The sequence below is a fragment of the Lactuca virosa genome, chromosome 3, assembly GCF_052849685.1.
Source record: "Lactuca virosa cultivar CGN04683 chromosome 3, Lactuca_virosa_CGN04683_v6, whole genome shotgun sequence".
Classification (NCBI taxonomy): Eukaryota; Viridiplantae; Streptophyta; class Magnoliopsida; order Asterales; family Asteraceae; genus Lactuca; species Lactuca virosa.
The window spans coordinates 201,766,496-201,838,584 of NC_136428.1; positions in this window are offsets into that span (position 1 = coordinate 201,766,496).

Sequence of the window (72,089 nt, forward strand, 5' to 3'; positions counted from 1 at the left end):
CCGGATGAACTAATACTACCTTGCTCCGCAACTGATCTGACAATACTTGGATTACCGGACTCCCACCTGCTACTAATTCGAAGCACAATCTCTCAGTCACTTCCAGCGACCTCCGAAGAACGTCAACTATCAAAACCCCTCGATCCACACCCTTACTCACGGCTCCAACATTCCTGCTGACCCTACGGATTGTACTGTCTGACTTGTAACATCTGGATTCCCAGGTATATTATTTTAATCCTTGATTTTGAGTTAAAGGGAGGGCCTCGACGAGTTGACGCCTAGACTCATCGAGTAGGGTCGTGATTCGCTGACTGGATTAATGAATGGACTCGACGAGATTGTGCTGGTGACAAAAACCCTAAATCTTTGGGCCTGTGCCCTATTTAAAGGTCCTTATGGCCTTCATTTGTGGCCACTTACTCCCCTGAGAAACCCTAGAGAGCAAAGAGAGCTTAGAGAGCAAGGGAAAGGCTAATTCTTCATCCTTTTGGTGTAATCTTGCAAGGAGTGGGAAAGTCCAAGCTAGGTCGATTGTGGAGCTTGGATCTGTGTTGTTCAGACTAAGACTCGCTTCTGGAGGTACAAATCCTTTCCCATTTCGTGTATTTGATATATTTCTTGAATCTAGGGTTCCTTGCATCTTTTTGAGTTGGATCTTGAAGCATATGATGTCCCAAAGTGGTGTAGATGTTTGATCCGGACCATGAGAGGTTCAAAAAGTGCCAACCTTCCAGCTTTATGCTGTTTCATGAGAGTTTTGAGAGTAGGTTATCATTTTAAGGGATATTTCTCCATTCATGGCTTTGTATGTGTTGCATGAACGTCAAGTTTGAACCTTTATGTGACTTTTAAGTGCTAGAAGGTTAGATCTACTAGTTGGAGAAGCATATCTGACCTCAGAAGGTCGTTCGAGTGTTGCCATGGAAGGGACTCGCCGAGTCCTTAAGCGGACTCGACGAGTCGAGTCGGGTTACCCCGCGATTCATGACCAGTGGTAACTCGTCGAGTAGAATGTTCGCTTGACGAGTCAAGTGAGGTTTAGAAAGACCCAGAGGACACGCTTGGACTCGCCGAGTCACCTATGTGCACTCGACGAGTCTGGTCAAAGTTGACCGTTGACTTTCGTTGACTTTTAGGGTCTAGTCAATGTTTGGACTATTGAGCCATTGGAGGGGTAAAATGGTCTTTTACCCTCTTGAGAGAACTTAGTGAGGGAATAGTCTAGCCTTTGAGAGCCGTATTAATTATAGTAATTATTTTATGTGATTAGGCGGAGGCTAGATCAGTATTTCCGAGTTCGAGATTTATCGAGTTACCCGAGGTGAGTCTTCTCACTATACTTTACCTTGAGTGGTAAGTAGAGTTATGTGACAGAGTATCTTGTATGCTATGTATGTGATGTGTTGCACTGCATTATTTCTATGTGATTTATGTTGTGTTTATTCCAGAGTTTAGAGAGGTAGGACCGGAGGGTCCACAGAGTTAGGACCTGAAGGTCCACAGAGTTAGGGCCAGTGGGCCCACGGAGTTATAGCCTCGAGTGGCTAATATGTGTTATATGTGGTATTTTGGGGAACTCACTAAGCATTTACGCTTACAGTGTTTTGTGTTATGTGTTTCAGGTACCAGTGAGGATCGCGGGAAGGCGCCGGTATGATCAGTACACACTTGTGGAGTTTTTATGTATTGTGATCTTGGGATGAATTTTATGGATTTGATATGTGATACGTTGAGATTGATAATATTTATGAATGAAATTATATTTTTAAAAGTGAAAAATTGTTTTGGAATTGACATTGTTACAAGTTGGTATCAGAGCCTTGGTTTGAGGGATTCGGATGCACCTTCGGGCGCATTTGAACTCAAACTGAGGATTTGAGAAACTTTTCGAAATAAAACAAAAATTTTCTAAAGGAATAAAAGGTTTTGAAAAAGAGCAGAGAAGAGTAGTGTGTACGATCAGCCAGCGCCCGAACGGTGATTTCCCAAAATACCCTTATATTATGTGTTATGAGATATGATATGATATGTTATGCATGCTAGAGTAGGCTAGGTATTCTTATTAGGACTAGAGTGGCCTGATTTGTGATGCCTTAGCCTATGGGTTTTGCTGCTAGGAGATGCTTGAGAGTGAGTAGATAGCAGCGAGGAGCTTATGAGAGGTCTGCTAGAGAGTAGCCTATGCATAGTGAGAGTAGAGTACTTGGGATTTGGGATCCTAGGAGGAGGACTTGGGGTGAATACTGATGCGGTGTGGACGGTAGTATTGGGCCCGTACTATGGAAGACATCGGATCAGTGCGCAGTCCAAGTAAGAATCCTTAGGGTACTAAGGAACAAGTAGGGCTGAGTTATCGAGTGTGAGTATGCTCGGGCGAGTCTATGATATTTCTTATGTTGTATTTCAGAGACATCATGGTTGGAACATGCCACAGACCAGAGACCAGCGGTGTGAGTGAGGAGGAGCTTCGTCAGATGATCCACGAGGAGGTGGCTGCGGCTATCCGTGCAGAGATTCCGGAGATGTTTGGGTCTATTTAGACCACATTGATTGAGACCTTTGATGAGAGATACGCAGCGGTTACTGAGGCTGCAGCCGCTGCAACTACCACAGTTGTTGCTGCTGCTAGACCTCAGGGTGGTGATTCGTTGCTGTTTCGGGAGTTCAGCAACACGAAGCCACCAGAGTTTGATGGGAGGCAATATCCGATTGCTGCGATGAGATGGGTTTCTAACATTGAGGGATGCTTCTATACGTGTTCATGTCCGGAGCATCTGAGAGTTCGGTTCACGCAGACTATTCTTCTGCAGAGCTTGCCGCAGTGACCTGGGAGAGGTTCACCGCTATGTTTCAAGACGTGTACGTTCCCCTGGTGGAAAGAGAACGGTTGTCCCAGGAGTTCTTGACCCTCAAGCAGGGTACTGAGTCTGTTACTGTGATCACCAGGATGTTCCATGAGAGGGTGATGTTCTGCCCTCAGCACGTGTCTTCCGAGCAGGCACGCATGAGTCGGTATTTGAGAATTTTGAGGAGAGACATCCGCGAGTTCGTGGCGAACTCGTCGTACCGGACATTTTCCGAACTTCAGGCGAATGATCGGAAGAGGGAGATAGAGCTTGAGACTTAGGCTAGGGAGGAGGCGGAGTCTTAAGGGAGGGATCGGCGACCGGCACAGTCCCAGCCGGCAGCCAACCGGGCCAAGCCCGCCGATTCGAGATCAAGGAACCAGAAGGGCCGCACTTGTGGCAAGTGCGGCAAGGCTCATGAGGGGATTTGTAGAGCAGGGTCTTGCTACAAGTGTGGCAAGGAGGGGCACATGGCCAAGGATTGCCCCAAGGGGTTTGCAGTCTGTTTCCACTGCAACCAGACCGGACACCGGAAGGCTGAGTGTCCGCAGCTGCGGGGGTCAGCACAGGGAGCATCGCAGGGATCTGCCCCTGCTACTGTACGAGCTACCGAGAGTCAGCGGGTGAAGGCCGAGGCACCGAAGGCACGGGGGAGAGCCTTCCAGTTGACAGCGGAGGAGGTCCGCGCAGCGCCCGATATCGTGGCTGGTATGTATTCTATCATGTATTTATTTTGAGTTTGAGATGTTGTGCTTATATTATGATATGCGTAGGTACTTTGCTTGTGAGTTTTGTACCTGCCTTGGTGTTATTTGACTCGGGTAAAAGTTGATCTTTTGTATCATTAGCCTTTAGTCAGCACATCAGTATTCGTCGAGTGGCGTTAAAGTCAACCTCTGCGAGTTTCCATAGCTGACGAGAGAGCGGAGTATGCCACCGATGTGATTCGAGGATGTGTACTCAAGATCTTCGGCGTTGAGTTTCCGATTGACTTAGTCCCGATTGCGATGGGAGATGTCTGTGTCATCATGGGCATGGACTGGTTGAGCAGATTTGGAGCGGTTCTCCACTGCGAGCGACAACTGGTGACCATTCGAGACCCTAGTGGGGGAGTTCTTACGGTGTACGATGAGGGTACCCGTTCTGGGTCATCGTTTTGTTCGGCCGCTAGAGCGAGGCGGAGCCTACAGCAGTGATGTAGTGGGTTTGTGGCTTATGTGATGGATACAAGGTTTGATGCGGAAAGGCCGAGATCGGCCGATGAGGTTCCGATAGTGCGTGAGTTCCCGGATGTTTTCCCCGAGGAGTTGCTAGGTGTGCCTCCCGAGAGGCAAGTAGAGTTCCGTATAGATTTGGTTCCGGGGGCAGCGCCTATTGCTAAGGCGCCCTATCGCCTTGCGCCTCCAGAGATGCAGGAGTTATCCTCGCAGCTTCAGGATCTGCTGGGGAAGCGGTTTATTCGGCCGACTAGCTCGCCATGGGGAGCGCCGATCCTTTTTGTAAAGAAAAAGGATGGTTCACATCAGATGTGCATTGATTACCGGGAGTTGAACAAGTTAACGTTAAAGAACCGTTACCCCTTATCGAGGATCGATGATTTGTTCGATCAGTTACAGGGAGCGTCTTGGGTCTCCAAGATTGATCTGAGGTCTGGATATCATCAGATGACAGTGCGTGATGAGGATATCCAGAATACGAAGTTCAGGACTCGTTATGGGCATTAGGAGTTCGTGGTGATGCCTCACCAATGCACCGGCGGCGTTCATGGATCTCATGAACAGGGTGTGCAGACCGATGTTGGATCGTTCGGTGATAGTGTTCATTGATGATATATTGGTGTATTCGAGATCCAGAGAGAAGCATGAGGATCATTTGAGGGAGATCCTTGGAGTTCTGAGATCGGAGAGGCTTTACGCCAAATTCTCCAAGTGTGATTTCTGGTTACGACAGGTCCAGTTCCTGGGACATCTCGTTAACCAGAATGGGATATTGGTTGACCCAGCCAAGATTGAGGCGGTGATGAGTTGGGAGGTGCCAAGATCCCCCACCGAGATTAGGAGTTTTCTGGGGTTGGCCGGCTATTATAGGAGATTTATTAAAGATTTCTCCAAGATTGATGTTCCTCTCACCAGGTTGACCCGGACGGGTGTGGCTTTTAGTTGGGGCCCAGAACAGCAGGCCTCCTTCGAGACACTTCGCCAGAGATTATGCGAAGCCCCGGTGTTAGCCCTTCCGGAGGGGATGGAGGATTTTGTAGTGTGTTGTGACGCGTCAATATCAGGATTGGGTGCGGTGCTGATGCAGAGAGGGCATGTGATAACATACGCATCGAGGCAGCTGAAGCCTCATGAGGCGATGTATCCTACTCACGATTTGGAGTTGGGGGTTGTGGTGTTCGCCCTCAAGATCTGGCGTCACTATTTGTATGGGGTCCGGTGTACCATATACACGGATCACAAGAGCTTGAAGTATTTGATGGATCAGCCTAACCCGAATATGCGCCAGAGGAGATGGTTCGATATGGTAAAGGATTATGAGTGTGAGATCTTATACCACCCGGGCAAGGCTAACGTCGTAGCCGATGCCCTGAGTCGTAGGGCGGAGAGTGCCCGATACGTGATGTTTGTTTGAGGTTGACGGTGATAACTCCGGTGTTGGACACCATTCGGGAGGCTTAGGTTTAGGCCATGAGGCCGGAGAACCGCAAGAGAGAGCGGGTGGTCGGGCAGGTGTCTGAGTTCCTTGCCGATAGCCGAGGGCTTATGACCTTTCAGGGTCGGATATGGGTGCCATTTGAGGGCGGGGCACATACCATTCTGATGGAGGAGGCGCACAGATCGAGGTTCTCGATCCATCCCGTGGCCACTAAGATGTATTTGGACCTAAAGAGAGAGTATTGGTGGCCATGTATGAAGAGGGATGTCGCGTGGTTTGTGGAGAGGTGCTTGACCTGTCGCAAGGTTAAGGCCGAGCACCAGCGTCCGCATGGCAAGATACAGCCACTTGAGATTCCCCAGTGGAAGCGGGAACAGATTTCTATGGATTTTATCACCAAATTTCCAAGGACCGCGAGGGGCATCGCTACAATTTGGGTGATCGTTGACCGGCTGACGAAGAGCGCTCACTTCCTTGCTATCAGTGAGAGCTCTTCTGCAGAGACGATGGCCGAGTTGTATGTGAGAGAGGTGGTATCGCATCATGGAGTACCGATCTCGATTGTGTCAGATCGAGATGTACGTTTCACTTCCAGGTTCTGGAAGACGTTCCATGAGGAGTTGGGTACGAGGCTTCATTTCAGTACCGCATACCACCCACAGACAGACGGGCAGAGTGAGCGGACGATTCAGACACTCGAGGATATGCTTCGAGCATGTGTGTTAGACTTCGGAGGAAGTTGGGACACGTACTTGCCGTTGGCTGAGTTTTCCTATAACGACAGCCACCATTCGAGTATCGGTATGCCTCCCTTGGAGTTGTTGTATAGGAGGAGATGTCGGACTCCCATTTGTTGGGGAGAGGTAGGGCAACGAGTGATGGGTAGCACTGAGATAGTGCTTCAGACGACAGAGCAGATACAGCAGGTCAGACAGAGATTGTTGACAGCTCAGAGTCGCCATAAGAGTTATGCGGATAGGCGACGATCCGAGCTCGAGTTCCAGGTGGGAGACTTCGTTCTCCTGAAGGTATCTCCTTCGAAAGGAGTGATCCGATTCAGGAAGAGGGGCAAGCTGGGACCCCGGTACATTGGTCCGTTTCGGGTGACCGCGAGGGTGGGCAGTGTAGCGTATCGTTTGGAGCTACCTGCGGAGTTGAGCCAGATACATGATACCTTCCACGTGTCTCAGTTAAGGAAGTGTATAGCCGACGAGTCGGCGGTGGTGCCGCTGGAGGATATTCAGGTGGATGCGAGCCTGAATTATGTTGAGAGACCGATCGCGATCTGGGATCGAAAGGTCAAGGTTCTGAGGAACAAGGAAGTGCCCCTGGTTCAGGTCCAGTGGCAACATCGGAGAGGGTCCGAGCTGACTTGGGAGCCGGAGTTGGAGATGCGGGAGCAGCATCCAGAGTTGTTTGCAGAGTAAGACTTCGAGGGCGAAGCCTGATTCTAGTGGGGGAGAATTGTAACATCCGGATTCCCAAGTATTTTATTTTATTCATTGATTTTAAGTTAAAGGGAGGGACTCGACGAGTTGACGCGTAGACTCGTCGAGTAGGGTCACGATTCGCTGACTGGATTAATGAATGGGCTCGACGAGTCGGCTAGGTGACTCGACGAGTCTGTGCTGGTGACAAAAATCCTAAATCTTTGGGCATGTGCCCTACTTAAAGGTCCTTATGGCCTTCATTTGCGGCCACTTACTCCCCTGAGAAACCCTAGAGAGCGAAGGAAGCTTAGAGAGTAAGGGAAAGGCTAATTCTTCTTCCTTTTGGTGTAATCTTGCAAGAAGAAGTGGGAACGTCCAAGCTAGATCGATTGTGGAGCTTGGATCTATGTTGACTAAGACTCGCTTCTGGAGGTACAAATCCTTTCCCATTTCGTGTATTTGATATATTTCTTAAATCTTGGGTTCCTTGCATCTTTTTGAGTTGGATCTTGAAGCATATGATGTCCCAAAGTGGTGTAGATGTTAGATCCGGACCATGAGAGGTCCAAAAAGTCCCAACCTTCCAGCTTTATGTTGTTTCATGAGAGTTTTGAGAATAGGTTATCATTTTAAGGGATATTTCTCCATTCATGGCTTTGTATGTGTTGCATGAACATAAAGCTTGAACCTTTATGTGAATTTTGAGGGCTAGAAGGTTAGATCTACTAGTTGGAGAAGCAGATCTGACCTCAGAAGGTCGTTTGAGTGTTGCCATGGAAGGGACTCGCCGAGTCCATAAGGGGACTCGACGAGTCGAGTCGGGTTACCCTGCGATTCATGACCAGTGGTAACTCGTCGAGTGGAAGGTTCGCTCGACGAGTCGAGTGACGTTTAGAAAAACCCAGAGGACACGCTTGGACTCGCCGAGTCACCTATGTGCACTCGACGAGTCTGGTCAAAGTTGACCGTTGACTTTCGTTGACTTTTAGAGTCTAGTCAATGTTTGGACTATTGAGCCATTGGAGGGGTAAAATGGTCTTTTACCCTCTTGAGAGAACTTAGAGAGGGAATAGTCTAGCCTTTGAGAGGCGTATTAATTAGAGTAATTATTTTATGTGATTAGGCGGAGGCTAGATCAGTATTTCCGAGTTCGAGATTTACCGAGTTACCCGAGGTGAGTCTTCTCACTATACTTTACCTCGAGTGGTAAGTAGAGTTATGTGACAGAGTATCTTGTATGATATGTATGTGATGTGTTGCACTGCATTATTTCTATGTGATTTATGATGTGTTTATTCCAGAGTTTACAGAGTTAGGAACGGAAGGTCCACATAGTTAGGACCAGAGGGTCCACAGAGTTAGGGCAAGTGGGCCCACAGAGTTATAGCCTCGAGTGGCTAATATGTGTTATATGTGGTATTTTGGGGAACTCACTAAGTATTTATGCTTATAGTGTTTTGTGTAAAGTATTTCAGGTACCAGTGAGGATCGCGGGAAGGCGCCGGCATGATCAGTACACACTTGTGGAGTTTTTATGTATTCTGATCTTGGGATGAATTTTATGGATTTGATATGTGATACATTGAGATCGATAATATTTATGAACGAAATTATATTTTTAAAAGTGAAAAATTGTTTTGGAATTTACGTTGTTACTTGACTACTCATTGCCAGCGAACCTACTACTAAAGGTGAATGCTACCAAAACCGTCGCAGTCTTACATCACTCCTGGTCTTCAAGGACACACCGCTCCCCGAATACAATCATACTATGACCTACCCACGCCAGTGCGGGCCGTCCTGCCCTGGTCTACACTACCTGAAGAAACCCACATACGAGTCACGTAGCTGATACCTTCTCACTGCTGACTAAAAGTCGGGGGATGCAACAGGCCACCCCGCACTCTGACGTTGCCATACCATCTCACCACTAATGCATGCTACGACCACCCCGTAGTCTTACTATACCATTATATCAACAGCTAACTGACAAGTGCTATGGCCACCCCATAGTCTTACAATACAAAATCTACGGGTCACACCTCAATCTTACTATACTAATGCTACGGGCCACACCGCAACCTAACTATACTAATGCTACGGACCACACCACAGTCTAACCATTCTAATGCTACGGACCACACCACAGTCTAACCTGTTGGATTAGTGTCTAAGCCCGTAACTATATTTGATAAGTATTTGACCCGGTTGTGCATGGTCCTTTTGAGTTGCCTTCACCAAAGCAACTTGATAGGATGATTTATGGAGAAAGAGGATTAATTATGATTTATTAATATATTATATGAATAATATATTAAAGGCGAAATCATATTGTTTAATTGATATTAGTCAAGAATTAATTAAGAATTAGTTTTGTGACTAAAAGACAATAATTAAACTAAGGGGACTGGAATTGTAATTGTAAGATAATTGGAATTTGGCTATGGATCACCTTGGAACATAGGTTGGACGAATTCTATGGGAAGCCCATAACGAATTCGTCCAAGGGGTGTTCTAAAGGAGTCCATGGGCTGCTTGGAGCCTAAGCTGTCAAATTAGGGTTTCCTTATTTGATAACCCTAATAGCCTCACTATATAAAGACCCCTATGGCCCCAAAAACGTGGCTAACTCTTTTGGAAGAACTCTAGGACGTTTTTGGTGCTCCTCATCCTTCTCCTAAGTCATCCTCTTGCTCTTGGTGTTTGTAAACCATTAGAGGAATGACATTTGTGACTCTAAGCTCCAAGGAAACGAGATTCAAGCTATTCTATAAGAGGTATTCATCTAGATCTGTTCTTACATGTTAATTTCGATATACATATGCTAGATCTAGAGTTTATGAGCTTTGGATGATTTATGCATGGTCATTAGAAAAACTAGATCCAAAGCATTAGGGTGTGCATGTACACCATAGGATTGATGTTTTGTTCAAAACTCATCACAACCATACTATTACACGAATGCCACGGGCCACACCGCAATCTTACAACATCCTTACTCTATCTGCCAACTAGTTAATGCTACAGGCCACCCCATAGTCTTACAACAGTCCTACACTATTTGCTAACCATTGCTACGGGCCACCCTGCAATCCTACCACACTTCTCATACTATCTGACCACTGGTGAGTGCTACGGATATCCGGTAGTCTGACAACACGTTCCACACCGACTGGCTGCTAATGGACGCTACGGCTAACCCGTAGTCTTACAACACCTTCCACACTGACTCGACCGCTGGCCATACAAGCACAATCTAGTACCCCAAGCTGTACTCATGTCCTAACTGAAACTCTCAGCCGATTCTTCTAAACCTGCTATCGGACATTCCGAGAATGCAATCTCACCATTAGCAAGTTTTCTGAACGTCCAATTCACACTATCCTTTATTCATACAGCCGCCTGGGCCATCTTTCTCCCTAACAGGAGAGCAAAACTTATCCCAGTTTCAAAAACCGCTCCTGCTCCCGTAACATGATTGCTTCTCCCCTACTTAGCTTCAAATAACACTTTACGGCATGCGAAAATCCGAAGATTTACACTCCTTCCTCCCTTACATGATAGGCATGATAACTACTATCGCCTTAATCTCGCTAGCGATCCGTCGCTAGCCCACTCCAAATACCGTGCGATTACCGAATACTAGATGAACACATCATGCATCCCCGATACGGATAATCCCCTGATCTCAAACTGACGTCCTTAAGGTCCGAAGAACTAAATGCTCAGAGCAACCTCTTCAGTGATAAACCACTTCCCTTGATGCTTCCAAAAGCTATCCCAAACCCCAAGATTAGAACCACAAAACCCTGATGATGGTGGACGACTACTCCATGGACCCTGCCCACCGACCTCCACGTAACGCTCCTGAACCGTTTTCGGCCGTAACCGAGATAATACTGGACACTTCGAACCCTAAGTAAGAGATGACCTTACACTAGCTACTAATAGTTCCTGGTATGCAATTGGCATATGACAATTCTGAAAATACAATCCGAATAAAAGCAGAGAGATAACTAATACATACTATCACCTGAGACCGAGGTAAGAACAATCATAGTACATATAGAGTCGAAAATAGCCATCGATACATACCTACAACATTCCCTGCTGTAATTCGGATCTCTCTCGTCTGTCAATTCAAGGCCCTACTCTCTCGCCCATCAGTAATCCTCCAGGTAGTCGGGGCAGACGCACTCCCTACTACTCCCCTCATTGTCGGGCAGGCGGTCTACTTGTGGCCCACCTGATTGCAGTGAAAACATAATGGGCTTACCCCCTGTGGGCAGTCCCTGCTGACGTGACCATCACTGCCACACTTGTAGCAGCCTGAACCCCTGGAACGACAAACTCCCTCGTGCAGTTTCCCACACGTGCTACACTGAATTCAGCCCTGCCGACCTACCAATCGTTGATATTAAGTCTTGGGTCTCTTCCCGGGACCCTCCAAAGTATACATCTGATCTGGACTTCTCTTCGCAATGTGCTCCAAATCAATTTCCCTTTCCCGCGCCCTGGCAATCATAGAGTCCAAGGTCGGGTCCTCTACATTTCCTCATCCCCTGCATACTGCGGCACGAATAAGGCCCTCTCCCGGAACTTGGCGGTAATCTCCGCCACCGACTCCGTCGTCTGTCTCATGTCTAGGAACTCCCTGGCCAGATGCTGAAGCTCCACAGCCGGTGCAAACTCCGCCATAAACCTGGTCACAAAGTCGGACCAGGTCATAGCCTCAATGGCTGAGGCTCCTAAGGAATCACCAACTGACTCCCACCAGGCTCTAGCTCTGTCGCTCAAGCACCCTACAGCAAATCGAACCTTCGACCCCTCAGGACAAAAGCTCGTCAACTGTGCAGACTCAATGTCTGTAATCCATCTCCTGACAACAATGGGGTCCTTCACCCCGTGGAAGTCTGGCGCGCCACGCCCCTGAAGTCCTTGAAGGACAGTGTGTGCGATTCTGACTGGCTGGATGCCATATCACTCCGGAACGCTCTGAGGCGATCCTCCATCAGCTCGATAATCCCTTCCTTGATCGACCCGAAAATCATCGGGTTCGACTCAAGGATACCTCTCGTGATCTCAGACGCAATGAACTCGCGTAGTCCCTCATCCACTAGCTCGGAACCTGCAGCCGAACCTGATCCTGAATCGGATCCTGATCCTCCTGCTACGTGTCGCGTAATCCTCGCCATTCTGAAACGAAATACGTAATTGTCAGGGTCGTATGTCACCTCAGAAGGTCTCACATACTACAAGTTTCGTGGTTCTATCTCGGCCCTCCTTGACTCAAGTATGAATCCTCTGCTTTCAATAGTACGGGCCCATACTACCTTCCACATCTATCCGTACTTTCCTCAAGGATTTCTTCGACTTCACCAAGTCCCGTCCACTACTGCTGCTCTCTGCTATTCTCCTCCTATGCTTTACTAGGTTCCCGAACCCACCCAGTCCTCAGCTGCTGAAAGACTCTTAATGATGCCAATTAACCACTACATGAATACCATCACATGTGACGAGGCTCGGATAATCCTTCGAGTAAAGGACTCACCCCTATAACGATTAGACTCAGACAAGAGTTGCGCAATAGGGTCAAGTCCAACACTGTCAGATTATTCAACCCAGATCACATGTTACTCAACGCATTCATCCAGTAGCTAATTCCCAATACTTAAATTCCCACAAAGCACAAAGCAAGCAGCATTCAGACAAGCGGAAAATCTAACCAAACAAGCCGTTCTATCCTCTACATGCAATTCAAGGGCTCATACAATCAGGCATAACCTAAACAGGCCATCCTACTACTGGATGATCAGTTCTAGCATTCAATTCTACAAGTTCACATAAGAATACAAAGGTATCTCTCCTAGATCCTTAGTCATAATCTAGCATGCGAATCACATAATCATATCATATCGCGTATCAAACATGTATTGGTAACCACTTACTTGAGCTCGGTCGATTGCACGCATCACACACCTTGTTCTTTTCAAAGTTCTTTCCTCTTTTCAAATACTTTTCAAGTTCCTTTTGAAAATTTTCATATCAAGTCCTCAGTTTGAGTCCAGACTCACCCGAGAGTGCGCCCGAATCCCTCAAACCAAGGCTCTGATACCAACTTGTAACATCCCAAAATTCAAGACCAAAAATTTCGTTTTGATTAATTAAAAACCGCTTAATAAATTTTGCTCAATAATTTAATAACATTCTTAATAAAACAATTATCAAAGTTTTAAATCCCAAAAATCATCTAGTGCAGAAAACATGGTGTGATGCACTGCGATCGCCCTGAGCTCCTTCCTTGGAAAAAATTAGTACGTGAAACAAATAGTTGAAAACTGTAAGCACGAAGCTTAGTGAGTTCCCCAGATACCACATACCATACATATCAACTGATCCATACATGCCATACGTAACCATGAGCCATACATAACAAGCATATCCTTAATCAAGTAAGGTGATGTGTGCCAAACATAGTCTTTCTGCTATGCCACGGGCCACACGTGGTCTTTCTTGTCAAGCCTGGGGCCACTCCCTGGGTCTTACAGACAAGTGCCAAGGGCAACCCCCTGGTCTTCCATGCAAGCATGACAAAGACAACTATACATACTACTCTACTAGGCTACTCAGCATACAGTGTGCCAGGAGCCACCTTCTGGTCTTTCATACATGTGCCCTAGGGCTAACTCCCGGGTCTTCCTACCATACATAATAACATACGATGTGCCAGGAGCCTCCTCCTGGTCTTTCATGCATAATGCCTAGGGCTAACCCCCGGGTCTTCCTACCAGACATAACTAAATGGCCCGACATTGTGGCCGTAGACCCATACAAACAGTGAGGAGACTCACCTCGATGTCGTGTAGTGTCAGCACGATCCTCGGCATGGAAATCAGCTCGTCTCAACGCTTCAATTCCTACACAACAACCCTTCTCGATTACTAATTCATAATCATAACCCTTTAACAAGAGTCAACCCAAGTCCAAGCCAATGGTCAAGGTCAAACCCTGGTCAAAGTCAACATCCAGTTGATTCGACTCGCCGAGTTGGCCCGCCAACTCGTCGAGTCTCCCTTTTCATAAAATGTTAAAATCCCGATTCAACATGCCGAGTGTAGCAACAACTCGACAGGTCCTTCTTCACCCATAACATCAGGACCATCTTCAACCGACTCCCCGAGTTCATCCTTGAACTCGTCGAGTTCATCTCCCTCATATGAGCGTGTTTATTCTATAACTCGACGAGTTGTATAAACTGATGGGTTTTAGGTAAAACAAATAAACTAGAAAAACAATTCCTAAGTTCACATGCAACCTACTTTGGATCTATGTTTTAACTATTGAACATTCAACTTTGAATTGCAATACAAGAACCCTAGAGGAGAGAGGCTAATTTCGAAATTAACAAACTAGGGTTTAGGGTTTACATACCTTTCAATTGTTATAGCAAACAATTGATATTCCCTTGATCTTGATCTTGATCTTCTTGGAAGCTTTAGCACCACAAGTGTAATGCCTCTAATGGAATCACACCCAAACTAGCAAGAAGGAAAGTAGAAGAGAGAGAGAGGAGAGGGAGTATGCAAAATCTCGGCCTTAGGGTTTCTTCAAAAGAAAGAGTGACCAAAAACATGAACCAGGAGGCTCCTTATATAGCTGAGGGATCTAGGGTTTAAGGGAAACCCTAATTATCCTTTGCTTAGGGCCTAAGCAAACCCAAGGGCCTTATCCAAGCCCCTATGGACGAAATTATTAGGGTTTCCCCTAAAGATTTCGTCCACCCTCTTCCAAGGGGGTTCTAGAGCCTTCCACTCAACTATTAGATAATTGCAAACTAGTCCCTGCACCTTATAATTAATTCTTTTAACCCCAAAATCAATTCTGATTAATTTCTGGCTAACAATTAATTAAACATAATGATTTCTAATTAATATATTAATCCATTAACATATTAATAAATCATTTATATATATATATATATATATATATATATATATATATATTAATTTATTAATCTTATAAATTAATATCTCTTCTTTCATAATTTCCTTGTCCAGTTGCTAGGTTGAGGGCAACCCAAAAGGACTGTGCTGCTATCAATTCAAGTACATACCAATTATAGTTATGGGCTTAGACACCTAATCCAACAGTCTCCCACTTGGATAAGTCTGTAACTATAATTGCTAGTATGCCTTCTAAATTTGACCAGCAAATTGCAGCTTCCAAAAGCTGCTGCCGAACTCTGACCCAGTCAGTTACGTGTCCTAAGATAAGTGATCATATAACCCTTCGTTCTGCTTGATATCCCCAGACAAAAGACATGGAATGTAATAAATCTCTTTGTCCAGAATCTATGTTTCCCGATTCCTGATTTGTGATGATGTAGGACTTCTAATCGAACACATCAATTTAGTCCTGGCTGGGCCCAGCACATAAGTCAACACCAAATCATCGAGGGGCCCACATATATCGCTTTTCCTGTTAGGGCAAAAGGAACGAATAAACGTTGACTCATATGCTTGTATCTTTTACTCATCAAATTATACATGACAATACGTTTTATAACACCAAGTTACTGATGCGGTTTCGTATCACCAATGTATTACCGACTTTGTAAATTACAACTCATATATCTTCGTTTCAAGATTATAAGATATTATCGTCTCAGTATTACTCGTGATGAATTCCATGAAGTGATACTCTGAGCGAGGGTTTATCCAATACTCAAATCTCAATTTCTGAGTACTCATGAACATTGCAGCAATTCTATTGCCATGTCTATCCTTAGACAATCTGCAATCCAATTCATGACAGTCTTAATTCACTACTTACTTCCAAGAGTACGAGCGACTGTGGAGTTTGAATAATCTCATTATTCAGGAAGTAAAACATGCAAAAATGAAACACAATAATAAACAATTGACAAAAGGTAGTAGCCAAACTTATAAATAATACTTTATTATTTAATCACCAAAAGTCAATTACATTTACTTTGTTACAAGTTTCAATAACTAATCTAACTACTAAAACTAATATCATCTTTCAGTCCTATGCTTCGAGCATGCTGAATATGCTTAGCCCTACTCAGACCCTTTGTGAGAGGATCTGCTGGGTTATCTTCAGATGACACCCTCTTTACTATAAGATGGCCTTCTTCTACTCTATGTCTGATGAAATGGTACTTTCTGTCGATATGTCTGGTCTTACCATGATCTCTCGGTTCCTTTGTCAAGGCAACCGCTCCTTCATTATCGCAGAACAGTTCCATAGGCTCCTGGATGGTTGGAACAACTCCGAGATCCCCGATGAAGTTCCTCAACCAAGCTGCTTCTTTCGACGCTTCACTTGCTGCTATGTACTCTGATTCACAAGTAGAACCAGCCACCGTATTTTGCTTGGAACTCTTCCAAGTAACTGCTCCTCCATTCATTAAAAATACCCAGCCCGACTGAGAACGGAAGTTATCTCTATCCGTCTGAAAGCTGGCATCACTGTAACCATCTACTCTCAAAGTATCACTGCCACCAAGCACAAGAACCCAGTCCTTTGTCCTTCGCAAATACTTGAGTATATTCTTAACTGCTATCCAATGAGCTCTACCTGGGTTTCCCTGATAGCGACTGACCATGCTCAAAGCAAATGCCACATCAGGGCGAGTACATGTCATAGCGTACATGATCGATCCGACAGCGGAAGCATAAGGTACACGACTCATGTCATCTATTTCAACATCTGTACTCGGGCATTGAGTCTTACTCAATTTGGTATTGCTCTGGATAGGTAGCTCTCCCTTCTTGGAATTTTCCATACTAAACCTCTTTAGTACCTTATCCAAGTATGTGCTCTGACTAAGTCGAATTAGTCTCTTCTTTCTATCTCTCAATATTCTAATCCCAAGAATATAGGCAGCTTCTCCAAGGTCTTTCATGGCAAAACACTTTCCAAGCCAAGACTTAACTTCTTTCAAGGTTGGAACGTCGTTACCAATGAGTAATATGTCATCGACATACAACACCAGAAAAGTTACTATACTCCCACTAGCTTTGATATACACACAGAACTCATCTTCACTTCTAGAGAAACCAAACTCTTTGACTTTCTCATGGAAGCAAAGATTCCAACTGCGAGATGCTTGTTTCAATCCATAAATGGATTTCTCAAGCTTGCACACTCTATTAGGGAACTTTGCATCAAAACCCTCTGGCTGACTCATGTAAACATCTTCAGCCAACTTCCCATTAAGGAAAGCAGTTTTGACATCCATCTGCCAGATTTCATAATCATGAAAGGCTGCTATGGCGAGCAATATCCTAATAGATTTAATCTTAGCCACTGGCGAAAAAGTCTCATCATAGTCAACCCCTGGGGTTTGAGTAAAACCTTTTGCAACCAGTCGAGCCTTGAATGTATGCACATTCCCATCCATGTCTGTCTTCTTCTTGAAGATCCATTTGCACCCAACTGTCTTGCGACCTGGTGCACTATCAACCAAATTCCAAACTTGGTTGTCACACATGGACTTAATCTCGCTGTCCATTGCCTCTTTCCACTTGGAAGCCTCTGGGCCTGCCATTGCTTCCTTATAAGTGACTGGTTCGTCTAAGTTTACCAGTGTTCTGTCACTTATGAATGTGTCACCATCTGAAGTAATATGAAAACCATACAACTCAGGTGGCACACTCACCCTAGTGGATCTTCTAAGAGGTAATGAGTTATCAATTGGTTCAACAGGAACTGTTTCCTCTGGTTGAGTGCTAGTGTCATCTAAGGTTCCTTCATTGGCTGACTCTTGAATTTCTTCAAGGTCAATAGTGCTCCCACTGTCCTCTTTGAATATGAGCTCTCTTTCAAGAAAGACTCCTCTTCGTGCTACAAAGACCACGTTCTCACTAGGCCTGTAGAACAAATATCCAAAAGACTGCTTTGGGTAACCAATGAAAACACATTTCTCACTTCTAGCTGCTAGCTTGTCGTGAGTCTCTCGTCTTACGAAAGCTTCACAACCCCAGACTTTAATATGTGCTAACGTGAGGTGTTTTGGCAACCTTCTTTGTAGGGACAAGATTGAGGATGTGGGCGGCTGTCTCTAAGGCATACCCCCAGAAGTGAATAGGAAGCGAAGCCCGACTCATCATAGAACGAACCATGTCTAACAAGGTTCGATTGCGCCTCTCAGCTACACTATTTAACTGTGGTGTCCTAGGAGGAGTCAATTGTGAGACTATCCCACATTCTTTCAGATAGTCGTTAAACTCGATACTAAGATACTCCCCGCCTCTATCGGATCTAAGTATCTTTATCTTTCTGCCCAATTGATTTTCGACTTCATGTTTAAACTCTTTGAACTTTTCAAAAGTTTCTGACTTATGCTTGATCAAGTAGATATATCCATATCTGCTATAATCGTCAGTGAAAGTCACATAGAATCGATTAGCATCTCTTGTAGTTGATCTGAAGGGCCCACACACATTTGTGTGTATGAGATCCAACAGACCTTCACCTCTTTCACAAGACCCTGTGAATGGTGATTTTGTCATCTTTCCCAAAAGACAAGATTCACACATATCATCTGACTTTAGGTTAAATGATTCCAACACTCCATCTTTTTGGAGTTGGACTATGCGTTTCTTGTTAATGTGTCCAAGACGACAATGCCACAAGCATGCCTTGTCTACACTATTAGACAAGTCAATATTAAGTACACTATTTCCTAAGCTATCAACACAAGTCACTGTTTCATACACACCATTACAAGGAAAAGCTTCAAACATAAAAACACCATTCTTATAAACAGAAATTGAACCATTCAAATCATTAAAAGAATATGTAAAACCTTGTCTGAACAATGCATGAAATGAAATAATGTTTCTCGTCATCTCAGACGAATAGCAACAATTTATTAAATCTAATCTAACATCATTACTAAGCAGAAGCTGATAAACTCCGATCTTGGTTACTGGTGAAGACTTTTTGTTTCCCATGATCAGGTTTATCCTTCCTCGCTCTATCTCCTCACTTTCCTTTAGACCCTGCAAATCAGAACAGATATGAAAACCACATCCTGTATCAAGGACCCATGAACGAGAAGATAATGAGTTATTAGCAGAAATAGTGTAAATACCTGCCGAAGATGGCTTCACTTTGCCATCCTTGATATCTTGCAGATATTGTGGGCAAGATCTCTTCCAATGCCCCTTTTGGTTGCAGTAAAAGCAAACTGCCTCTTTTGGATCAGAAACATGGGGAGTGGAACCATTGGGCTTAGCCTTTGGGCCATTACTAGATGACCCAGCTTGAGCCTTGCTCTTCCAGTTTTGTTTAGGAGGACCTTTCCTCTTTTTCCCCTTTCCCTGTCCAATAGCCAAAACAGGGGCACTCGTAGGTGTGGAGGGTATACTTTTACCCTTCATCCCTGCCTCAGCTGTCTGCAACAAGTTGTGCAATTGGGCCAAGGTCTGCTCTGTATTGTTCAAATGGTAAGTTAGAATAAACTGACCATAACATTCAGGAAGTGAGTTCAAAACCATGTCAATGGCCAATTCCTCATCAAAGTGAATATTGAGCTTGACCAAACGCTCTATGTAGCGTTGCATTCTTTGCACATGTGACACAACTGACTCCCCATCTTTCATCTTGCAAGCCATGAGTGACTTGACTACTTCGAACTTTTCTTGACGAGCTCGCTTATGGTACTTTTCCATAAGGTCCTTGTTCATCTCGAAAGGCCAGTAGTCCTCATAGTACCTCTGCAGTTCTGGGGACATAGTTGCCACCATGATGCATGCCACTTTGGTAGCATCATCGTAATGTTTCTTGCAGGCAGCAAGATCTTCAGGAGTAGCTTCATTCTCATCAAGCTCTTTGAGCTCCTTTTCAAGAACATATTCTTTGTTCTCGAAACGAAGAGCCATCTTGATGTTGCGCATCCAATCGTTATAGTTTGAGCCATCCATAACGACTTTGGAGCATATATTGAGCAAAGAGAAGTTTTGGTTGGAGGAGGACGAAGCAGAAGTGTTTCCAGGAGTAGACATCTGAAAAGAAAGAAAGTTTTAGTTAGATTTCAAGATACCTTAATAGAATAACCCAAAGATATAATATCAAGGTTAGGATCCAACTATGAAGATTCACAACTTAGAAATGGGATGCCGAGATCCAAGTGCAAATTTCATAAAGGTAGGTGAATGACGATTCACCAATTCCACCATTAGACGAAACAAACGAAGTGAAATTCCTAATTCTTTTGAGATACATTGAAACTATTCAATGGCATGTTTTATTCTCAGATTATGCTCTTCTATTTGTGACTGGGATGCCGAGGATCACAAACAAGATGTGAATAACCATGCAATTGTGCTTGGTAACCTCATTGTCTTTATCATTAACTATTGATGTGCTGGTAAACCACACACGCTCCATCAAAATGACAATTATGAGATACCCATTACTACTCTTTATTAGTGCCTTTTAGTGTGCTGGTTAACCACACACGCTCCACTAACGACCAATAAAGCATAATGTGCAATTTCATGGATTAGCATACTTTTCACATTTTTCCTAAAGTAACTAGAGTTGGGATTTTGAAAATAATGTTCTAGTACTTTCTTTAATATCATTATACTTTTAATGAGAAGTAGTTGTCCTATCAAATCCGTTCTGCTAACGACCCTCCACTAATCAAGGAAGCGGTGGGTGAGAGTGGACACCCATTCAACTACCATTTTATAGGCAGTTTCCTTATACCCCCCTTATAGATTAGCTTCGTGAATGAGGCATACTAGCGATTTGACTGACCATGTTCTTATACATATATAATATTAAACTTTTAATTATAATATATATATAAGGTGTGTTTTAAAACATTTTAAAACTTCAAGGATTTATATAAATTTCGAAATTTAAGCTATTAATTTCAAATTTAAATAAACCAATTAACTAGATTTAATATTTATCTATTAATTAACTATTAATCAAATTATTAAATCTTGTAAGGATTATCTAATTAAATTAATCAATTAATTTAATCCTAATCCTTATCCCTCTAATTTCGAAAAATAGGGTAAGGATAATTATCCAATTAATCTAATTAAGTAACAATTATCCAAAAACAAGAAACCCTAGTTATCCTCTTAGCATATTTCGAAATTCATAAGAGAGGAGGCTAGGGTTTTCAAAACCCTAACCCTAATTTCGATTAGGGTTCTTTGGAGGCTAGGGTTTTCGAAAAAACCCTTTGATCCAAAACCCTAGAAATCAAAAGATTGGTCTTTAGGGTTTAATAGCTATAAACCCTAATTTGCAATTCAACAATTGTAGTAATTCAATTTAAAACAACAATGGCTCTGATACCACTGATGGGTTTTAGGTAAAACAAATAAACTAGAAAAACAATTCCTAAGTTCACATGCAACCTACTTTGGATCTATGTTTTAACTATTGAACATACAACTTTGAATTGCAATACAAGAACCCTAGAGGAGAGAGGCTAATTTCGAAATTAACAAACTAGGGTTTAGGGTTTACATACCTTTCAATTGTTATAGCAAACAATTGATATTCCCTTGATCTTGATCTTGATCTTCTTGGAAGCTTTAGCACCACAAGTGTAATGCCTCTAATGGAATCACACCCAAACTAGCAAGAAGGAAAGTAGAAGAGAGAGAGAGGAGAGGGAGTATGCAAAATCTCGGCCTTAGGGTTTCTTCAAAAGAAAGAGTGACCAAAAACATGAACCAGGAGGCTCCTTATATAGCTGAGGGATCTAGGGTTTAAGGGAAACCCTAATTATCCTTTGCTTAGGGCCTAAGCAAACCCAAGGGCCTTATCCAAGCCCCTATGGACGAAATTATTAGGGTTTCCCCTAAAGATTTCGTCCACCCTCTTCCAAGGGGGTTCTAGAGCCTTCCACTCAACTATTAGATAATTGCAAACTAGTCCCTGCACCTTATAATTAATTCTTTTAACCCCAAAATCAATTCTGATTAATTTCTGGCTAACAATTAATTAAACATAATGATTTCTAATTAATATATTAATCCATTAACATATTAATAAATCATTATATATATATATATATATATATATATATATATATATATATATATATATATATATTAATTTATTAATCTTATAAATTAATATCTCTTCTTTCATAATTTCCTTGTCCAGTTGCTAGGTTGAGGGCAACCCAAAAGGACTGTGCTGCTATCAATTCAAGTACATACCAATTATAGTTATGGGCTTAGACACCTAATCCAACATAAACAACTCGTCGAGTTCATCTTCATGAATTGAGAGATTGCCTTGGACTCGCCGAGTCTGTTCATACACTCGTCGAGTCCTATGATTTCCAGACCCAAGACAAACCCCTAGCAGGCTGAGCGTTCCTTGCACTCAATCTAAACCATTTCCAGAACACATTTTGGGGAAAAAACATCCCGACTCGCTGAGTCCCTCTTTGTCCAAAATTATATAGTCGATTAAAATGGGTCTCACTGCATCAAAACCATAGATCTGACCTCGTAGGTTCCATTTCATACATAAAGTCCCAATCTTGACGTCCATTCATGGGGTTTTTGGCTCAAAAAGACATAAAAGAGGTATATATATGAAGCATGGGTATCCCATGGCCATAAAGTTGGCACCTTTATGCCATGGGAAACCTCAATGGTTCCAGATCTGAAGCACAAACCCACTTATGCACACAATTCTGAATATAGCTTCATTAAGGCTATGAAAAGGTAGAAAATAGCCCCAAATCAAGATCTAAGCAAGGAATAGTCAAGGTTTCAGCTTTATACGTCAAGTGATCTGGAAATGGGGCACAACCTCTGGATCTACTAACTTCCACTTGAACTTCCGAGCTTCCTTCTTTTTCTTCAACTTCTAATACCCACAAAAGGCACCAAAAATATCAAGAACACTCAATAATGGCTTAGGGTTTCGAGTTACGGTTTCTATGGGTTGGGAGGAACGATGGAGGTTGGGTTGAGGCAAGAAAAGTTGTTTAAATAGGGTGCAAACCCCGAACATTAGGGTTTTGTCCAGACAGCTTCTACTCGTCGATTCGGTCCCCCGACTCGTCGAGTAGGTTTCTAAAACTCCCGCTCAATGTCGATTCTACTCCACGAGTTGGGCCTCCAACTCGCCGAGTCCTAGAGTAAATGCCAAATTTCTTGAATTTGAATACGTACCGAGAATCGGGTGCTACAAATCTCCCCCGCTTATTTTAGACTTCGTCCTCGAAGTTTGCTGCAGAATCCGGAAAAAGCTCCGGGTAGTGCTCTCTCATCTTGTCCCCCGACTCGCAAGTCCATTATGTGCCCTTGCGGTGCTGCCATTGCACCTTGACCAGGTCCACCCTTTTGTTCCTCAGATCCTTCGACTTCCTGTCGAGGATAGCTACTGGCCGCTCGTTGTAACTCAGGCTGTCACCCTCCTGAATATCCCCTAAAGGCACCACTGCTGAATCGTACAATTTACACGGACCACCTCCTCAAATCAACAGAACTTCCAGTTTCCGCAAGCCATTTCTGTGTCCAAAAGTCTAAATCCCATGTTGGTCTGTCTCCCTGACGGACCGCCTACATTCCGAAATTACCATGCCAAAACCTCATCGAGTAACTGACCAATGTACACTCCCCAGTGCCCCGATTTTCTCGACGCTATCAACAAAACAAAATCCTTATCCATAACTAGCTGTAGCATACTGATACTTGATAGAGGGCTCAGATAATCCTTCGAGTAGCAAATTCATCCCTATAACGGTTAGAATCATACGAGAGCTGCGCTACAGGGTCAAAGCCATTACTCTGAGATTATTCAATTCGCATGTAAGTGAATCAGTGCCTTCGTTTGGTGAGCTAATTTGAGCACAAGGTTCCTTACAGTACTCCCTTCTATCCGAACATCCTGCTGTCTTTTAACCACTATTCGGATGAACTGATACTACCTTGCTCCGCAACTGATCTGACATTACTTGGATTACCGGACTCCCACCGGCTACTAATTCAAATCACAATCTCTCAGTCGCTTCCAGCGACCTGCGAAGAATTTCAGCTATCGAAACCCCTCGATCCACACCCTTACTCACGGCTCCAACATTCCTGCTAACCCTACGGATTGTACTGTCTTACTACTCATTGCTAGCGAATCTAATACTAAAGGTGAATGCTACCAAAACCGTCGTAGTCTTACATCACTCCTGGTCTTCAAGGACACACCGCTCCCCGAATACAATCATACGATGACCTACCCACGTCAGTGCAGGCCGTCCTGTCTGGTCTACACTACCTGAAGAAACCCACATACGAGTCACGTAGCTGATACCTTCTCACTGCTGACTAAAAGCCGGCGGATGCTACGAGCCACCCCGCAGTCTGACGTTCCCATACCATCTGACCACTAATGCATGCTACGGCCACCCCATAGTCTTACTATACCATTATATCAACAGCTAATTGACAAGTGCTTTGGCCACCCCGTAGTCTTACAATACCAAATCTACGGGCCACACCTCAATCTTACTATACTAATGCTACGGGCCACACCGCAGCCTAACTAATCTAATGCTACGGACCACAGCACAGTCTAACCATACTAATGCTACGGGCCACAACCGTACTATTATACGAATGCTACAGGCCACACCGCAGTCTTACAATGTCCTTACTCTATCTGCCAACTAGTGAACGCTACGAGCCACGCCATAGTCTTACAACACTCCTACACTATTTGCTAACCATTGTTACGGGCCACCCCACAATCCTATCACACTTCTCATACTATCTGACCACTGGTGAGTGCTACGTCTATCCGGTAGTCTGACAACACCTTCCACACCGATTGGCTGCTAGCGGACGCTACGACTAACCCGTAGTCTTACAACACCTTCCACACTGACTCGACCGCTGGCCATGGTCATTCGCAGACTACTATTCCGTACATACCCATAATCGATCATACAAGCACAATCTAGTACCCCAAGATGTACTCATGTCCTAACTGAAACTCTCAGCCGATTCTTCTGAACCTGCTATCAGACATTCCGAGAATGCGATCTCACCATTGGCAAGTTTTCCGAACTTCCAATTGACACTATGCTTAATTCATACAGCCGCCTGGGCCGTATTTCTCCCTGACAGGAGAGCGAAACTTATCCCAGTTTCAACACCGCTCATGCTCCCGTAACATGATTGTTTCTCCCCCACTTAGCTTCAACTAAGTCTTTACAGCACGCGAAAATCCGAGGATTTCCATTCCTTCCTCCCTTACATGATAGGCATGATAACTACTATCGCCTTAATCTCGCTAGCGATCCGTCGCTAGCCCACTCCAAATACCGTGCCATTATCGAATACTAGATGAACACTTCCTGCATCCCCGATACAGATAATCCCCTGAGCTCAAACTTACGTCCTTAAGGTTCGAATAACTAATGCTCAGAGCAACGTCTTCAGTGATAGACCACTTCCCTTGATGCTTCCAAAAGCAATCCCAAACACCAAGACTAGAACCACCGAACCCTGATGTTGGTGGACGACTACTCCATGGACCCTGCCCACTGACCTCCACGTAACGCTCCTGAACCGTTTTCGGCCGTAACCGAGATAATGCTGGACACTTCGAACCCAAAGTGAGAGATGACCTTACACTAGCTACTAATAGTTCTGGTATGCATTTGGCATATGACAATTCTGAAAATATAATCTGAATACAAGTAGAGAGATAACTCATACATACTATCACTTGAGACCGAGGTAAGAACAATCATAGTACATATAGAGTCGAAAATAGCCATCGGTAAATACCTGCAACATTCCCTGTTGTAATCCGGATCTCCCTCGTCTGTCACTTCAATGCCCTACCCTCTCGGCCATCCTTAATCCTCAAGGGAGTCCGGGCAGACGCACTCCCTACTACTCCCCTCATTGTCGGGAAGGCGGTCTTCTTGTGGCCCACCTGATTGCAGTGAAAACATAATGGGCTTGCCCCCTTTGGGCAGTCCCTGCTGACGTGACCATCACTGCCACACGTATTGCACTGACTTCGGCCCTGCCGACCTACCAATTGCTGATCTGAAGTCTTGGGTCTCTTCCCGGGAGCCTCCAAAGTATACATCTGATCTGACCTTCTCTTCGCAATGTGCTCCAAATCAATTTTCCTTTCCCGCGCCATGGCAATCATAGAGTCCAAGGTCGGGCATGCCGAGAAGCGGACATGCTCCCGAATATCAGTTCTCAACATGTCATGATAACGGGTCCTCTGCATATCCTCATCCCCTGCATACTGTGGCACCAATAAGGCCCTCTCCCGGAACTTGGCGGTAATCTCCGCCACCAACTCCGTCGTCTGTCTCATGTCTAGGAACTCCCTGGCCAGCTGCTGAAGCTCTACAGCCGGCACAAACTCCGCCTTAAACCTGGTCACAAAGTCGGACCAGGTCATAGCCTCAATGGCTGAGGCTTCCAAGGAATCACCAACTGACTCCCACCAGTCTCTAGCTCTGTCCCTCAAGCATCCTGCAACAAATCGAACCTTCGAACCATCAGGCTTGTCAACTTTGCAGACTCAATGTCTGCAATCCATCTCCTGGCAACAATGGGGTCCTTCACCTCGTCGAAGTCTGGCGCGCCACCACCCAGAAGTCCTTGAAGGACAGTGTGTGAGATTCTGACTGGCTGGATGCCATATCACTCCGGAACGCTCTGAGGAGATCCTCCATCAGCTCGATAATCCCTTCCTTGATCGACCCGAAAATCACCGAGGTCGGCTCAAGGATACCTCTCATGATCTCAGACGCGATGAACTCGCGTAGTCCCTCATCCACTAGTTCGAACCTGCACCCGAACCTGATCCTGAACCGGATCCTGATCCTCCTGCTCCGTGTCGCGTAATCGTCACCATTCTGAAACGAAATACATAATTGTCAGGGTCGTATGTCACCTCAGAAGGTCTCACGTACTACAAGTATCGTGGTTCTATCTCGGCCCTCCTTGACTCAAGTACGAATCCTCTGCTTTCAGTAGCACAGCCCATACTACCTTCCACATCTATCCGTACTTTCCTCAAGGATTGCTTCGACTTCACCAAATCCCCTCCACTACTGCTGCTCTCTGCTATTCTCCTCCTAGGCTTTCCTAGGTTCCCGAACCCACCCAGTCCTCAGCTGCTGAAAGACTCTTAATGATTCCAGTTAACCATTACATGAATACCATTACATGTGACGAGGCTTGGATAATCCTTCGAGTAAAGGACTCACCCCTACAACGGTTAGACTCAGACAAGAGTTGCGCAATAGGGTCAAGTCCAGCACTCTGAGATTATTCAACCCTGATCACATGTGACTCAACGCATTCATCTAGTAGCTAATTCCCATTACTAAAAGTCCCACAAAGCACAAAGCAAGCAACATTCAGACAAGTGGAAAATCTAACCAAACAATCCGTTCTATCCTCTTATTAGGAATCTACACTAGAATGCAATTCAAGGGCTCACACAATCAAGCAGAACCTAAACAGGCCATCCTACTACTGGCTAATCAGTTCTAGCATTCAATTCTACAAGTTCATAGAAGCATCCAAAGGCATCTCTCCTAGATCCTTAGTCATAATCTAGCATCCGAATCACATAATCATATCATATCGCGTATCAAACATGTATTGCTATTTTGGGAACCACTTACGTGAGCTCGATCGATTGCACGCATCACACACCTTGTTCTTTTCAAAGTTCTTTCCTCGTTTCGAATACTTTTCAAGTTCCTTTTGAAAATTTTCATATCAAGTCCTCAGTTTGAGTCCAGACTCACCCGAGAGTGTGCCCGAATCCCTCAAACCAAGGCTCTGATACCAACTTGTAACATCCCAAAATTCAAGACCAAAAATTTCGTTTTGGTTAATTAAAAACCGCTTAATAAATTTTGCTCAATCATTTAATAGCATTCTTAATAAAACAATTACTAGAGTTTTATATCCCAAAGATCATCTAGTGCGGAAAACATGGTGTGATGCACTGCGATCGCCCCGAGCTCCTTCCTTGGAAAAACATTAGTACCTTAAACAAATAGTAGAAAGCCGTAAGAACGAAGCTTAGTGAGTTCGCCAAATACCACATATCATACATATCAACTGATCCATACATGCCATACATAACCATGAGCCATAGATAACAAGCATATCCATAATCAAGTAAGGTGCTATGTGCCAAACATAGTCCTGTTGTTATGCCACGGGCCGCACGTGGTCTTTCTTGTCAAGCCTGGGGCCACTCCCTGGGTCTTACAGACAATTAACAAGGGCCACCCCTGGTCTTCCATTCAAGCATCATAAAGACAACTGTACATACTACTCTACTAGGCTACTCAGCATACAGTGTGCAAGGAGCCACCTCCTGGTCTTTCATACATGTGGCCTACGACTAACCCCCGGGTCTTCCTACCATACATAATAACATACTGTGTGCCAGGAGCCTCCTCCTAGTCTTTCAAGAATAATGCCTAGGGCTAACCTCCGGGTCTTCCTACCATACATAATAATATGCTGTGTGCCAGGAGCCTCCTCCTGGTCTTTCATTCATAATGTTGAGGGCTAACCCCGGGTCTTCCTACCATACGTAACTAAATGGGCCGGCATTGTGGCCGTAGACACATACAAACAGTGAGGAGACTCATCTCGATGTCGTGTAGTGTCAGCACGATCCTCGGCACGGAAATCAACTCGTCTCAACTCTTCAATTCCTACACAACAACCCTTCTCGATTACTAATTCATAATCATAACCCTCTAACAAGAGTCAACCCAAGTCCAAGCCAATAGTCAAGGTCAAACCCTGGTCAAAGTCTAGATCCTGTTGACTCGACTCGACGAGTTGGCCCGCCAACTCGTCGAGTCCCCTTTTTGATAAAATGTTAAAATCCTGATTCTACCTGCCGAGTCTAGCAACAACTCGACAAGTCCTTCTTCACCCATAACATTAGGACCATCTTCAACCGACTCGCCGAGTTCATGCTTGAACTCGTCGAGTTCATCTCCCTCATATGAGCGTGTTCAGTCTATGACTCGCCGAGTTGTATGAACAACTCGTCGAGTTTATCTTCATGAGTTGGGAGATTGCCTTGGACTCGCCGAGTCTGTTCATACACTCGTCAAGTCCTATTATTTCCATACCCAAGACAAACCCCTAGTAGCCTGAGCGTTCCTTCCACTCAATCTAAACCATTTCTAGAAGACGTTTTTGGGAAACTTATACAGTCGATTACAATGGGTCCCACTGCATCAAAACCATAGATCTGACCTCCTAGGGTCCATTTCATACGTAAAGTCCCAATCTTGACGTCCATGCATGGGGTTTTTGGCTCAAAAAGCCATAAAAGAGGTATATATACGAAGCATGGGCCTCCCATGGCCATAAAGTTGGCACCTTTATGCCATGGGAACCCTCAATGGTTCCAGATCTGAAGCACAAACCCACTTATGCACACAATTTTGACTATAGCTTCACTAAGCATAGGAAAAGGTAGAAAATAGCCCCAAATCAAGATCTAAGCAAGGAATAGTCAAGGTTTCAGCTTTATACCTCAAGTGAGGTGGAATTGGGGCACAACCTCTTGATCTACTAACTTCTACTTGAACTTCCAAGCTTCCTTCTTTTTCTTCAACTTCTAATACCCACAAAAGGCACCAAAAATCTCAAGAACACTCAATAATGGCTTAGGGTTTCGATTTAGGGTTTCTCTGGGTTGGGAGGGACGATGGAGGCTGGGTTGAGGCAAGAAAAGTTGTTTAAATATGGTGCAAACCCCGAACATTAGGGTTTTGTCCAGACAGCTTCTACTTGTTGAGTCGGTCCCCCGACTCGTCGAGCAGGTTACTAAAACTCCCGCTTAATGTCAAGTCTACTCGACAAGTTAGGCCTCCAACTCGGCGAGTCCTAGAGTAAATGCGAAATTTCTTTAATTTGAATACGTACCGAGAACCGGGTGCTACAATTTGCTCATGAGAATACTTTCCCGACATATATTGTTTTCTTTTTCCCTCCAACCAATGATTGATGTTCCTTACATCACTTCTCCCTTTTGCAAATGATTCTTTCATCTTCTGCTTCGAATAAGGATTTGGAAAGTGTGGATTATTAGGTTTGAAAGGTTCATTTTGCTTTCCTTGAACTTCCAACTTTTCAAATTCTCGTTTTGGAACTGACCTTTTTGGTTGATTTTGAAAATGATTTTGGTATTGATTCTGATATCCAACACCATTTTGGTGAAAAAGTTTTTTATTTTGATCAAAACTTCTTTGATCATAAGTTGGACTAAAATTCCTTTGTCCATTATTTTGAACAAAATTCCTTTTTTCATTGTTTTGAACAAAACGTCCATTTCCATATTTTTGACCGAAATTTCTTTGATTATGGTTTTGAACATAGCTTCCATTTCCACGATTTTGAAAATTATGTGGTCGAAATTATGTTTGAACATTGGTTCGACTCTTTTGAAAACCACTTTGCTTTTGAGATGGTTTCTTGTGAAATGATGTCTTATTTTGAGAAAATGTCTGAATGTTTTGAGATGATTTTTGTTTAAAAACTTTTTATTTATGAAAAGATTTTACATTTTTCCAATAAGCTTTATTCGTGATTTTGAATTCGAAACACCTTCCTCACATACCAATTTCTCTATATTTTCTTTGAAAAATTTTGTTTTAACCTTTTGAGATTTTGAATGATTTGCTAAATAGTTACCACCTTTTTCTCTATTTTTTATTTTCAACACTTGATTTTTAAGTTTGCACTTCCCAAACTTGTTTTGGTTTTTGTTTTTGAAAAGTTGTTGAATTTTTATTCAAACCATTTTCGACAGTGTTTTGATTCGAATAAAAACCTACTTTTGTCACTTCCTTATTGTCTTCCTCAACCAGTTTGTTCAATTCAGGATTTACCTTATCACCGTTTCCCAAGGTGACAAATACTTGATTTGGAAATACAACTTCATTTGTACCCTTGAACCTTGGATAGACCACTGAATTTGATTCCAGATAATGTTTTCCTTTATCTTTCAACACCTTTGTGTACTCCTTTGATTCTTCATAGACTTGTTCGACCACAACTCTAGGAATAGATGTCTCATTCGAAACATCATCCTCATCGCTCACATAGTCATCCACCATAACATGATCAACAGGATCATTGACTTTGGATGTAGAAGGTCGATCACTGTTTCCTTTCGACATTGAATCATGACATTTTTATTTGCCTTTAGGCATCAAATTGACATTAATAACATACAATTATCAGCAATCGACACTCTCCTCGTCCTCAATTTCACTGATATTGTCAGAATCATCTTCGATATCAGCGAAATTTTGTTGAGAATCAAATGTGGACTTCTCGGTCATGTTCAAAATCTTAACACCTTTGTGTACTCCTTTGATTCTTCATAGACTTGTTCGACCACAACTCTAGGAATAGATGCCTCATTTGAAACATCATCCTCATCGCTCACATTGTCATACACCATGTAAACCCTAATGTGCATGGCTTTTCATTTCCCCCAGGATCCATGGGTTATAACCTCCATGGAGCATCCATGGAGCACCCAATGGTTCCTAGCCCAATCTAGTGAATCATGAACCATAAGCCCACTATACAAAAATGAATGATTTACAAATCCATCCCCATATATTTAATTAGTCTCTTTTTTATCACAAAATTAATTCCAAATTAATTCTTGATCAATACTAATTAAATAATATGATTTCATATTAATATATTAGAACTTATAATATACTAACAAATCGTAAGTGTCCTTTTTCTCATTTTGTCTATCCAACACTTGTGATGAAGATGCAACCCAAATGGACCATGCCAAGTTGGGTCAAGTACATACTAAATATAGTTATGGACTTAGACACCTTATCCAACAGTCTCCTACTTGGATAAGTCTAATAAGTATAGTTACAGGTATGACTTTAGGAACCAACCGGGTATCGTAGCTCTTTCAAAGTCTCACGGAACTGAGATGATGATGCGCAATTTAAGATAAGTGATCATATAGTCCTCTGTTCTAGATATCAGCCGGAAAAATACATGGAAAAATGTCGTACTTATTGTCTACCACTTTGTTTCCCGATTTCCGATTTGTTTGATGTATAACTAAACTGAACACATCAATTTGGTTCTGACCGGGCCCGGTACATGGGTAAAAACAAAAAATTATCGAGGGGCCTGGATATCACTTTTAATCCTTTAATGACTAAAAGAAACAGATAAACTTCGACTCATATGCTTGTTCTACTACTTGTTGAATTATACACAAAGGTACGTTTTATAACATCGAGTTACCGATGCGTTTTCGTACAATCAATGCACAACCAACTCATAATCGACAACTCATATCTCTAGGTCTGAAGACTTATATGATATTACCGTCTCACGATCACTCGAGATAAATTTCATGAAGTTATACAAGTGAACGTGGGTTGAATCCAATTCTCAGAACTTATGAGTACTCATGAATGTTGTAGCAACCATTTGCTATATCTAGCAACTTAGACATCTACAAACCCAATTCACGACAGTCTTGATTGATATCTACTTCCAACATATGACTGACTGTGGAGAGTTTGAATAATCTAGTTATTCGGGAAGTCAAAACATGCAAAGTTAAACACAAGAATAATACTAATCCTATATGGCCCCAAGCACATTTGAGAGTAAATAAACACCTTTTATTTAAACACCATATTTAATACTCATTATTCATTGTATAATGTTTCGAATTATCAACCTAATACTTGAATTAAAACAACAGTCATGCCATGCTCCAAGCATGCACACTATGTTTGTCTAAACAATAGTTCTGCCATACTCCAAGTATGGACACTATGTTCCTTTATGATCCTTACTTTGTGAAATAGACCACTTGAAGATGATTCCAATGATGCTCATTTCACAATCCCAAATCGTTATCGTAAATGTAAGAATTCCAAATTCCTGCCACTTACCGGAATATGTTAGATTCTAAACTTATATGCATCGATCCTCTTGTAATGACTATGCACAAACTCATAAAGACTTGTCAACAGACATTACATAGTATTCCAATGGAGATCAATTCCATGGAAACGAAGTCTCAAATTCAAAGTACATTCCTTTGAACATCCTTATTGCATTAAGTTTTCTAATCTTACACAGATTTAATGAATAACTTCCACCTATGAAACATTTCCATATTCCCATTTTGATTATCATTTCTGAATAAGAGTTGCCTTCTTTCACAATATGTCAATATGCTCATTTCCAAAAATTTACACCACACTTCCAACTATCCTTAGTCATATCCAATTCTAGACCTTTTCCCTTCTTAATGCCCTAGGCATTTGGAAAATTTAGAAAGGATAAATATTATAGCACATGTAATCAATCATATATCCAAAGCATATGGGATGCCTCACATAAAGATATGATCCTAGACCTGTCTTTTGCTACAATATTTTTTATTTTCCATGTTTTCATAATTCGACTAGGAAGAGGGATGCCGTAATCATAATCGAATTTTAAGAACACAATATATATAGAATTTCCTTATGTTGAACCATTCCAACATAAAATTCATATATTATCCAATTCTAAAGATGATTAAAATCTCAATCTAAGCTTTTAAAATTGAAATGAAGTATAATTTCCTCTCCCTTAATTATAGCAAAACAACTTTCAAACCCTACAAAGTACACTTTACAAGTTGAAACTTATGTTTTCTATAATTAACATTGCTAACTTGCAATACTAAAATAATAATCATGCTCCCACTAACATGATAATTATTAGCATAACAATTATTCTCCCACTAGCTTTGACATGCATCCAGAAATCAGTTGGACTTCTAGAAATCAATACTTTATTGTCTTTCTTACCAAAGTTCAGATTTCTGATACGAGATGATTTGATGATAGTTTATCAAAATCATACACCTTTTCTTAGATAGCTCACATGTGTGTCTAAACAATTTTTAGAACTATGAAAAGGGATGTCGTAATCATAGTCTCAATTGTTTAGACCTTTGCCATTTCTTACAAGTCCATGTTAGTGTGTCGGTTACCCACACACGCTCCACTAACGACTTTGAGAATGCAAATATCACAATTGCTATCTACTTAAAAACTACTTAGTGAAAGCATTTCCTCACCATCATTTTCATGAATCGGAGAGAAACCTTATGACACTTAGATTTATGGTGTATGTGTTCCTATCCATGTGAATTTGTCAAAACCATAATCACAATACAAGTTAGTGACAAATTCAAACTCATATGGACTGAACTTTTCCATTCTTAATTTCTTGCCACCTGGCAGCATAAGGGCCTACCATTGCTTCCAGGTTGTTATGCAACCAATTGAGAACTCTCATAACTCATATGCTAAATCAACTTTAACTGGAATGGGCACAAAAACTAGAATATGTCAACACGATAGGTTATAAAACCTCAAGTCGTGTGCTAGTGAAAAATTACAGGTTTTATTCTTGATTAGTTCTTGAAACTCCTTCATGATCTTTAAAACTCCCACTGTCCTCTTGACATATAAGACTCTCTTGCCAAGAACCATTCCTTGACAAAAAATATTCAAGAGATAGTGCAGATTCTTATCAAGACAAACACTTCACATAATTGGCTTTAGTTGATCTCTGTTTTATCCAAAACGTCACAACTTACCAATTTTAAATGTACAAGAGTAGAAAACATTGTACTCTACATTTGACAAGTGTTATCAACCTTCTTTAAGATATGTCACTGAAGTTACAATCTTGGAGTATGACTCTAAGAATTGTTTTGGAACGAAGTATGACTCATCTTCTTGGTTTAACCATTTCAATAATTCATTACTCCTCTTCTCAGCCATAAGAATTCACTAAGATGTCCTTAGAGGATCAATTGTGATATGGTTTCATTAAGATGATCATAAAACATGATACTAAAGTACTCTCCCATATTTTCAGATTTGAGAAACTTTTATCTTTCTGCCTAATTTGATTTTTCTCATTCGTTCTGCCATACACTGAAAGTTTTCCAACGTTTCAGAATTATACTTAAACTTGTAAGTATAACCGTATTTACTAAAGTTTAGTAAATCATGACGAATAGTATTATCGATCTTTGTGGTGGACTTGACCAATGCACAAGGATGTGTACTCGATCCCTTAGTCCTTCACTTGACTCACATTCACATGTGAACAAGGAATTAGTCTTGATTTTCCAAAGATGAAAGTTCTCACGCATCATACAACTTTCATGATCCCAAGTTTCTGTCCAATTGAAACTTGGGTGACGAGAATATTTCCTTATTTGGTAAATTTACACACTCCCACAAACGAAAGAATCAAATCCATTTTCCAATATGGCTATCAATGGAATCATATAAACAACAATTTTCCACAAATGCCATTGTAAGGATACTTAAAATAAATAAGACTTTTTCTTTTATTTTTAAAACTTGCGGAAAAATTTATCCTTACAATGCGAATGCATATGAAAAAATGTTGTTATCTATTCCTAAGCAATATATCATAACTCTTAAGCAGCAGCTCAAAATTCTTATCTTCACGATCAAAATAAGCGTTTACTCTTCCTTTAAGCTTCCTCTCCTTTCTTTGATTCTACAAAACATCAAAATGTGACCTAGTCACATCATATATTAAGAATCTCCAAATAGGAACTTAATAGAGTTAGATAGCGGTCTTTACCCGAAGTAGAGTCAAACTTTTTGACTTTACCATCCTCATGATCTTTCAGGTAAATAGGGCAGCTTCGCAACCAATGCCCATTCCTTAGCCTTTCTTTTTACCTTTTAGTTAACCGAGTTGACTATGGTCGATCCCTTTCCATTGGGAAGAGAAAGTTTTTCTGGATTTCCAATGTTACCATTGCCAATGTCCATGGATGTTTGGGAAGTCGATCTTCTAATCAAATTTACTTTACCAGTGCTTCAAATCATTGTTGATTCAGCAGCATCAAGCAAATACGTAAGATCTTTAAGGGTCATGTCATGGTGTGTCATATAGTAGTCCTAAAGGAACTCACTATGTGACTTAGGAAGCATTTGAATGACCTAGTCAACAACCAACTTCCTGAAGACTCTAACACCCAACTCTCCCGGCTTGTCAATATGTGACTTCATCTCCAAGATGTGAGCACACATAGACTTTGCTTGCCAATAGGGCTTGAGTGACCTTGAACTTTTCAAGGACTTGTGGGTTAGGGAGAACAACTGGAGGAGGTGGAGGAAGAGAAGTATGATTTCCATGTTCCATCCACGGGACATCATCTTCATTAGGAAAATTTGTTTCAAGAGATTTGGGAAGATCATAGTTGTCTGTACCAGACATCAATAATGGGAGAAATTCAAGTTAATTGATTTAAGTCCTTAATATAACACCCAATATGAAATATTAAGGCTAGGACCCAACACAATATTTTATAACTTGGAAGAGGGATGCCGTAATCCAAGCTATAAAATATTTGAAGGTAGGCGAATGGCGATTCACCAGTTTCCACCATGAAAAACAAAATGGGAATTAGGTTTTATTTGGATTGAAACTCCTAGATCTTTTGAGATTCATTGAACTTTTCAATGGCATGTTTAAATCTTAATTGTGTCGTCTCAAGTTTGTGAATGGGATGCGAAGGATCACAATCAAGGTGTGGATAACCATGCAAATTAACTTGGTATCCTTAATTTTATCACATAAATGATGTGCAAGTTACCCATATGTGCTCCAACGATCTTTGATAAACATTAAGTCACCCTTTGCCAATCTTACTAGTCCATGTTAGTGTGCCGGTTACCCACACACGCTCCACCAACGACTTGGTAAGGTACAAAGTGCAATTTCATGGGTTAGCACCAAATTCACATTTTCGTAAGTAACTAAGATTGGGAATTTATAAGTGTTTAGTTACTTAGTATTTATCATTATACTCTTAATGAAGGGAGAATAATAGTCCTTCTCTTACCTGTTTGGCTAACGACCCTCCACCAGTCAATGAAGCGGTGGGTGAGAGTGGACACCCATTAAGCTGCCATTTTATAGGCAACAACCTTACACCCCCCTTATAGACCGACTTCGTGAATGAGGCCTACTAACGGTAACACCGACTTGCTCTTATATATATATATATATATATATATATATATATATATATATATATATATATATATATATATATATATATATATAATTAACTTATAATACTATAATGTATAAGGGTTGAATTTTAACTTTTAAAACTCTAGGGTTTGGAATTAAAGTGTGTATGAGACTTTACAAATTCCAAAACTTGAGGGAAAGTTTTGAAAATTTCAAAAACCTTTGGATTTTCATAACTTATGAGTTTAATTAAGATTTTTAAAAAACTTTAATGAAGAGACTCTTGAACATCCATAACTTGAGGACAAGTTATGGAGTCCATAAAACTATTTATGAGAAAGACTCTTCAATTATGTAACCTATGACTCTTTAATGGATCTTTAAAAGAAATGAATTTTGGTAATCCATAACTTGAGGACAAATTATGGACTCCATTAAAAAACATTTAGATGAAGAATTCACTAAGAAACAATTTGGAAATAATTCCTATGATCTCTTAGAACTCATAAGTATGAACATTCATATCAACAATTTCAAGAATCATATAAACACATATAAAACTTAAAATTTTGATAATAACCATTGTAAATGGATTAGTATTATCATTACCACATCAAAAACAGGTTTTATGAGCCCAAAACAGTTTAGGGTAATGATTCTTGTCCATTTCCAGCAGCAAAAGTCGAAATTCTGCACACAGGGCTCCTGCTCGCCGAGTGCAAGAACCTACTCGACAAGTAGGATGCATTTTCACTTGGACTCGTCGATTCCCCCCATGGACTCGACGACTTCTCTGAACAGTGAGCAGAAAAATCGATTTTTTCAAGCAGTTTGCATCAAATATCAAGAAAACAAACCTGGCTCTGAAACCACTGATGGGTTTTGAGCATTCTAACACTCCTATGGTGTACATGCAACCCTAAAAACGTTGGATCTATGTTATCTCTAATATTCATGCAAATAAGAATTTTCCAAGATTTACATCCTAAATAACATGGCATGGGGTACTTGTAACATAAAAAATAAGTCGAATGACATACCTTTCTTGTAACTTGGATTCCTTAAGACCTTGTGATCCTAGCACCCCAAATGTGATGCCTCAAATGCTTCACACAACACCTACAACTCTTGGAATAACTTGAGAGAAGAACACTTTGATCACAAAATCGGCTAGCCCTCCTTGTCTTCTATTAGTGGCTGATTTTACTCCATATGACGTTCTTTATATAACCTCCATGTAGGGTTACACCATGTAAACCGTAATGTGCATGGCTTTTCATTTCCCCCATGATCCATGGGTTATAACCTCCATGGAGTATCCATGGAGCACCCAATGGGTCCTAGCCCAAATCTAGTGAATCATGAACCATAAGCCCACTATACAAGAATGAATGATTTACAAAAATCAATCCCCATATATTTAATTAGTCTCTATTTTATCACAAAATTAATTCCAAATTAATTCTGGATCAATACTAATTAAATAATATGATTTCATATTAATATATTAGAACTTATAATATATTAACAAATCGTAAGTGTCCTTTTTCTGATTTTGTCTATCCAACAGTTGTGATGAAGATGCAAACCAAATGGATCATGCCAATCCGGGTCAAGTACATACTAAATATAGTTATGGACTTAGACACCTTATCCAACACTTTCGAGATGCACCAAGACTTGATGGACATGTACCATCAAAGTGCTCGACAGAAAGGTTTGAAATCATTTCCTCCATGATAACAACCAAAATGAAGAATGGAGAGTCCATCACGACGCACTTGCAGAAGATGCGAAGATATGTGGACCGCTTGCTGATTTAACATCACAAAATTCAAGGCCAAAAATTTCATCTTTACATAAGTTATTATAAAACCGTAAGTATAAAAACATCCATAATAACATCTCATGTCAAAGCCCAAATGTAAATAGAGAAACATGTCATCATAAAAATAATATCAGAGTGTAATCCTAAAGATCTCATGTGCGGAAAACATAGTGTGATGCGCTGCGATCGAGCCGACTCCTTTCCTTTGAGAACGAAGTACCTGAAACTAAAACTGAAAACCGTAAGAACGAAGCTTAGAGAGTTCCCCCATCATACCACATACCATACAATCACATAGCATACATACTGCCAGGCAATTCTGGGGTGCCCGACCTACCCGGTCCGACCCTTCCATGGTGCCGACCTACCCGTGTCAAGCCATTCTGGGGTGCTGACCTACCCGTGTCAAGCCATTCTAGGGTGCTAACCTACCCTTCGGTCCTAACAACCGAACTTTGGGGACTATTTCACCCCCTACTACTACTACCACATATATCATAACATATTCATATCGTCAGGCATATCTGGTGTGCCCGACCTACCCTTCGGTCCTAACAACCGAACTTGGGGACTAGTCTCCTCCTACTACCACTATCACATATAATGTATCATGCTAGCACATAAACATACTAGGTAGTAGCAAACTAGACAATTATCACAAAGACAATCATCTCAACTATAATCAACTACTAGTGGGTCGGCCTTGGTGCCTTAGACCCACTTCTACAGGAAGGTAACTCACCTCACACTGCTGAAGTCCCGCAGACGCAACCCCAGATGCTGGATGACAGGTTCCCGAACTGTCAACATCAAAATAACACCCAATTAATAATTGGGTTCCAATACATAACCATAAATCCGTGCTTAGCGTAAATACTACTTTAACCCCAACTTAGCTTGATTCAAGCCCAAGGCCCAATCCAAAGGCCCAAAAGTCAACTATGAGTCAAACTCCAACATATGGCCTAATTTTCCAAATTGGTCCCAAACCTTTACACGGTCTCACTCTAAGGCCCGACCATTTACTCCAGTCTAATATTTGACATTCTAATGGCCCAATATCATATAATCATTAAGGCCCAAACTATGGCCCATCGGAAAATTGGGCCCAAACCCTTATATGGGCCTTACCCTAAGCCTATCAATATATTCTAGTCTATATGATTATTCTTGGATGGCCCATTAATAATCCAATTACCAAAGCCTAATGGAAAGGCCCAACTCACAGCCCAAGTGAAATTAGGGTTTTCACATAAAATGATGATTAGGGTTAAGTTTTCCTACTTAATCCATTAAGTCACACATGGCCTTAGGTTAATTTGCAATGATTATTAATTAATATTTTAAGTTCATTAAATAATTCTGATGCTGTCCCGATAAGTCCCAAATTAGGGTTTCATGGCATTAGGGTTTTCCAAACCCTAATTAGGGTTTCCAACCCATCTTAGCCCAATAGGCCCAATAGCTAGGTCCTTTGACCAATTAGGGTTCAACAGGCCCATTAGTCACATGTTTGGGCTTTTATATCAATTAGGGATTCATTGATCCCATTAGGGTTTCACTAGGCCCATTAGGGTTTCACTAGACCCATTAGGGTTTTAGTCCCTTTGTCCAAACATCCAAACGAGTCACAAACAAAACAAGGCACACCGCCACCCGATGTAGCGGCCGGTGGCGGAAGCCACCACCCTACGGTGGTAGGATTAGTTTTCTTTTCATTAATCCACTTTCTAATTATATTTTACAAGGCTTTAATCCCAAAATAAACACACACACACACACACACACGCAGTCACCTTGTGGTGGCCAGTAGTGGTAGATGGTGGCAGCCACTACCTCATAGTGGTGGTGGTTCTCTTCGGATCTTCGGCCAAGATGCACTCCTGCAACCTTATACCATCACAGTACACACACACACCAAAATAATCACATGCATATAACATTATAACACGCATAACCATCAACGGAAACGTACCAGTCTCGGCCACCCCCACGGTGTCGTGAAGCAGTCGAACGAACAAGCAGGTACGCAATACTCATCGGAACCACAACAACGTCGTAGCACCGAACATAAATGGAGAAAGAGAAGAATAATACGGTAGGAAGGTGGTCTTCCGACATCCGAATAGAAGCAACGACCAGGATATCTCGAACCTCCACTGCCCGTGTTTAGACATCGACTTCGCAGCTCACACTTCGCCGTTCACAACGTAAAAAACCGGTCTTGATGGTCCCTGTCGTTCATGGTGTCGCCGACAGCAGTGAAACTTCGACAAAACAGCAACGTGTGGAGGCTGTCTTACACCCCTAGTCGGCCTCCGATGTTGACGGTGACGAGGGCTAACCGATGATGCTAGGCGTCCGGAAAAACGAACGAAGTAGATGATGGCGACGCCGGATCGGAGATTAAGAAGGAAGTGAATGGTGGTGGCTGGAGGGAAGTGGGGTGATGGCTGCAACATAAGTGGGGGTTTAGGGTTAGGGTTTGACCGATAATGAGGTTATATACCCGGTTATGAGCATCTATCCCATAATTACATTAACAGCTCCTCCATCCTAATTCCTTTCAAATTAAGTCAATAATTTACCCTTTAAACCCCATCTTATGAAATCCTTACAAATATGGTCCGGAGTTTACCAACCAGCCCCTAACCCGAAACTTACATTTTAACCCCCGACTTCTAAAAATCTTTACAAAATAAATCCCGGATAATCCAAATCATAACATTTGGCTCCCAGAACCAACATCTCACTGAACATTATGAATTTTAGGGCTACTACTCTTTCATAAATTTTATCTATTTATCTATTAAATAAACAGGGTGTTACAACTCTCCCCCACTTAAATTATATTTCGTCCACGAAATCAATCCTTACCATTTGTTACACGCCCAACCACTCTAGTGAGGTGGTCACCATCCTGGGCACACCCTAGCCTTCCCAGGGTAGCCGTGACCAATCCTTGCAAAGCCCTAAAATCCGTAGATGAACGAATTCCTCACAGCAAGATAACATCTACTCGATTTGAAATCTGTTGTCTTGAGATAGTCTGATTCCCTGACAGTCCAGTCATACTGAATTATTATCGTTGAATCCAGTCCGTTTATTCCGCAACTGACTACTCAACTTCTAATAACTCGAGGTTCTTACTGGAAAACAAGGTTGTAGACCCAATTATTCCTGCTGGTCACTTAGCCTAACCCCAACAATCTATTATTACGTCCGAATTTGCAACCCAAAACGCAAATACCAATACTGCCCAAATGCTGAAACTGCCCGAACACTAATCTTCCTGAAACAGTATGTTGCCACATGGCTGCTTTCCAAAATATATCGAGGCCTAAATTGTCTCAATTTGTTCGCCAATCATCTAAAATATCAGGTTCCACTAGTTATCATGCCACTGCGACTCTAACAACTTTCTGATCTACCCGATCGGGTCCATGCGTCGAATCTTGTCATCATCAAATACAAGGCTAAAAGTGATCGTTACCTGACCAAAAGGTAGCCTTAAATCACAAACGACCTTATACGGTCCATTGCTTCCCTGGTCTCATAACTGTAGTGACGTTCCCACAATCTTATCACTGGCTTAACCAGATCTAATCCCTCTGGGGAGATCCATAAACCTATATGTGGACTTCCATATCCTCACTGCTACACCCGAAATGGTGGGTACTACTGTTCCTTCCGCGTCCTAACAACACACTCATGCTATCTACCAACCTAAGGAATGCTACGGCTACACCCGCAAACTTACAACACTCTATCACTATCTGCCTAGTAGTGAATGCTACGGCTACACCCGCGGACTTACAACACTCTGACACTATCCGACTGCTAGTGAATGCCACGGCTACACCCGCAGACTTACAAAACTCTAACACTATCTGGCTGCTAGTGAATGCTACAACTACACCCGCAGACTTAGAACACTCTCCATACCGGTCGAACACGCACTCGACCTAACACACCACTGAACATGAGTCCTGACCGGAACTCTAACTTGATTCCCGAAACCTGCTATCACGTGATCCCACTGTATTAGCACCGCACCCATGCCCGTGTTCGAAGCGTCACAGTAAACCACGAAATCATCTACACCCTGTGACAGGGTGATAATCGGTGCCTCGTACAACCGCTGTCTGAGAGTCTCGAGGGCTGCCTGTTGCTCAGGCCCCCAGCGAAAGGCTACCGACTTCTTGGTCAGTCGGGTCAAAGGAACCGTAATCTAGGATAAGACCCGTATAAATCTCCGGTAATAACCCGCTAGACCCAGGAAATTCTAAATTTCAGATGGACACCTTAGAATCTCCCACTACATCACGACCTCTATCTTGGCCGGATCGCCCAGAATACTGTCACACCCCCAAACCGAAACGGCGGAAACGTTCGGGGGCGGAGGACGTCATGTTTAGTATCACAAGACATGCATCATAGTAATCAAAGTAACAAACAACCATTTCATTAGAAAGAAAGTGTTTACAAAGTATGTGGTTCACATAAGATAGACTACAAAAGTAAATAACAAAACAAGACATGATGCTACTATGCTCTATCTTCTGAATCCCAGTGCGCGTACCTGTGTACTGGTTTCCTGAGAATACAAGTTATTTTGAAAGAGTAGATCAACATTTAGGCTGGTGAGTTCATACGTATTTTAGTGATGTAATGTAAGTTGTATGTTCTTTTAGAAAAGTCCGCCAGTTCCTGCAGAAAATCCTATATTTTCTGATATGATGAAACGTTAAGTAAAAATGACTCTACAATCCCCTCTATGAGTACTAAACGGATACAAGTTATATAAAACCCAGAGTAAACAAACAATCGATTCTGTGTATCTGCCCTAAGCCCACAACCAAACAAGGAACAGGAAATGAGGCGGAAGTTACACATCCCATTGTTTGTTAGATCTTCATTGTATATAACCCTGGTGTATTCATTTGGTACTCCCGGAGTTAACTGTAATAGTTCCTTTATATTTGATGAAAACATTCTTTAAGAAAAACCCTTATTTTCTTTAGTAAAAATGGTAACCACAATAGCTCCTTCTATAATCACTTAGTTTACACTAGTTATATATAACCTAATATCGAATATATAGTTAATTATGTGAATCTGCCCTAAGCCCACAACCAAACAAGGAACAGGAAGTAAGGCGGAAAGCACACATCCAACTACCTATCGGATATTACTTATATAGAACCCTGATGTGTAAACTAGGGTATTATAGAATTAACCACTAAAGGTCCTTTAAGTTATACTGGTTTAATAAAATGGATTTATCCCTTCTACGGATAAGTTTCTACTTTTGTTTACCAAATGTTCTATTTGAAAAGTATGTTTTGTACAAGAAAGCGGTGTATTGAATTTGTATTCTATGACCTGACCCATACCTGGTAGACTGGGTGAATCTGCTCTAAGCCCACAACCAAATAAGGAACAGGAAATGAAGCGGAAAGCACACATCCTACTACCTGTCTGATCCGATTAATATATATCCCTGATGTATCTACCAAGGAATCATAAAGTTAGCATTATAGGCCCCCTTCTAACTGAATGTTCGTCTTACTAGTACCTTATGTAGCGTTGTTCTATTGTTTGGACCATTACTAGGAGTAATGAAATCCTGTACTCTTAACGCCTCAGTCTATACTGGTGTGAGTTTTGTATATATTTATGTGTTTTATTTATTAATGTCTGGTACTTTGTAGATGTACCCTTTATAAATAAAACTGGTACTTTGCAGATGTACCCCATATATAACTCCGGTACTTTGTAGACGTACCCCATATATATATAAATCATGGCATATTGTAGATGCACCATATATATATATATATATATATATATATATATATATATATATATATATATATATATAACCTCATACCTTGTTTTTTATCATCTTTTTTTTAGAACAATGAGTTAATGATACATTCACTGCCTAGGTTACTGGGAATTTATAGTATAAGTTTGTAAAATCATGATTTGTTCTTCTGTTGTAGTATTAGTATGTTCCTCCATGTACTAGTTATAGTATGTTCCTCCCTGTACTAGTTATAGTATGTTCCTCCCCGTACTAGCTATAGTATGTTCCTCCCTGTAATAGCTATAGTATGAACTGAACCCCTAAACTATACATATTATAGTTTACTAGTATCTTTACTTTGAACTGTTACTGACTTGAAGAAAAGACTCATTTATCTATTGGGTTATGATTGTACTTTAAAAACGAATATTTATAAACAATAAAGTAACATAACTTTAAAAGTGTTTTGAAATGATTTGATCACTTATTAACACATAAGAAATCCTTTTTAAATGATTTTTATCTCAAAACATTTACACAATTAACATTTTGTTCAACTTGTATTACCCCCTGAAAAGCATTTAAAATATTTAAAAGATTGATTATAGGGGTATGAACTCACCTTATGTGGGTTATTCAATTGATGATTCGCGTAAGGATGAGAAGTTCCACGAATGAGTCCCGAGACACAAACGAGTCCTAATTGACATATAATGGCATGTATAGGCATGTAATTAGTATTTAACACCACTAATATGAAGGGAAACACCCTTAGGGACTAGGAAACACTTGAAATGAAGTGTGACAATCACATGTGATTGTGTAAAGGGAGTTTACGACTAAAGGGAAGTGTGTTCACGACCACACTTGAGTTCACGGCCATGGAAGATGAGTTTACGGCCAAAGGAGGTTAGTTTACAGTCATGGGAGATTAGTTTACGACCATGGGAGATTAGTTTACGGCCAATAAAGATCATGAGAAGGGTTTACGGCCAAGGGAGATTGCATGGCCGTAAACTCTCCTAAATGATGAAATTTGGATCTTGGTTCAAGCTTAAAGGGTGTTTGTTTCATGAGGATTCAAGATTTCGTAGTGTTTAACAAGAATATGGAAGGATACTTACAATTTGGAAGTACTTGGGAGTTCACGACCACCAAGAACACGTAGGTTTTCTTGGTGTTCTTGGTGAAAGGATGAAGATTTGAAGATCTTGAAGTAGAAGTGATGAATTCAAGGCTTGAACAAAGGGGTTGTTAAGCATGCAAAAGTAAAGGATGAGATCTTTACGTTTTGGGAGTGAAATGAGAGCTTTCATTTGATGATACTTGAGAGAGAAAGAGTAGTTTGCGGCTAGGACTTGAAGAAATGAAGGAAAATGAAGCAAATTCTCCTATTAGGAGGATAGTTCATGGCCACTAAGAGTTTACGGCCGTAAACTCCTAGTTTGCGGTCGTAAACTCCTTGTGATGGAGTTTCCGGCTTGATTTCAACTTGAAGAACTTAACCTGACACATTCATACACACAATCCTTAAGTGTACTTGTCACACCCCGGCCGTCGGCGGAAACACCGGGCGATGTAAAGTCATTTCTTGTATCATAGTTATCAACTTCCTAAAAACACATCCATTTAAAAATACGTCAACATAAAGTTGGTGAGTCCACAGGTTTTGACTCCATATAAAAATAATACATTTTCCAAGTTCAAAAGTATAGTTTTGAAAGTATCATTTTGACTCTCCAATGTTTAGCATATATAACCTTGGTATAAAAGTTTACTTACCAAATAAGTAGTTTACCTATAAGTCTCATATACTATGTATAAGTATTTGTAATTCCATACAAACAAAAGTTGCTACGTATAAATCTTATTTCAATTCTATACGAGTAAAACCGCTACGTATAAATCTTATTTCAATTCTATACGAGTAAAACCGCTACGTATAAATCTATTTCAATTCTATACGAGTATGTGTGTTAGGTATAATTATCTACTTAATATACAAGTAGTATACCTACCAGTTTCTTGTACCTAGAGTATAATTGTTTGGGAAACTTATACTTAACATTAATACTTGTATAACGACAAAGTATAATGCTTCTAACAATCTGCTACCATGAGTCCGTTAGTTCTAGTAGTAAAATCATATTCGTGGCTAAAACCCTAAGTTATTTGACTATGTTTTTAACATTACTCATAATATTTATAATACTTAGGTAGTACAGCAGCTATAATTAGAATTAAAACCAGGTTTTATCTTGACATAAAACCAATAATAATAACATATACCGTTCCTAGTTTTATCTTGACATAAAACTATCAATAACAATATATAACATACTAAGTTTTATGTTGACATAAAACTAACAATAACAACATATAACATACCAAGTTTTATCTTGACATAAACCCAATAATAGCAACATACTTTATAACTTAACATATAGAACTTCCGAATATAACTTCGAAACTATATCGCACACAAAATATATATACAATCCTAAGTATAACTCAAGATCTACATTAATATACTACTATAACAATAACATGCTAACAACTTTACGATAGTTGTATACTTTCAAATATGAAATAACTATATCCCGTTTATTATAACTATCTACGTTGATACTAATATACTATCATATAGACATAATAATAACGTATATATAATATTTAGCATGTGTTTTCCCCCGAAAATATTAGAAAGTGGGGCCGTGAAACTCACCTTAGTAGCGTGATTATAGAATCTAAACGGTCAGAGGCTCGTCGTTGTCAGGCTCAAGAAGGGAAAACGGCCTTCGGAAACGAAAGAGAATGAAAGGAGAAGGTGTAAGGATTGAATGAGCTTTGATCGCTATTTATAGGGTGTTTTGGGGCCATTCACGTCGTGAACATGATAGGTTCACGTCATTAACTTCCATGAGTCATCCCATAGCCTTAACGCATGTTTTCTAGCTCCGATTAGTGTCTGTTGACTCCTCACGTCATGAATTTTTGATGCTCACGTCGTGAGTTCAGTCAAATTAGGGTTTCTGACAGCTACATCTTCGGAAGGCCATAACTTTTGCATATGAACTCCGTTTTCGGCGTTCTTTATATGCACGCGTAGGTAATTCCAAGTACTACGACTTTCTTTTAGACTCCAATAGGTAATTCTAAGTCTATTTTAAATCCCTCTTGTTATAAGGCATTATAGCGTTAGAATTTATCATAACTTCTTCACGCGAATTCAGATTTAGATGTTCTCTATATTTTTCGAATCGTATGGCATTATACTTTGATTTATACTATAAAGTATGTATGAAAATTCATATTTATATTAGAATTATCATGAAATACATAGTAAGTTTACTGCATTACTAGTTTTAACAAAATCAAACTACATGATTGATATAATCAAATGTGATTGTTGTTGACCTATTTTGACTGGTGTTACATTCTCCCCCCGTTAGAATAATTTCGTCCCGAAATTTATCTTGTGGATGGGGTTTTTTTAAATAGTTGGGGGTATTTTTGTTTCATCTGATCTTCATATTCCCAAGTAAATTCAGGTCCTCGTAAAGAGTTCCATCGAACTTTCACTATGGGAATACGACTTTGTTTTAATCATTTGGTGTATCGATCCATGATTTCGACAGGTTCCTCAATAAAGTTGAGTTTGGTATTGACTTGTATCTCGTCGAGAGGTAAAGCAAGAGTGTCATCGAATATACATCTTTTGAGAATTGACACGTGAAAAACATCGTGTACATTGCTTAGCTCTTGAGGTAACTTGATTTGGTATGCGACAAAACCAATTCTTGCTATCATTTCAAAAGGTCCTATATATCGTGGGTTTAGTTTGCCTCGTTTCCTGAATCGAATTACGACTTTCCAAGGAGAGACCTTTAACATTACTCTATCTCAAACATGGAATTCCAAAGGCTTACGTCATACGTCATCATAGCTCTTCTGACGATCACGTGCTGCCTTTAATTAATCCTTAATTTGCACAATCTTTTGAGTTTGTCTCGTGGATTATTTCTGGCTCGGCACATAAGGTATCACCTATATGTTCTCTGGCCAATTGTGTGTATCCAACTTCTCAGTGCAAAAACTACAGCTCCCAATTCAAGGTCATGGGTAGTGTAATTATTCTCATGCACCTTTACTTGTCGTGATGCGTAGGCGATAACTTTTCCTCTTTGCATCAACAGACATCCCAATCCTTGATTTGATGTGTCGCAGTATACGACGAAATCTTCCGTCCCATCTGGAAGGGATAGGATTGGTGCACTACACAACATTTGCTTTAGTTTCTGAAAAGCAGCTTCTTGTTTGTCTTCCCAGTTAAACTTCATATCCTTCTGGGTTAGTGTTGTAAGTGGCTTGGCTACCTTGGAGAAATTCTCTCTGAATCTACGGTAATAGCCAGTAAATCCTAAGAATTAACGCACTTCTGTTGACGTCTTTGGTGCTTCCCAATTCTTAATTCCTTCAATCTTGGAGGGTTGGACATGAATCCCTTTGTTACTAACTACATGTAAAAATCTGTACTTCTCTAATCCAAAATTCACATTCAGAGAATTTGGCGTACAACTTTTCTTTTCTTAGAAGTTCCAAGATTATTTGTAAGTGTTGACCGTGTTCTTCCTTGGTTCGTGAATATATCAATATATCATCGATAAACACAATCACGAATTTATCCAAGTACGGTTTGCAAACACCATTCATGAGGTCCATGAACATTGTTGGAGCGTTGGTCAATCCAAAGGCTTAGCTAGGAACTTAGATTGACCTTACCGAGTCCTAAATGTTGTTTTCAGAACCTCGTCTTCTTGTACTCCGAGTTGATGGTATCCTGATCTGAGATCTATCTTTAATCTTCTAGAATCTTCAGGTGTTTTAGTCTATCAGACACCGTATCCAAGTTTAGTTGTGCATCGGTCTGACCAAAATTAAACATATGTGATCAGTCTACATTTAGTTGTGGTTCGTACCATGTACAATAAAACTCGACTAACTAGTTTGACCTAAAAGCTTGCGTTGAATTCTTATCGAGGGTTTAGGTTTTCTATATTTTTGGGTTATATACATGTGTTCTCATCGCGGAACTGAGTTCATACATAACTCTATATCTTTGTGTTTGTTGTATTCACGAGTATTATTAATTATTGTTTGTTACTTCAGGTCTAGCTGATAAGGCACCGGCTAGTCAGGACAGTCGATGGGCAAGATCATTTTAGCATATAGCCGTTCTGAAATCCAGCAACCCAAATCGACATGTTTATCCTTGTCACCGCTCTCGTAAGTAGTCCTTCAGTAGTATAATTTAATAATACTTTTTATTTGTAAGTTAAGGGATATACCTAAACCTAACAGAGTAAGCCCTAAACTATAGTCGTGCTTTCCTAAGAAAGTACTAATTCACTATAGTTAATAGCTCTGATACCAATCTGTCACACCCCGGCCGTCGGGGTAAACACCGGGCGATGTAACGTCATTTCTTGTATCATAGTTTTCAACATCCTGAAAACACATGTATTTAAAAACACGTCAACATAAAGTTGGTAAGTCCACAGGTTTTGACTCCATATAAAGATAATACATTTTCCAAGTTCAAAAGTATAGTTTTGAAAGTATCATTTTGACTCTCCAACGTTTAGCATATATAACCTAGGTATAAAAGTTTACTTACCAAATAAGTAGTTTACCTATAAGTCTCATATACTATGTATAAGTATTTGTAATTCCATACAAACGAAAGTTGCTACGTATAAATCTTATTTCAATTCTATACGAGTAAAACCGCTACGTATAAATCTTATTTCAATTCTATACGAGTAAAACCGCTACGTATAAATCTATTTCAATTCTATACGAGTATGTGTGTTAGGTATAATTATCTACTTAATATAGAGGTAGTATACCTACCGGTTTCTTTTACCTAGAGTATAAGTGTTTGGGAAACTTATACTTAACATTAATACTTGTATAAGGACAAAGTATAATGCTTCTAACAATTTGCTACCATGAGTCTGTAACCGCGGCTATATGACTAGTTTCAAACCTCTGCTTGATTCTACAAGTTTCGCACCTTGAGATAAGTTCCACATGTTTCATCAACGTCGGAACAATAAACAAACAAAAGGACATTTCGTCACTCGCACACGGTTTTGTTGTAGCTAGCAACCACGAGTGGGGTTGTAAACTCGTATCTTATTCATACACGACTTCCTCGCTCACACGGGATTAACGGTTACAGGTCAGAGGATTTTCCCTAAGATTTCCAATCTTAGTTGATGAATACAATAGCTCATGTAGACTTGTCGAGTTCCGTTAGTTCTAGTAGTAAAATCATATTCGTGTCTAAAACCCTAAGTTATTAGACTATGCTTTTAACATTACTCCTAATATTTATAATACTTAGGTAGTACAACAGCTATAATTAGAATTAAAACCAGGTTTTATCTTGACATAAAACCAATAATAACAACATATAACGTTCCTAGTTTTATCTTGACATAAAACTATCAATAACAATATATAACATACTAAGTTTTATCTTGACATAAAACTAACAATAACAACATATAACATACCAAGTTTTATCTTGGCATAAAACGAATAATAGCAACATACTTTATAACTTAACATATGGAACTTCCGAATATAACTTCGGAACTATATCGCACACAAAATATATATAGAATCCTAAGTATAACTCAAGATCTACATTAATATACTACTATAAAAATAACATGCTAACAACTTTACGATATTTGTATACTTTCAAATATGAAATAACTATATCCCGGTTATTATAACTATCTATGTTGATACTAATATACTATCATATAGACATAATAATAAAGTATATATAATATTTAGCATGCGTTTTCCCCCGAAAATATTAGAAAGTGGGGCCGTGAAACTCACCTTAGTAGCATGATTATAGAATCTAAACGGTCAGAGGCTCGTCGTTGTCAGGATCGAGAAGGGAAAACGGCCTTCGGAAACGGGAGAGAATGAAAGGAGAAGGTGTAAGGATTGAATGAGCTTTGATCACTATTTATAGGGTGTTCTGGGGCCATTCACGTCGTGAACATGATAGGTTAACGTTGTGAACTTCCATGAGTCATCCCATAGCCTTAACGCGTGTTTTCAAGCTCCGATTAGTGTCTGTAGACTCCTTACGTCGTGAATTTTTGATGCTCACGTCGTGAGTTCAGTCAAATTAGGGTTTCTGACAGCTGCATCTTCGGAAAACCATAACTTTTGCATACGAACTCCGTTTTCGACGTTCTTTATATGCACGCGTAGGTAATTCCGAGTACTACAACTTTTATTTAGACTCCAATAGCTAAATCTAAGTCTATTTTAAATCCCTCTTGTTATAAGGCATTATAGCGTTAGAATTTATCATAACTTCTTCACGCGAATTCAGATTTAGATGTTCTCTATATTTTTCAAATCGTATGGCATTATACTTTGATTTATACTATAAAGTATGTATGAAAATTCATATTTATATTAGAATTATCATGAAATACATAGTAAGTTTACTACATTACTAGTTTTAACAAAATCACATGACATGATTGATATAATCAAATGTGATTGTTGTTGAACTATTTTGACTGGTGTTACATTCTCCCCCCGTTAGAATAATTTCGTCCCGAAATTTATCTTGTGGATGGGGTTTTATTAAATAGTTGGGGGTATTTTTGTTTCATCTGATCTTTATATTCCCAAGTAAATTCAGGTCCTCGTAAAGAGTTCCATCGAACTTTCACTATGGGAATACGACTTTGTTTTAATCATTTGGTTTATCGATCCATGATTTCGACAGGTTCCTCTACAAAGTTGAGTTTGGTATTGACTTGTATCTCGTCGAAAGGTACAACAAGAGTGTCATGGAATAGACATCTTTTGAGATTTGACACGTGAAAAACATCGTGTACATTGCTTTGCTCTTGAGGTAACTTGATTTGGTATGCGACAAAACCAATTCTTGCTATCATTTCAAAAGGTCCTATATATCGTGGGTTTAGTTTGCCTCGTTTCCTGAATCGAATTACGACTTTCCAAGGAGAGACCTTTAACATTACTCTATCTCAAACATGGAATTCCAAAGGCTTACGTCATACGTCAGCATAGCTCTTCTGACGATCACATGCTGCCTTTAATCAATCCTTAATTTGCACAATCTTTTGAGTTTGTCTCGTGCATTATTTCTGGCTCGGCACATAAGGTATCACCTATATGTTCTCTGGCCAATTGTGTGTCTACAACTTCTCAGTGCAAAAACTACAGCTCCCAATTCAAGGTCATGGGTAGTGTAATTATTCTCATGCACCTTTACTTGTCGTGATGCGTAGGCGATAACTTTTCCTCTTTGCATCAACACATATCCCAATCCTTGATTTGATGTGTCGCAGTATACGACGAAATCTTCCGTCCCATCTGGAAGGGATAGGATTGGTGCACTACACAACATTTGCTTTAGTTTCTGAAAAGCATCTTCTTGTTTGTCTTCCTAGTTGAACTTCATATCCTTCTGGGTTAGTGTTGTAAGTGGCTTGGCTACCTTGGAGAAATTCTCTCTGAATCTACGGTAATAGCCAGTAAATCCTAAGAATTAACGCACTTCTGTTGACGTCTTTGGTGCTTCCCAATTCTTAATTCCTTCAATCTTGGAGGGTTGGACATGAATCCCTTTGCTACTAACTACATGTAAAAATTTGTACTTCTCTAATCCAAAATTCACATTCAGAGAATTTGGCGTACAACTTTTCTTTTCTTAGAAGTTCCAAGATTATTTGTAAGTGTTGACCGTGTTCTTCCTTGGTTCATGAATATATCAATATATCATCGAGAAACACTATCACGAATTGATCCAAGTACGGTTTGAAAAAACTATTCATGACGTCCATGAACATTGTTGGAGCGTTGGTCAATCCAAAGGCTTAGTTAGGAACTTAGATTGACCATACCGAGTCCTAAATGTTGTTTTCAGAACCTCGTCTTCTTGTACTCCGAGTTGATGGTATCCTGATCTGAGATCTATCTTTAATCCTCTAGAATCTTCAGGTGTTTTAGTCTATCAGACACCGTATCCAAGTTTAGTTGTGCATCGGTCTGACCAAAATTAAACATAGGTGATCAGTCTACGTTTAGTTGTGGTTCGTACCATGTACAATAAAATTCGACTAAGTAGTTTGACCTAAAACCTTGCATTGAGTTCTTATCGAGGGTTTGGGTTTTCTATATTTTTGGGTTATATACATGTGTTCTCATCGCGGAACTGAGTTCATACATAACCCTATATCTTTGTGTTTGTTGTATTCACGAGTATTATTAATTATTGTTTGTTACTTCAGATCTAGCTGAGAAGGCACCAGCCAGTCAGGACAGTCGGTGGGCAGGATCATTCTAGCATATAGCCGTTCTGAAATCCAGCAACCCAAATCGACATGTTTATCCTTGTCACCGCTCCCGTAAGTAGTCCTTCAGTAGTATAATTTAATAATACTTTTTATTTGTAAGTTAAGGGATATACCTAAACCTAACAGAGCAAGCCCTAAACTATAGTTGTGCTTTCCTAAGAAAGTACTAATTCACTATAGTTAATAGCTCTGATACCAATCTGTCACACCCCGGCCGTCGGCGGAAACACCGGGCGATGTAACGTCATTTCTTGTATCATAGTTTTCAACATCCTGAAAACACATGCATTTAAAAATACGTCAACATAAAGTTGGTGAGTCCACAGGTTTTGACTCCATATAAAAATAATACATTTTCCAAGTTCAAAAGTATAGTTTTGAAAGTATCATTTTGACTCTCCAACGTTTAGCATATATAACCTAGGTATAAAAGTTTACTTACCAAATAAGTAGTTTACCTATAAGTCTCATATACTATGTATAAGTATTTGTAATTCCATACAAACGAAAGTTGCTATGTATAAATCTTATTTCAATTCTATATGAGTAAAACCGCTACGTATAAATCTTATTTCAATTCTATACGAGTAAAACCGCTACGTATAAATCTATTTCAATTCTATATGAGTATGTGTGTTAGGTATAATTATCTATTTAATGTACAAGTAGTATACCTACCAGTTTCTTGTACCTAGAATATAAGTGTTTGGGAAACTTATACTTAACATTAATACTTGTATAACGACAAAGTATAATGCTTCTAACAATTTGCTACCATGAGTCCGTAACCGCGGCTATATGACTAGTTTCAAACCTCTGCTTGATGCTACAAGTTTTGCATCTTGAGATAAGTTCCACACGCATCATCAACGTCGGAACAATAAACAAGAAAAAGGACAGTTTGTCACTCGCACACGGTTTTGTTGTAGCTAGCAACCACGAGTGGGGTTGTCAACTCGTATCTTATTCATACACGACTTCCTCTCTCACACGGGATTAACGGTTACAGGTGAGAGGATCTTCCCTAAGATTTCCAATCTTAGTTGATGAATACAATAGCTCATGTAGACTTGTCGAGTTCCGTTAGTTCTAGTAGTAAATTCATATTCGTGTCTAAAACCCTAAGTTATTAGACTATGCTTTTAACATTACTCCTAATATTTATAATACTTAGGTAGTACAACAGCTATAATTAGAATTAAAACCAGGTTTTATCTTGACATAAAACCAATAATAACAACATATAACGTTCCTAGTTTTATCTTGACATAAAACTATCAATAACAATATATAACATACTAAGTTTTATCTTGACATAAAACTAACAATAACAACATATAACATACCAAGTTTTATCTTGACATAAAACCAATAATAGCAACATACTTTATAACTTAACATATGGAACTTCCGAATATAACTTCGGAACTATATCGCACACAAAATATATATAGAATCCTAAGTATAACTCAAGATCTACATTAATATACTACTATAACAATAACATGCTAACAACTTTACGATAGTTGTATACTTTCAAATATGAAATAACTATATCCCAGTTATTATAATTATCTACGTTGATACTAATATACTATCATATATACATAATAATAAAGTATATATAGTATTTAGCATGCGTTTTCCCCCGAAAATATTAGAAAGTGGGGCCGTGAAACTCACCTTAGTAGCGTGATTATAGAATCTAAACGGTCAGAGGCTCGTCGTTGTCAGGCTCGAGAAGGGAAAACGGCCTTCGGAAACGAGAGAGAATGAAAGGAGAAGGTGTAAGGATTGAATGAGCTTTGATCGCTACTTATAGGGTGTTCTGGGGCCATACACGTCGTGAACATGATAGGTTCACGTCGTGAACTTCCATGAGTCATCCCATAGCCTTAACGCATGTTTTCTTGCTCCGATTTGTGTCTGTTGACTCCTCACGTCGTGAATTTTTGATGCTCACGTCGTGAGTTCAGTCAAATTAGGGTTTCTGACAGCTACATCTTCGAAAAGCCATAACTTTTGCATACGAACTCCGTTTTCGACGTTCTTTATATGCACGCGTAGGTAATTCCGAGTACTACGACTTTCTTTTAGACTCCAATAGCTAATTCTGTGTCTATTTTAAATCCCTATTGTTATAAGGAATTATAGCGTTAGAATTTATCATAACTTCTTCACGCGAATTCAGATTTAGATGTTCTTTATATTTTTCGAATCGTATGGATGTATACTTTGATTTATACTATAAAGTATGTATGAAAATTCATATTTATATTAGAATTATCATGAAATACATAGTAATTTTACTACATTACTAGTTTTAACAAAATCACATTACATGATTGTTATAATCAAATGTGATTGTTGTTGACCTATTTTGACTGGTGTTACATTCTCCCCCCGTTAGAATAATTTCGTCCCGAAATTTATCTTGTGGATGGGGTTTTATTAAATAGTTGGGGGTATTTTTGTTTCATCTGATCTTCATATTCCCAAGTAAATTCAGGTCCTCAGAAAGAGTTCCATCGAACTTTCACTATGGGAATACGACTTTGTTTTAATCATTTGGTGTATCGATCCATGATTTCGACAGGTTCTTCTACAAAGTTGAGTTTGGTATTGACTTGTATCTCATCGAGAGGTACAACAAGAGTGTCATTGAATAGACATCTTTTGAGATTTGACACGTGAAAAACATCGTGTACATTGCTTAGCTCTTGAGGTAACTTGATATGGTATGCGACAAAACCAATTCTTGCTATAATTTCAAAAGGTCCTATATATCGTGCGTTTAGTTTGCCTCGTTTCCTGAATCGAATTACGACTTTCCAAGGAGAGACCTTTAACATTACTTTATCTCAAACAAGGAATTCCAAAGGCTTACGTCATACGTCAGCATAGCTCTTCTGACGATCACGTGCTGCCTTTAATACATCCTTAATTTGCACAATCTTTTGGGTTTCTCTCGTGGATTATTTCTGGCTCGGCACATAAGGTATCAACTATATGTTCTCTGGCCAATTATGTGTCTCCAACATCTCAGTGCAAAAACTACAGCTCCCAATTCAAGGTCATGGGTAGTGTAATTATTCTCATTAACCTTTACTTGTCGTGATGCGTAGGCGATAACTTTTACTCTTTGCATCAACACACATCCCAATCCTTGATTTGATGTGTCTTAGTATACGACGAAATCTTCCGTCCCATCTAGAAGGGATAGGATTGGTGCACTACACAACATTTGCTTTAGTTTCTGAAAAGCAGCTTCTTGTTTGTCTTCCCAGTTGAACTTCATATCCTTCTGGGTTAGTGTTGTAAGTGGCTTGGCTACCTTGGAGAAATTCTCTCTGAATCTACGGTAATAGCCAGTAAATCCTAAGAATTAACGCACTTCTGTTGACGTCTTTGGTGCTTCCCAATTCTTAATTCCTTCAATCTTAGAGGGTTGGACATGAATCCCTTTGTTACTAACTACATGTAAAATTTGTACTTCTCTAATCCAAAATTCACATTCAGAGAATTTGGCGTACAACTTTTCTTTTCTTAGAAGTTCCAAGATTATTTGTAAGTGTTGACCGTGTTCTTCCTTGGTTCGTGAATATATCAATATATCATCGATAAACACTATCACAAATTTATGCAAGTACGGTTTGCAAACACTATTCATGAGGTCCATGAACATTGTTGGAGCGTTGGTCAATCCAAAGGCTTAGCTAGGAACTTAGATTGACCATACCGAGTCCTAAATCTTGTTTTCAGAACCTCGTCTTCTTGTACTCCGAGTTGATGGTATCTTGATCTGAGATCTATCTTTAATCTTTTAGAATCTTCAGGTGTTTTAGTCTATCAGACACCGTATCCAAGTTTAGTTGTGCATCGGTCTGACCAAAATTAAACATAGGTGATCAGTCTACGTTTACTTGTGGTTCGTACCATGTACAATAAAACTCGACTAAGTAGTTTGACCTAAAACCTTGCGTTGAATTCTTATCGAGGGTTTGGGTTTTCTATATTTTTGGGTTATATACATGTGTTCTCATCGCGGAACTGAGTTCATACATAACTCTATATCTTTGTGTTTGTTGTATTCATGAGTATTATTAATTATTGTTTGTTACTTCAGGTCTAGCTGATAAGGCACCGGCCAGTCAGGACAGTCGGTGGGCAGGATCATTTTAGCATATTGCCGTTCTGAAATCCAGCAACCCAAATCGACATGTTTATCCTTGTCACCGCTCCCGTAAGTAGTCCTTCAGTAGTATAATTTAATAATACTTTTTATTTGTAAGTTAAGGGATATACCTAAACCTAACAGAGTAAGCCCTAAACTATAGTCGTGCTTTCCTAAGAAAGTACTAATTCACTATAGTTAATAGCTCTGATACCAATCTGTCACACCCCGGCCATCGGCGGAAACACCGGACGATGTAACGTCATTTATTGTATCATAGTTTTCAACTTCCTGAAAACACATGTATTTAAAAATACGTCAACATAAAGTTGGTGAGTCCACAGGCTTTGACTCCATATAAAAATAATACATTTTCCAAGTTCAAAAGTATAGTTTTGAAAGTATCATTTTGACCCTCCAACGTTTAGCTTATATAACCTAGGTATAAAAGTTTACTTACCAAATAAGTAGTTTACCTATAAGTCTCATATACTATGTATAAGTATTATTAATTCCATACAAACGAAAGTTGCTACGTATAAATCTTATTTCAATTCTATACGAGTAAAACCGCTACGTATAAATCTTATTTCAATTCTATACGAGTAAAACCGCTACGTATAAATCTATTTCAATTTTATACGAGTATGTGTCTTAGGTATAATTATCTACTTAATATACAAGTAGTATACCGACCAGTTTCTTGTACCTAGAGTATAAGTGTTTGGGAAACTTATACTTAACATTAATACTTGTATAACGACAAAGTATAATGCTTCTAACAATTTGCTACCATGAGTCCGTAACCGCGGCTATATGACTAGTTTCAAACCTCTGCTTGATGCTATAAGTTTCGCATCTTGAGATAAGTTCCACACGCTTCATCAACGTCGGAACAATAAACAAACAAAAGGACAGTTCGTCACTCGCACACGGTTTTGTTGTAGCTAGCAACCACGAGTGGGGTTGTCAACCCATATCTTATTCATACACGACTTCCTCGCTCATACGGGATTAACGGTTTCAGGTCAGAGCATTTTCCCTAAGATTTCCAATCTTAGTTGATGAATACAATAGCTCATGTAGACTTGTTGAGTTCCGTTAGTTCTAGTAGTAAAATCATATTCGTGTCTAAAACCCTAAGTTATTAGACTATGCTTTTAACATTACTCCTAATATTTATAATACTTAGGTAGTACAACAGCTATGATTAGAATCAAAACTAGGTTTTATATTGACATAAAACCAATAATAACAACATATAACGTTCCTAGTTTTATCTTGACATAAAACTATCAATAACAATATATACCATACTAAGTTTTATCTTGACATAAAACTAACAATAACAACATATAACATACCAAGTTTTATCTTGACATAAAACCAATAATAGCAACATATTTTATAACTTAACATATAGAACTTCCGAATATAACTTCGGAACTATATCGCACAAAAAATATATATAGAATCCTAAGTATAACTCAAGATCTACATTAATATACTACTATAACAATAACATGCTAACAACTTTACTATAGTTGTATACTTTCAAATATGAAATAATTATATCCCGGTTATTATAACTATCTACGTTGATACTAATATACTATCATATAGACATAATAATAACGTATATATAATATTTAGCATGCATTTCCCCCCGAAAATATTAGAAAGTGGGGCCTTGAAACTCACCTTAGTAGCGTGATTATAGAATCTAAACGGTCAGAGGCTCGTCATTGTCATGCCCGAGAAGGGAAAACGGCCTTCCGAAACGAGAGAGAATGAAAGGAGAAGGTGTAAGGATGGAATGAGCTTTGATCGCTATTTATAGGGTGTTCTGGGGCCATTCACGTCGTGAACATGATAAGTTCACGTCGTGAACTTCCATGAGTCATCCCATAGCCTTAACCCATGTTTTCTAGCTCCGATTAGTGTCTGTTGACTCCTCACGTCGTGAATTTTTGATTCTCACGTCGTGAGTTCAGTCAAATTAGGGTTTCTGACAGCTGCATCTTCGGAAAGCCATAACTTTTGCATACGAACTCCGTTTTCGGCGTTCTTTATATGCACGCGTAGGTAATTCCGAGTACTACGACTTTATTTTAGACTCCAATAGCTAATTCTAAGTCTATTTTAAATCCCTCCTGTTATAAGGCATTATAGCGTTAGAATTTATCATAACTTCTTCACGCGAATTCAGATTTAGATGTTCTCTATATTTTTCGAATCGTATGGATGTATACTTTGATTTATACTATAAAGTATGTATGAAAATTCATATTTATATTATAATTATCATGAAATACATAGTAAGTTTACTACATTACTAGTTTTAACAAAATCACATTACATGATTGATATAATCACATCTGATTGTTGTTGACCTATTTTGACTGGTGTTAGAGTACTAGGCTTAGAACTCATTCGAATGACCCTTAACAAGGCTAAAAGGCAATGGAAATGAGTCTGACTTTTGGTTGATTGGATTGACTTTACAAGATAGAAATTTTCGGGTTGTCACATCATCCCCCCGTTGTGCTCCTAGGGTTGTGCTCCTCTGAATGGCTGAATACCCACTCGTAGACCTGGACAACTTTTCCCTATATCTCATGATTGGATTCGTACCTGGTCCATCTATCATTACCTCGTGTATACAAGTCGTATATAATTAAGATTAGTAAGACGGTCGTATGTGCGATTCTGCCCCAAGTCCACAACCAAACAAGGAACATGAGATAGGGCGGAAACACACATACTAAGTCTGCGTAATCATAATTATATACCACCCTCGTGTATGCACTTAATAATGATAGGTGGGCTGTATTCGTCCTTAGCCTCTGTGCTTGAACTTGATATGTTGGACGAGTGGTAGTTTGGGAAGGCCTACTGAAGATATGGTGTTAAGGTTTCGGAAGGAAAAGTACTCCTCGCATGAGTACTTCGGGGTTTAGAAGCCAAGAGACAAAACTGAGGTCTAGGTCGGGTTGTCGTTACTAATAACTAGGGTTTCGTGAACTTGACGGTTAAGTTGATGGAAACATATGAACTTATTATGGTGAGGACCACGCCAATTCATGACGAATGATAGCAACGGACTCTTTACTAAGCAAAATTTTGGCCGATTTAAAAGAAACGTTTGTTATGTGATGATGTATCTCTAGTGTGCTCGACAATGTACTCTGTGTAAACTTTCTAGTGCTTTTTGTTTTCTCCTTGATGTTGACACTTCCACGTATCGTACCGCGATGAGCGAGTACTTACAGTGAAAGTGCTTTGATAACTAGTGTCGGTACTTTCTATTACGATCCTCCTCGGTACCAGTATGATCGCTTGGCATATACCAATTATGCATAATTAAGATGAATAAGACACTCGACTGAGTAACTCTGCCCTAAATCCACAACCAAACAAGGAACAGGAGATAAGGCGGAATCACTCACTCTAAGTCTGCAACATCTTAACTATGCACAACCCTGATGTACATACTAAGCCACCATAGCTCCCCTGCACGGACCCTTTAGTTCTCTTGTGAATATTGTGACTTGTTCATATAAGTGAGTTATTATAATTACTTTTAAATGTTTTCCCCACGTTTTAATCTTATATAGATATAAATTAAATTTTACAGTAATTAGTTTATTTCGAAAACGTACCGCTGCTTGCTGGCGACTCCGGGGTACATTCTCCTGCGGTGATCATCAGAATTCGTCCATCCGCTCCTGAGTTCTTTGTTATTGGGCAGTCCTTCTTATAGTGTCCATTCTCACCACAACCATAGCAGGCTTGGTTTTCTTCAACTCTGGGGACTTGGGAGATCGATTGAGTTGGTGCCCTGCAGAACTGGGCAGTGTGTCCTATTCTGTGGCAGTTCAGGCACTACATTTCCCGACATACTCTATTGTGGTGATAGTTGCACTTTCCACACTTCGGGAGAGTTCCAACATATCGACTGGCAGATGCTGGAGTAGCAGGTGTTGTGGCGGCATATATAGTACTCTTTTGTTGCTCCTGTGGGGGTTCCTGTGTTGTTCGCTTCTTCCTCTTGTTCTCCGACTTCCGTTTATAGTCCTCACCCTTCGATGGCTCGGGAACGGGGACTACCACACCATGGCGGACTCCATGGTCAATGAGTTGCTGAGCTAGGCGTTTGGCGCTATCGAATGTAGTTGGGTTAGAAGATAATACATCTCCTAGAATCGGGGAAGATAAACCCCAGATGTACCTTTCTATCTTCTTACTCTTCGGGGTAACCATCCTGGGGCATAGTGCTGCCAGGTCGCTAAACCTGTCAGTATAGGTCACTATGTCTGAGCCGACCATGGTGTGCTCCCATAGTTCTTGTTCCAGCTTTTGAACTTCGCCCCTCGGGCAATATTATTCCAACATCATCTCTTTTAGGTTATCCAAACCTATTGAGTTAGCTACTGATAGGGTTAGTGATTTAACATGACTATTCCACCATGTTAGGGCCCTGTCGGAGAAGGTGCAGGCAGCAAACTTCACTTTGCTCCCTTCTGGGCACGAACATATTGCGAAGACCGAATCTGTTTTCTCGAACCATCGCATCAGAGCAATGACTCCCCCATTTCCATTAAAGGATTTGGGTTTGCAGTTCATGATTTATGTGTACGAACACTCATGTGGGTGTCCGTTACTACTACCTTGGGCGTAGTTAACACCCGATCCACTCCCAATATTACCGGTCGTGTTGAATGGAGCTAGGGCAGCCGTAATAGCTACAGCCACTGCAGCTTGAAGAGCTGCCGGATCGAATTGTGGAGGAGGTAGTGGTGTTTGAGTTGGAGTTATCGAAGTAGTGCGTCTCGCGGATCGACGTGGAGGCATCTTGCTAAAAATAATACAAAGATGAGGTGGAAATAAGTCCATAGCAGTGGTTATAAGCCGAAAGCTGAATGACAAAGTTATCCTAGTTCTTAGTGTATCTAGTTCTGGCTTTCTTAGGGTTCTGGAAACAATTCATAAAGGAGTCTATACAAAATAAACTTGATGAATTAGAATTGGCTATCCTCGAATGAATTTCTGTGAATTGAATAACTGTTACCAGTTGCATGAAGAGAAGAAAATAATCCTAACACATAACGTGAGCAGTGTATTCACTAGCTCACTAAGTTTATCAAGGTTATTATTTATTAGTGTGATGTATAAGACGTTTTGGTTACTTTGGTTTATCCCTCCTTTAAAAAACTCTACATGAACCTTTTCTTGTTCCTCCTTGACTCTTTTGCTGACTACTATGAGGATGCGGTTACATCTATCTGGGTTTGTCGTGCGAGAATGGAAGTTTCTAAAGAATCTATGAGATTAAGTAAAACATTATGGGGTGATCCTTACAGGTTCCTCCCATAATTGCGTAGTGTATACAAGTTGAATATAATTTAAGATTAAATAGACCTTAGAATAAGTGATCCTACTCCAAAACCACAACCAAACAAGGAACAGGAAGTAGAGCATAGATCACAAATTCTAAGTCTATAAAATCTCAATTATATAAAACCTTGGGAGTATACAATCCAAAATTATAGACCTATCCGTAAGGGTATTTTAAATTATCACATAAGTTATTTATATAGTGCCTAAAATACTCCTATAGTATTTTAATGTAATGAACTTGGTATGTTTTAAACTTGTTGTTGTGTTATAGTATCAGAAAATACTCCCATAGTATCTTATCTTTATGTTCTGATCTAGACATCCCTTGAATAGAGTTAGGTAAGTTTTAAGACTGTTGCAACACCACATCACTCCCAAACACATATCGGTCACATCTAAAATGAATATAGTTGATCAGGCTATATTGATCCCATATATCATTACATAACTGTCCAGGTTTGACCGGAGTGTTCAACCTTTAAATACTTTTGTTCTGTTCTTCTTGTAATACTTGTTCTAGTATGGATATATTTATAAGCATGTATGTATACTTTTATAAGGTATTGTTATATATTTAAAATATATTATTATCCGAAGCACTTCGGCCCCATTGCATTTATAGTTGTATATCTTTTATCGGTTGATATACTTAGTTCACGATAAACAATGCTCTGATACCAATCTGTCACACCCCCAAACCGGAACGGCGGAAACATTCGGGGGCGGAGGACGTCATGTTTAGTATCACAAGACATGCATCATAGTAATCAAAGTAACAAACAACCATTTCATTAGAAAGAAAGTTTTTACAAAGTATGTGGTTCACATAAGATAGACTACAAAAGTAAATAACAAGACAAGACTTGAAGCTACTATGCTCCATCTTCTGAATCCCAGTGCGCGTACCTGTCTACTGGTTTCCTAAGAATACAAGTTATTTTGAAAGAGTAGATCAGCATTTAAGCTGGTGAGTTCATAAGTATTTTAGTGACGTAATGTAAGTTGTAAGTTCTCTTAGAAAAGTTCGCATGTTCCTCCAGAAAATCCTATATCTTCTGATATGATGAAAAGTTAAGTAAAAATGACTCTACAATCCCTTCTATGAGTACTAAACAGATACAAGTTATATAAAACCCTGAGTAAACAAACAATCGATTGTGTGTATCTGCCCTAAGCCCAAAACCAAACAAGGAACATGAAATGAGGCGGAAGTCACACATCCCATTGTTTGTTAGATCTTGGTTGTATATAACCCTGGTGTATTCATTTGGTACTCACGGAGTTAACTGTAAAAGTTCCTTTATATTTGATGAAAATAATTCCTTTAGTAAAAATGGTAACCACAATAGCTCCTTCTATAATCACTTAGTTTACACAAGTTATATATAGCCTAATATCGAACGGATAGTTAATTGTCTGAATGTGCCCGATGCCCATAACCAAACAAGGAACAGGAAGTAAGGCGGAAACCACACATCCAACTACCTATCGGATATTACTTATATATAACCCTGATGTGTAAAATAGGGTGTTATAGAATTAACCACTAAAGGTCCTTTAAGTTATACTGGTTTAATAAAATGGATTGAACCCTTCTACGGATAAGTTTCTAGTTTTGTTTACCAAATGTTCTATTTGAAAAGTATGTTTTGTACTATAAAACGGTGTATTGAATTTGTATACTATGACGTGACCCATACCTGGTACTCCTTCTGATTACTTGATGCATATGGAATATATATATATATATATATATATATATATATATATATATATATATATATATATATATATATATATATATATATATAGCTAAGATCGAATAGATAGTTGACTGGGTGAATCTGCTCTAAGCTCACAACCAAACAAGGAACAGGAAATGAAGCGGAAAGCACACATCCTACTACATGTCCGATTCGATTAATATATATCCTTGATGTATCTATCGAGGAATCATAAAGTTAGCATTATAGTCCCCTTCTAACTGAATGTTCGTGTTACTAGTAAGTTATGTAGTGTTGTTCTATAGTTTGGACGATTACTAGGAGTAATGAAATCTTGTACTCTTAACGCCTCAGTCTATAATGATGTGAGTTTTGTATATATTTATGTGTTTTATTTATTAATATCCGGTACTTTGTAGATGTACCCTTTATAAATAAGTATGGTACTTTGTAGATGTACCCCATATATAACTCTGGTACTTTGTAGACGTACCCCATATATATATATATATATATATATATATATATATATATATATATATATAAATCATGGCATATTGTAGATGCACCATATATATATATAACCTTATACCTTGTTTATTATCATATTTTGTTTAGAACAATGAGTTAATGTTACATTCCCTTCCTAGGTTACTGGTAATTTATTGTATAAGTATGTAAATCATGATTTGTTCTTCTGTTGTAGTATTAGTATGTTGCTCCCTGTACTAGTTATAGTATGTTCCTCCCTGTACTAGTTATAGTATGTTCCTCCCTGTACTAGCTACAGTATGTTCCTCCCTGTACTAGCAATAGTATGAACTGAACCCCTAAACTATACCTATTATAGTTTACTAGTATCTTTACTTTGAACTGTTACTGACTTGAAGAAAAGACTCATTTATCTACTGGGTTATGATTGTACTTTAAAAACGAAGTTTTATTAACAATAAAGTAACATAACTTTAAAAGAGGTTTTCAAATTATTTGATCACTTATTAACACAAAAGCAATCCTTTTAAAATGATGTTTATCTCAAAACATTTACACAATTAACATTGTGTTCAACTTGTATTCCCCCCTTAAAAGCATTTAAAACATTTAAAAGATTGATTATAGGGCTATGAACTCACCTTATGTGGGTGATTCAATTGATGATTCGCGGAAGGATAGGAAGTTCCACGAATGAAGTCCCGAGACACAAACAAGTCCTAATTGACATGTAATGCCATATATAGGCATGTAATTAGTGTTTAACCCCACTAATATGAAAGGAAACACCCTTAGGGACTAGGAAACACTTGAAATGGAGTGTGACAATCACATGTGATTGTCTAAAGGGTGTTTACAACCAAAGGGAAGTGTGTTCACGGCCACACTTGAGTTCACGGCCATGGAAGATGAGTTCCAAAGGAGGTCAGTTTATGGTCATGGGAGATTAGTTTACGGCCATGGGAGATTAGTTTATGGCCAATGAAGATCACGAGAAGGGTTTACGGCCAAGGTAGATTGCATGGCCGTAAACTCTCCTAAATGATGAAATTTGGATCTTGGTTCAAGCTTAAAGGGTGTTTATTTCATGAGCCTTCAAGAGTTCCTAGTGTTTAACAAGAATATGGAAGGATACTTACAATTTGGAAGCCCTTGGGAGTTCACGACGACCAATAACAAGTAGGTGTTCTCGGTGTTCTTGGTGAAAGGATGAAGACTTGAAGATCTTGAAGTAGAAGTGATGAATTCAAGGCTAGAACAGAGGGGTTGTTAAGCATGAACAAGTAAAGGATGAGATGTTTACATTTTGGGAGTGAAATGAGAGCTTTCACTTGATGATACTTGAGATAGAAAGGGTAGTTTGCGGCTTGGACTTTAAGAAATGAAGGAAAATGAAGCAAATTCTCCTATAAGGAGGATAGTTCACGGCCACCAAGAGTTTATGGCCGTAAACTCCTAGTTTGAGGCCATAAACTCCTTGTGATGTAGTTTCCAGCTTTATTTCAACTTGAAGAACTTAAGCTGACACATTCATACACTCAATCCTTAAGTGTACTAGGCTTAGAACTCATTAGAGTGACCCTTAACAAGAGTAAAAGGAAATAGAAATGATTCTGACTTTTGGTTGATTGGATTGACTTTAAAAAATAGTAATTTTTGGGTTGTCACAAATACCCCTTCTGGTTGACAAGGTGCCCAAGAGTTTGCACCTCGTGCAACCAAAACTCACATTCTTACTCTTCCATGTTGTGAACTGAAGGCCTTAATCTTCACTCTGGCTAACGAATCCTTATTCCTACTTTAATTCTTACAGTATCATTGAACTCTAACCGAACACAACCCATGCGAGAAATGCAATTCTCTTGAACATCCAAGGACCAACTACTTCTACATCTAACACCCGCAACTGACATCACCATCTTCGTGCTACTAATCATGTCTTAGCAACAGTAATGCCTTGAACTCCAAAGTTCATCCATAGACAATCGTCAAACATACCTGAACCATGATAGAACCACTGAATGGTGACTTCACTGGATAACCATCCCACTAATTCCTGACCAAGGATCTCCCTAATAATACCCCTGCCCAAATCTCGACAAAGATCCAGAATGATAAGGGTACACGCGGAACCTACTTCAGAAGATGCGTCCCTATGTGCGTTCATCAAGGACTTTTCGGCATGCAGGATGGCATATATGATCCTTGATAACCCAAACATTAGCACTTTATCAGAAAACCGACCCGAGATCTGACTTATCCAAACTCACTCACAACTCCAAAGCGATACGTATTCCCAACATCCACCTAATAGCAGTAGAAGATGACATACTCGCAACATCAGGAGGAATACTAATCACCTTCAGCTGACATGATGCCACACCTGTGGCACCCTAAACCCTTGGAGTGACAAACTCCCTTGTGCACTTTCTCGTACGTGCTGCACTGACTCCACCCCTACTAGCCTTTCACCCGATGATCATAAGTCATGGGTCTTTTCCCGAGACCCTCTACTATACACACCTGACACGAACCTCTCTTCTCAAGTTCTCCAAATCAATCTCGCATCTGGAATTTCTTGGAAATCATATTCTTCAGGGTCTGACACCCTGTCACACTCACTAGCTCGCTTGCCAATGGCTAAGCTGCAACAACTGGAACATCCTCTTTCCCCAAACCAGGTCACAAACTCTTCCCCGAAGCTTCTCAGATTCTCCAAGACTCTCACGGATTCGAGTATGAAACCTGTGCTTTCAGTAGTACGGGCCTAATACTACCTTCCACACCTATCTATACTTTCCTCAGCAATCCTCCTGAATCCTCCAAGTCGCTTCCTCAAATAGATACACCCAAGTCTCACTGAACCTTACTACTACCCCACTGAAACATTTCCTAGGCTTTCCTAGGTTCCCGAACCCACCCAGTCCTCAGTTGTTGAAGGACTTCTCACTAATGTCAACTAGCTACCTCATGAATATAGCCACATGCGGCAGTGATTAGGTAATCCTTCGGGTAAAAGACTCATCCCTAGAACGGTTGGACTCAAACAAGAGCTGCGCAATAGGTTCAAATCTATCACTCTGAAATTATCCAGTCTGTGCCACATGTGACTTAGCATATTCACTTAATAACTAGCTCCCATTAATAAGAGTCCCACAAGGCACAAGGCAAGCAGTATTCTAACAATTAAAATCTAACCAACATATTCCAAACAAATCATTCTATCCTCTTATCAGGAATCAATACTAGCACGTAATTTCAAAGGCTCATATAATTAGGCATAACCTAAACAGGCTATCCTATCACTAACTGGTCATTACTAACATGCAAGTCTACAAGCACATACAATAGGCATATAAGGCATCCTCCTACATCCTTAGCCCTAATCTAGCATGTACTTCTCATAATCATATCATAACATGTATTGGTATCTTGGGGAAAACTTACTTGAGCTCGGCTGATTGCACGCATCACACACCTTGTTCTTTTCAAAGTTCTTTTCTCTTTTTCAAATTCTTTTCAAACTTTTTTTATAAAATGTTTTGAAATTTTTAATACCAAGTCCTCAGTTTGAGTTCAGACACACCCAAGAGTGTGCCCGAATCCCTCAAACCAAGGCTCTGATACCAACTTGTAACATTCCAATATTCAAGGCCAAAAATTTCATTTTTAAATAAGTTACTATAAAGCCATAAGTATAAAAACATCCATAATAACATCTCATGTCAAAGCCGAAGTGTTAATAGACAAACATGTCATCATAAAAATAATATCAGAATGTTATCCCAAAGATCTCATGTGCGGAAAACATAGTGCGATGCGCTGCGATCGAGCCGGCTCATTTCCTTTGAAAACGAAGTACCTGAAACCAAAACTGAAAACCGTAAGCACGAAGCTTAGTGAGTTCCCCCATCATACCACTAACCATACAATCACAAAGCATACATACTGCCGGGCAATTTTGGGGTGCCCAACCTACCCGGTCCGGCCATTCTGGGGTGACGACCTACCCGTGTCAAGCCATTCTGGGGTGCAAACATACCCGTGTTAAGCCATTCTGGGGTGCTGACCTAGCCTTCGGTCCTAACAATCAAACTCCACATACTATTTCACCCCTACTACTACTACCACATATATCATAACATAATCATATCGTCAGGCATATCTGGGGTGCCCGACCTACCCTTCGGTCCTAACAACCGTACTTGGAGACTAGTCCCGTCCTACTACCACTATCATATATAACGTATCATGCTAGCGCATAAACATACCAGGTAGTAGCAAACCAGACAATTATCACAAAGACAATCATCTCAACTATAATCAACTACTAGTGGGCCAGCCTTGGTGCCTTATGCCCACTTCTACTGCAAGGTAACTGACATCACAATGCTGAAGTCCCGCAGACCCAACCCCAGCTGCTGGATGACAGGTTCCCAAGCTGTCAACATCAAAATAACACCCAATTAATAATTGGGTTCCAATACATAACCATAAGTCCATTCTTGGGGTAAATACTACTTTAACCCAACTTAGCTTGATTCAAGCCCAAGGCCCAATCCAAAGGCCCAAAAGTCAACTATGAGTCAAAGTCCAACATATGGCCCAATTTTCAAAATTGGGCCCAAATCATTACATGGTCTCACTTTAAGGCCCAACCATTTATTCCAGTCCAACATTTAACATTCTAATGGCCCAATATCATATAATCATTAAGGCCCAAACTATGGCCCATCTATGTCCTAATTTTCCAAATTGGTCCCAAACCCTCATATGGGCCTTACCCTAAGCCCATCAACAGATTCTAGTCCATATGATTATTCTTGGATGGCCCATTAATAATCCAATTACCAAAGCCCAATGGAAAGGCCCAACTCAAGGTCCAAGTGAAATTAGGGTTTTCACATAAAATGATGATTAGGGTTAAGTTTTCCTACTTAACCCATTAAGGACTTAATCCATTAAGTCCGACATAGCCTTAGGTTAAATTGCAATGATTATTAATTAATATTTTAAGTTCATTAAATAATTCCGATGCGGTCCCAATAGGTCCCAAATTAGGGTTTCATGGCATTAGGGTTTTCCAAACCCTAATTAGGGTTTCCAAGTCATCTTAGCCCAATAGGCCCAATAGCTAGGTCATTTGACCAATTAGGGTTCAACAAGCCCATTAGTCACATGTTAGGGCTTTTATATCAATTAGGGCTTCATTGAGCCCATTACGGTTTCACTAGGCCCATTAGGGTTTTATTCCCTTTGTCCAAATATACAAACGAGTCACAAACCAAACAAGGCACACTGCCACCCGACGCGGCGGCCGGTGGCGGCAGCCACCACCCTACGGTGGTGGGTTTAGTTTTCTTTTCATTAATCCACTTTCAAATTAAATTTTACAATGCTTTAATCCCAAAATAAACACACACTAAACAAAATCAACACACACACATGTAGTAACCTTGTGGTGGCCGGTGGTGGTAGATGGTGGCACCCACCACCTCACGGTGGTGGTGGTTTTCTTCGGATCTCCGGCCTAGATGCTGTGACATCCACCAAAACTCAGGTCAGTACTCATCTAGAACTTCGTCATTTTCTTGTGTGCACTTAACTTGGCTCACGACTTAATAGATCCCTCGGAACAATTAGTGCATCTTAGCTTGTATTGAACAATCACATTGATATTTTTAAGAACCAACTGAGTGGTAAAGTGCCAAATTTTAACCTTAAGTCTAAACACAAAACTATGTTCGGTAGACCATAACCCAAGGTAAGTTAGCAACCCTAAAATTTCCAAATTGGAAAAAAAAAATCTAATGCTTAACAAGGTTAAGTATTCTAAAGCTAATATGAACAAAATTAAATCATAATATGAACCAACTATAAAGTTGATGACAAATTCATATAATTCATGATTCGAAATGTGAACCGAAAGTAAAATCCAAGGATATCAAAATCTTACAACCACATATTATGAATCCTTGTTACAATTGTTGAAATATGATAAATTGATTTTTATAAAAATTAAATAATAGGTTATCATTTTCTAAATTAATTCAACAAATTAAAAGTTTGCAAGTTATTACCAAGTGTAAATATTTCAACAAAACCCAATAATTAAAACCTTAGGAGATTATGATAATGTTTGAGTTTTATAAAATTTAAAATC